Raw genomic sequence first — 72,089 nt, 5'->3', positions numbered from 1 at the left:
TTTGGATTTCACCAAATTCACGCATCAAAGATTTGCCCAATACTTCCCATCATATATTTCATTTACCCTATCCCCACCATTACATTCATTGGTTAAGGCGCTGTGTAAACTACAAAAAACCAGGCTTCAGCCTGGACGTAAAAGCAACGTCAATAACAAAGCAGGCAGTTATAAAAGAAGTGCTGCATGGCGCCACGCTATCAAAAATAAGTAAATATGCAAACTATACTACGAACCACATTCGCTTACAAATCAACAGAACCAACCCAACTAAGATATGTATTATTGGGAGGACGTGATCAACCAGGTAAAGTGTTAACTGTTGTGTTAGCCGACTCTCTGAGTTGCATCGCATTCCTAAGTTTGCTAAATTTGATGTCTCAGCTGCTTTTTCTCCCTCTCACCTAAGACGATTGCTTGCGTGGCAATAGGATCACCTCTCTCTCTTCCGCATTTTCCCATTGCGGTAACCCCCCTCCTTTCCCCTCTCGGACCTATATAATATCTCGTCACAGCAGCTTGTTTCTCTCTCTCTCACCTGAAGACGATTGCTTGTTGTTGCGATCGAAACACCATTTTTTTTTATTTTATACCTATGTGACTTTACCGAAATAACCAAAAAGTATGGATTCCTGCAGTCACGAAAGCTTCAAATCAACATGTTGTAAATGTTGGAGATTTACTCTGCAACACACCGATGGCCTGACATAGAAACTAATTGGCACGTTTTGTTTACGTGACAAATCTTATTGGTTGGTGGTGGCGGGTTACGACACATTTATATGTACATGATCTGACCCAAAAATCTTAATCATATCTCATAATACGCTTGGGGGCATTGTTCCTGTAACACTCTGCCCTCTGGTTGACTGGGTTGTTCGCGGTGACGCCACGCACTGCAACAAATCAGCGTGTGCAATGGGACTCCAGAAGATAATTTAAATTAGCACCATCGCACAGGTGAGACACCCTGTCCATGCAATAATTAATCATCCTGTGCTGCAAAATGCAACATTATTTGCAGCTCACCGTCATAACACTTTACGGTCATTCCCCGCTTTACGCACGGGTTCTGTTCCTGAGGATCGTTCATTGGTTCAACTGATCGTAAGTTGACACACTCATTGCACAAAATGAACCCTACTTGCATTGGCGAAATGAACTGCCGAACTATTTGGTTTGGTGGAGCAATCCTTCGCCAGCTGTAATGAGTCTTAAAATCACCACGGAGAGTGTGTGTGCGTGTTGAAAGTGTGTGTTGAGAGTGTGTGTGTTGAGAGTGCGTGTGTTGAGAGTGTGTGTGTTGAGAGTGCGTGTGTTGAGAGTGCGTGTTAGGAGAGTGTGTTGAGAGTGTGTGTTGAGAGTGTGTTTTGGGAGTGTGTGTGTTGAGAGTGTGTGCTGAGAGTGTGTGAGTTGAGTGTGTGTGTTGAGAGTGTGTGTTGAGAGTGCGTGTTTTGGGAGTGCGTGTGTTGAGAGTGCGTGTTTTGAGAGTGTGTGTGTTGAGTGTGTGTGTTGTGAGTGAGTGTGTGTGTGTTGGGAGTGTGTGTGTTGGGAGTGTGTTTGTTAAGAGTGTGTGTGTACGCACGTGCGTGTATGTTGTGGATACGGTAGTGTAGCGGTTAGCCCTACGTTGCGCTACGAACCTGGCGACCCGAGTTCGATTCCCACTCATGCGCAACCGAAGTGACGATTATGTAAACCAGTCCTGGGCCTCCCCGAGGTCGACTCAGCCTAAAATGAGTACCGAGTGTGGTGTGGAAACATCACCACAAGGTAGACAAAGGCGGTCAGGCGTGGTGCAGGCCACCCACCATGTCGTGTGCCGTGCCGGCCTTCATCCGGTGTTCGCTAACTGCACTTGCCCCAATAGTCTATTACAGGCTATACGGGGGATCTTTGTTTTATTTTGCGTCAGGAGTGGCGCTGTAGCGATTAGCGATATAGTGCGTTAAAAACCTGCCGAGCTGAGTTCCCTTCCCGCACACGGCCACCACCAGTGACGATGATCTAAACCGATCTTGGGCCTCCCCAAGGTCGACTCAACCTTAAATAAGTACCTGATGCGGTGTGTAAACATCGCCACTGGCGAAACAAAGGCGGTCAGGCGTGGTGCTGACCACCCACCCTCGTTTGTAGTGCCGGCCTTCATAGGTGCTACTCGCTAACAGTTAAGGCGAGGCAGGGGATCTTTGTCTAAATGTGTATGCGTGTTAAATTGTAAGCGTTTACTGATAAGTAGCGATCTGATCCTCATCATGACATTCTCAAGGAACTTCCGCGGGTTACTGCTAGTTATGAATATCGGTCGCGAAAGCCGACTACAATGTGTCAAACTAACATCGACAAGATCGGCGATTCTATCGCAGTCGTTTCTATTGCACCATAGCACCCCCTGCCGCCGCGGGACGCATTTGATCGATCGGTATGCAGGATCAGGATCCTTGAGAATCTCCTCCGCTCGCGACGCGAACATTTGCAAATTTTGTGAACAAATTGGGTTACACTCAAATTGCTCGTTGTAGGGAAATATCGTCAAGAGAACGCTCGTTAAGCGAAACACACCTGTATACAGTGTACACACAGCACACTGTATATGAGCGTTTACACAATGTATGCACAGTTCACACCAGCGTATACACACACAGTACACCACACATTCTTTAGAATGTAAAGACAGCCAGTACATTCACTCTCACAATCCGATTCTATAAGAATAGGTGTTCCCCCAATGCACTCAGGACAATGAGAGCTCGGGGTGAGCAGCTACATCATGGGACCTCCTTTGCCAGTACCAAAATATGATAATAGCTTGTTAAACACCAAACATAAACCTTTTGCTTCGGTGTTTAACAACTTAACCCCTGTTTTGTTGCTAGAAAAAAATGGAAAAACCTATTTTCATATTTTGGTACTGGCAAAGGAAGTCCCATGGTGAGTGGGTGGAGTATGTATGTTCTCCTCCTGTTATAAAGAGTGAGTGGCGTTTGGGTGATCTCTCCATGTTCTGCAGAATTTGAGCGAGTGGAGTTGGTATGTTCTCCCCCTGTTATAAAGTGGTATAGTGAGTGGAGTTTGCATGATCTCCCCTTGTTCTACAGAGTGAGTGCAGTTTTTATGTTCTTCCCCTGTTCTCCAGTGTCAGTGAGTAAGCGGAGTTTGTATGCTCTCCCCTTGTTATGTAGTGTGAGTGAGTGGAGTTTATATGTTCTCCCCCTGTTCTGTAAAGTGTGAGTGGAGTTTGTATGATTTCCGCCTGTTCTGTAGTAAGAGTGTGTAAGTTAGTTTGTATGATCTCCCCCTGTTCCACATAGTAATAGTGGAGTTCATATATTGTCCCCGTGTTATACAGTGAGTGTAGTTTGTATGATCTCCCCTTGTTCTACAGTGAGAGTAAGTGAGTGGAGTTTGTATGATGTCTCCCTGTTCTGTAGTGTTAGTGGAGTTTGCAAGTTTTACCCTAGTAGTGCAGAATATGATTTAGTGAGTGGAGTTTGTATGTTCCCCGCTGTTCTGCAGAATGTGAGTGGAAACTGTATGATCTCCGCCTGTTCCGTAGTGTGCGAGTGAGTGAAATTTGTATGATCATCACTTGTTTTACAGAGTGAGTGAGTGGAGTGTATATAATCTCCCCGTTCTAAAGAGTAAGAGTGAGTGAGTGGAGTATGTGCATTCTCCCGATATTATAAAGGGTTAGTTAGTGGAGTTTGCATGATCCCCCCTTGTTCTACAGGGTGAGTGGAGTTTGTATGTTCTCCGCATGTTATGCAGAATGTGAGCGAGTGGGTTGGTATGTTTTCCCCATGTTATATAAAGTGAGGGGCGTTTGTATTATTTCACCCTGTTCTGCAGTGTGAGTGAGTGGAGTCTGTATGTTCTTCCCCTGTTCTTCAGTGAGATTGAGTGAAGTTTGTATGATTTCCCCCTATTACGGAGTGAGAGTGAATGAACGGAGTTTGTTGTATGTTCTCTCCATGTTCTCCAGTGTCAGTGAGTAAGTGAAGTTTGTATGATCTTCCTTTGTTCTACAGTGAGTGGAGTTTACATGATCTCCCCTTGTTCTGCAAACTGTGAGTGGATTTTAGACAATTCACCCCCGTTCCGAATAGCGTGAGTGTAGTTTGTATGATGCCTCCCTGTTCTGTAGTGTGAGTTCGTAGATTTACATGTTATCTCCCCATTCTGCAGAATATGATTGAGTGAGTGGAGTTTGCATGATCTCCCCTTGTTCTACAGAGTGAGTGAGTGGAGTTTGTATTATTTCCCCCTGTTACGTAGTGTGAGTGAGTGGAGTTTGCATGTTCTCCCCTTGTTCCGTAGTGAGAGTTTGTATGTTCTCTCCATGTTTTTAAGAGTTAGAGTGAGTGCATTTTGTATGATTTTCGGTTGTTCCACAGTGAAAGTGAGTGGAGTTTGTATGATCTCCCCCCGTTATAAAGTGTTATAGTGAGTGGAGTATGTATGTTCTCCCCCTGTTATAAAGAGTAAGTGAGTGGAGTTTGCATGATCTCCACTTGTTCAACTTAGTGAGTGTAGTTCGTATGTTCTTCCCTTGTTCTCCAGTGAGATTGAGTGGAGTTTGAATTATTTCCCCCTGTTCTGTAGTGAGAGTGAATGAGCAGAGTTTGCATGTTCTCTCCATGTTATAAAGAGTTAGAGTGAGTGTGGTTTGTATGATTTTCCCTTGTTCTACAGTGAAAATGAGTGGAGTTTGTATGATCTTCCCCTGTTATTAAGTTTTATAGTGAGTGGAGTTTGCATGATCTCCCCATGTTCTGTGAGTGGAGTGTGTATGTTCTCCCCTGTTATGTAGCGTGAGTGAGTGGAGTTTCTATGATGTCTCCTTGTTCTGTCGTGTGAGTGATTGGAGCTTGCATGTTCTCTCCCCTTCTGCAGCATATGATAAGAGTGAGTGGAATTTGTATGATCTCCCCTTGCTTGTAGTGTGAGTGAGCGAGTGAGTGGAGTTTACATGATCTCTCCCTGTTCTTAAGAGTAAGAGTGAGTGGAGTATGCATGTTCTACCCCTGTTCTGCAGTGTGAGTTAGTGGAGTTTGTATGTTCTCCCATTGGTATAAAGAGTTAGTAAGTGAAGTTTGTATGATCTCCCCTTGTTCTGTAGTGAGAGTGAATGAGCGGAGTTTGTATGTTCTAATCGTGTTATAAAGATTTCGAGTGAGTGCAGTTTGTATAATTTTCCGTTGTTCTACAGTGAGTGAGCGGGGTTTATATGATCTCCCCCCGTTATAAAGTGTTATAGTGAGTGGCGTTTGCATGATCACCCCTTGTTCTACAGTGAGTGAGTTCAGTTTGTATGTTCTTAGCCTGTTCTCCAGTGTCAGTGAATAAGTGGAGTTTTTATGCTCTCCCCTTGTTACGTAGTGTGAGTGAGTGGCGTTTATATGTTCTCCCCCTGTTCTGCAAAGTGTGAGTGAGTGGATTTTGTACATCCCCCCCCCCATTCCGAATAGCGTGAGTGGAGTTTGTATGATGCCTCCCTTTTCTGTAGTGTGAGTTCGTGGATTTACATGTTCTCTCCCCATTCTGCAGAATATGATTGAGTGGAGTTTGTATGATTTCCCCCTGTTCTGTAGTAAGAGTGTGTGAGTTAAGTTTGTACGTTCTCCCTCTGGTATAAAGAGTTAGTGAGTGAAGTTTGTATGATCTCCCCTTGTTCTGTAGTGAGAGTGAATGAGCAGACTCTTTGGTTATTTCGGTACTGCACGTAGGTATAAAACAAACATTGTTGTTTTATACCTACGTGACTTTACCGAAAGAACCAAAGAGTATGGATCCCTGCAGAGTTTGTATGTTCTAACCGTGTTATAAAGAATTAGAGTGAGTGCAGTTTGTATAATTTTCTGTTGTTCTACAGTGAGAATGGATTTAAAGCTTTCGTGACTGCAGGGATTCATATTCTTGGTTCTTTCGGAGAAATTTGAGACTGACGCCATCCAGACTGCCACTCTGCGCACAACCTTATGGAAGAGGTACGTGGATGACACTTGGCCGGCCTGCTCTAGACCAATTCTTCGACCACATCAATTCCATACACCCAGCCATCAGATTTACCATGGAAGTCGAAAAAGATGGCAAGCTACCTTTTTTGTATGTCCTAATAAAAAAGAGACCTGATGGTTCAATGAGCCACTCTGTCTACAGCAAGGGTCTCAAACTCGCGGCCCGCGGGTCAATTGCGGCCCGCAGAACGATATTTTGTGGCTCCCTAATTGACATAAAAATTTTATTTTATTTTTAATTTTTACCATAGTTCAGGCTCGTGACAGCTTGCGGTGTTTGTTGACAAGTTAGCCAACGCGAATTAGCAACGTTAGTCACTTGGTTGAAACGTGATTCCGGAGTGACACCAAGTGGAAGGAAAATATATCCTGTCACCCAGTGCAAGGTACAGAGGACTTAGGAAATGGGATATGGGATATTTACACAGAAAGATGTTTTTTTTGACTTTTAATTAAATAGTACCGGTAACATACACAAATACATACTGTAAATGTTTTTTTCTGAACAGTAGCCAACCAGGAACTGATCTGAAGAATTTAGTGTGAGTGCATTTGATTGGTCCACTGTGGCCTGTTCGGTAATTTAATTGGTCTGAAGTGACGGTAAATGTTTTGGCTGCATGAAGCTTGTGTAAAAAAAACATAAATTAGCCGCATCATTGTTTAAGCCGCAGTGTTCAAAGCGTGTAAAAAAGTAGCGGCTTATAGTCCGGAAATTATGGTCGTTTTTTATTAACTTTTTTTCTATTATTATTAAATGTGTTTTGGGTTTTTTTTGTCACCCAGCCCCAGTCATGTCTTTCTCAAAGTCTGCCGTGAAGAGAAAGGTTGGCGAAGAGCACAGACAATTTCAGGAAAAGTGGGAGACGGAATATGTTTTTGTTGAGAACAAGGGCACCCCGACGTGTCTTATATGCACAGAGAAAGTTGTGGTGCACAAGGAATACAACATCAGATGTCATTACTTAACTAGACATACTGAGGAGTATGCAAAATACCAGGGAGATGAAAGGACCAGGTCGCCAATCTTAAAACATGTCTACTGAGGAAACATGATTTTTTCAAGAAAGCAAGCAAAGACAGTGATGCAGCAGTCGAAGCTAGCTACGTGGTGAGTGAGATGATTGCTAAGGCAGGAAAGCCATTCAAAGACAGCGAGTTCATCAAAACGTGCATGTTATAGGCTGAAAGTATAGTCTGCCCGGAAAAGAAGGGTCAGTTTAGCAACATCAGCCTTTCAGCCAACACAGTGGCAGAGCGCATTTCTGACCTGTCAGGTAACATATACGATCAACTGCGTGAGAAAGCCAAACATTTCCGTGCATACTCAGTCGCTCTTGATGAGAGCACAGACATCACTGACACTGCGCAGCTCGCAATGTATGTCCGTGTTGTTGACGACAATTTTGAAGTGACAGAGGAGTTGCTCACAGTGAATCCAATGCATGGCCAGACCACCGCTCAGGTGATATTCCGCCAGCTGTGTGATGCCATTGTGGATGCCTGTTTACCATGGAAGAGGTCTCCTGGAATAACAACCGACGGAGCGCCATCGATGACAGGGAGGAGAAATGGACTGGTGGCAATTGTTCAAAGAAAACTGGAAGAGGAGGGTGTGGAGGAGGCCATTGCTTTGCACTGCATTATCCATCAGCAGGCCCTTTGCAGCAAATGCATGAAGTTTGACAATGTGATGTCTGTCGTTGTGAAATGCATCAACCATATCAGATCCAGGGGCTTAAAGCATCAGCAGTTTCGCGCCTTTTTAGAGGAAATAGAGTCAGCATATGAGGATGTGCTCTACTTCACCGAGGTACGTTGGCTCAGCAGGGGAAACGTCTTGAAGAGGTTTTTTGAGTTGAGAGCAGAAGTGAAAGCCTTCATGGAGAAGGATGGGATGGCTGTTCCTGTGCTAAGTGATCCCAAATGGCTCATGGACTTAGCTTTTCTTGTTGACATCACACAGGAGCTGAATGTACTGAACAAGAAGTTACAAGGCCAGGGGCAGCTTGTCAGTGCTGCCTATGACAACAAAGTCAGAGCATTCTCCACAAAACTTGTGTTATGGAAAGCCCAGCTCTCTCAGACAAACCTCTGCCATTTCCCAGCAGGCAAGGCACTCATGGATGCGGGCACACCATTCAGTGGTGAGAAGTATGCTGATGCCATTGTAAAGCTACAGGAGGAATTTGATCACAGGTTTGCAGACTTCAAGACACACAGAGCCACTTTTCAAATTTTTGCAGACCCCTTCTCCTTCGATGTGCAAGATGCCCCTCCTGTGCTTCAAATGGAGTTAATTGACCTGCATTGCAATTCTGAACTCAAGGCCAAGTTCAGGGAGGTGAGTGCAAAAGCAGACAAGCTTGGACAATTTTTGAGAGAATTGCCCCCCACCTTCCCTGAGCTTTCCAGGATGTTCAAGCGGACCATGTGCCTTTTTGGGAGCACATATCTGTGTGAAAACCTCTTCTTCACCATGAACTTTAATAAGTCAAAGTACAGGTCCAAAGTTATTGATGAGCATCTTCAAGCAATACTGAGGGTCTCAATTGCTTCCTCCCTCAAGCCAAATGTGGCTCAGCTGTGTAAGAAGAGGAAGCGCTGCCAGGTCTCTGGCAGCAAGGAGTAGGTAAGAGAAGCCTATGTTCTGAAGAACCGTTCACGTTCTGAACTGTTATTAATAAAGATTGAGAAGATTGGATCAGTTGTACTTTTTTTAATACTTGATGCGGCCCAGCCCCGCCCAGACTCTACCTCCAGCAGCCCCCAGGTAAGTTGAGTTTGAGACCCCTGGTCTACAGGAAAGCTACCCATACGGATGCTTACCTGAAACCGGATTCCCACCACTATCCATCCCAGAAGAATTCCCTCATCAAGACTCTGTATCATAGAGCCCAATGCATATCCGACCAGGAACATATAGCCAGTGAACTCAAGCACGTACACCAAACTCTTAAGGCTAATGGTTATTCCAACTACACAATACGCAAAGCTATCACTCCAACCATGAAGAAGGACCCTCTTGAGGAGCCTTTTAAAACTATCACTTTACCCTACATTGCGGGGATCACAAAAAAGATCTCCAAAATCTTGAACAAACACAAGATCCAGGTCCGATTCAACACATTACTTAAAATCTGTGATCTGGTTCCATCTGTAAAATATGTGATTCCGGACATACAGTACCCTGGCGTCTACAAACTAAGTTGCCTCTGTGGTAGTAGTTACATTGGAAAAACCAAACGACATGTCTCGGACCGCATTCGTGAACACAAAGCAGACCTGAAACACGGTAGGACCAACACCTCGGCCGTGGCAGATCACTGTTATAATTCAGTAGGTTCACATGACATTGACGTCTCCAAGACAGAGGTTCTTTGCAAACCATCTCGCTACCATGAGAGATTCGTTCATGAGGCTATCCACATATTCATAATAAAGGTTTTTGGGTTAGATCGCGTTATATATGTGTCGTAACCCTCCACCACCCGACATGGCCAATCAGCAAAAAAAGTGTCACGTTGACAAAAGACAAATAGTTCACTACTTTAGCCCACCGGTGTGTTGAAGAGTGAATCCACAACATTTACAGTTTGAGTACGACGTTTCGATGGTAATTACATCCAGCATCATCGGGCAATTCGCCAGAATGGTAAAGCCCTCGCTTGCTCCCGGAATTATGAATAATATTGGTCGCAAAAGCCTATGTGTTTAAACCGCTATCCACATATACAAACACAGAGACAATTTGAACCGAGAAGATGGATTCTGGCTTAGCAATCATTGGAAGGATCTGATAAACCATTTCGGGTCTTAATTGATTGATCACGTTTAAGGTGGCTTTCAGACCGCATCCATTATTTTTCGTCTCCCCCGTCCTCTTTTCTGAACATAGATGGACTTGTCCATCTAAACAAACTGTCAAATCTCTCTCCGTGGTGCTAAAGTTAAAAATAACCGCCACTTTTTTCAAATTTTCTTGTTGTGGTTTTCACACCTGATGATGATTGCTTGTGTTGCAGTCGAAACGTCGTGAGAATTTTATTGTTTTATTTTTTGATTATTTTATTGTTTCCCTTCTACGTGACTTTACCGAAAGAACCAAGAATATAGTGAGAATGGAATTTGTATGAGTGAGTGGAGTTTGTATGTTTTCCCCTTGTTCTGCAGAATGTGAGTGAGTGGAGTTTGTATGTTCTCCCCCAGGTAAAGAGTTAGTGAGTGGAGTTTTCATGAACTCCCCTTGTTCTAGAGAGTGAGTGGAGTTTGTACATTTCATCCCTGTTCAGAAAAGCCTGAGTGAGTGGAGTTTGTATGATGCCTCTGGAGTGTGAGTGAGTGGAGTTTGCATGTTCTCCCCCTGTTCTGCAGTGAGTGCAGTGTGTATGATCTCCCCTTGTTCAACAGTGAGAGTGAGTGGAGTTAGTATGTCTCCCTGTTCTGTAGTGTGAGTGGCGTTTGGAAGTTTTCCCCCAGTAATGCAGAATGTGATTGAGTGAGTGAAGTTTGTATGACTTCCCCATATTCTATAAAGTGAGAGTTTGAGTATAGCTTGTATGATCTCCCCTGGTCTGTAGTGTGAGTGAGTGGAGTTTGAATGATCTCCCACTGTTTTGCAGAGTGAGTGGAGTGTGTATGTTCTCCCCATGGTATGAAGTGTTATAGTGAGTCAATTTGTCTGATCTCCCCCTGTTCTATAGAGTGAGTGAGTGGAGCTCGTATGATCTCCCTCTGTTTTGCACAGTAAGTAGGAGTTTTATTCCTGCTCATGATCGATAAAAGTGTTGAATATTTAAACCGGTCCTGGGCATCCCCTAGGCCAACAATAATCTCGAATGAGGACCTGGTGCAAAATGTAAACATCGTCCTGAGGAAGACAAAGGCGGCCGGGCTTGGTGTTACCCACACACCTCCTTCTGCACCGTGCCGGCCCTCATTGGTGCTGCTCATGAACAGCACTTGCCCCAAAACATGTTAGGGCTATATGGGAGTCTTTTTCTTCGTGTGTTTGTGTCAGTGAGTACTTGTTTTATATTCTTGGGTCTATCGGTAAATTCACGTAGATAGGTTCAAAGAAAAACTAATATTTTCTTTACCGAAAGACCCAAGAATATAAATTCCTGTAGTCACGAAAGCTTTAAATCAAGATTTAGTGCTTGTTTTTGTTTGTGTGAGTCTGGTTCATGTGTGTTTGTCTTCGTCTTTTTGCGTGTGTTGGTATTTGCGTGTATGTGTTCGTGTGTTTGTGAGTCTGAGTGTGTGTTGAGTTTGAAACATCCAGGCAAAACTGCCAGTTATGCAGTGTGAGTGTGCAAGTGAGTGCGAGTGCGCTAGTGAGTGCGTTAGCGATGTGCTAATGAGTATGTTAGTGAGTATGCTCAGTGAGTGTGTTATTGAGTGTGCAAGTAAGTGAGAGTGTTTACGTGAGTAAGAGTGAGTGTGTGAGTGTAAATAGTATGGGTCAAACATCATTTCAATACTGAAAAATCAGCTGCAGAACACTCACCCGGGATCACACAACAGCAACATCGCCCCTTACTTGGCAGGACCCTCCTGACACGAGTCTTGATACTTTGACAGGATCTCCTGGATGAATAAACATGATAATAACAATAATAAATACATAATACTCTAATGCATTTATGTTAAAGTATAAAGTGGTTGAAAATAACAGGTACTGTATATGAAATATCACAATCGAATACTACAGTGCTGCTTAATAATAAGATTATATAAAATATTCTTAATCCAGGGAGATGTTTCTCCAATTAACAGATGAATGCACATTTCAGTTACAAACTCCTGAAAACCTTGAACTTTACACACAGAGCATTACAGTGTACATAACTAGTGAGTAGGCTGGGATTAGTAATAATAATAAGAGGTAACTCACTGACAGCGGCAGTTGAAACAATGGGGCACGTTTATTACATCTCCCCCCTCCACCGCCTCTGACCACCCAGCAATGTGCCAGGTGCAGTGGAGTAAAGTGTGGGGTACTCCCGCCTCTTACCCCACACTGGTGTGCCGAGATGTTAACTACCTTGCCTGGTGTACAGGAGGTCGTGGGATTGATCCCAAACTTCATGAAGCCTGCTGTATATTTGAAGTTTGCATGTCTCCCTCTCACCGTGGTCATGTGAATTTTTCTCCGGATCCTCCAGTTCCCCCTCCACATGTAGAAACATGCGTTTAGAGTATTTGGCTGCTATACCTTTCCACGCAGTCAGCCACTTTGCTGAGCTATCATTTGTGGCCAAGTCGCTTCGAAGAAAGAGCTATATAGCCCAGTGGGCCTTGTCTGGTAAAATATAAATAAATGTTTAAACAGTTTAAGACGATCTGGCCACGGTGTAAGATTTTGACAAGATAGCCTCTAGAGGAGCGCTCTCTACTCTAAGTAGGTCGTCCCACCAGCAGTGGAGTGAGCAAGCAATTGCAGGGCTGCGCCTACAGTTGCTGCATTATCAACTATTTTGTATTGTACCAGGTAATTCATATTCTTTGGGTCTATCGGTAAAGCCACGTAGATAGAAAAAAATAATCAAAATAATAACAATATCACGACGTTTCGATCGCAACACAAGCAATCGTCTTCATATGAAAAAAAGAGGGGGGAATCTGCCGAGGCAGGCTGTTTGTAAAAGTTTAGAGATGGGCGGGGTAGCTAATGGAGAGGTCTCCGACACCTCCAGTACGTCTACACCAACCACAGAGCTGTTTACAAATGGTTTGGAGATGGGCGGGGTAGCTAATGTTAATGTGGGGGAGGTCTCCCATCAACTGCAGCTCTACACCAATCACAGAGCTGTTTACAAATAGTTTATAGATGGGCGGGGTAGCTAATGTTAATGTTGGGGAGGTCTCTCGTCAACTGCAGCTCTACACCAATCACAGAGCTGTTTGTAAAGGTTTAGAGATGTGCGGGGTAGCTAATGTTAATGTAGGGGAGGTCTCTCGTCAACTGCAGCTCTACACCAATCACAGAGCTGTTTGTAAAGGTTTAGAGATGGGCGGGGTAGCTAATGTTAATGTGGGGGAGGTCTCTCGTCAAATGCAGCTCTACACCAATCACAGAGCTGTTTGTAAAGGTTTAGAGATGGGCGGGGTAGCTAATGTTAATGTAGGGGAGGTCTCCCGTCAACTGCAGCTCTACACCAATCACAGAGCTGTTTGTAAAGGTTTAGAGATGGGCGGGGTAGCTAATGTTAATGTAGGGGAGGTCTCTCGTCAACTGCAGCTCTACACCAATCACAGAGCTGTTTGTAAAGGTTTAGAGATGGGCGGGGTAGCTAATGTTAATGTTGGGCAGGTCTCTCGTCAACTGCAGCTCTACACCAATCACAGAGCTGTTTGTAAAGGTTTAGAGATGGGCGGGGTAGCTAATGTTAATGTGGGGGAGGTCTCCCGTCAACTGCAGCTCTACACCAATCACAGAGCTGTTTGTAAAGGTTTAGAGATGGGCGGGGTAACTAATGTTAATGATGGGGAGGTCTCCCGTCAACTGCAGCTCTACACCAATCACAGAGCTGTTTGTAAAGGTTTAGAGATGGGCGGGGTAGCTAATGTTAATGTAGGGGAGGTCTCCGTCAACTTCAGATCTACACCAATCACAGAGCTGTTTGTAAAGGTTTAGTGATGGGCGGGGTAGCTGTTAATGTAGGGGAGGTCTCCGTCACCTGCAGTAGGGCTACACCAATCACAGAACTGTTTACAAATGGTTTAGAGATGGGCGGGATAAATTTTGATTTAAAGCTTTCGTGACTGCAGTGAATTGGTTCTTTCGGTAAAGTCACGTTGAAGGGAAACAATAAAATAATAAAATATATATAAAACATATATAAAACAATAAAATTCTCACGACGTTTCCACTGCAACACAGTCATCATCAAATGTTCTTGCCGTTGGTTTTCACACCTGATGATGACTGCTTGTGTTGCAGTCGAAACGTCCTGATAATTTTATTGTTTTGTATTTATTTTATTGTTTCCCTTCAACGTGACTTTACCGAAAGAACCAATAATATGGGCGGGGTAGTTAATGCCAATGTGGGAGAGGTACTACGGAGCTGTGTGGGGTGGCCATTGTATTGTGAGGGTTTAGAATTTTACCTGTTGCGATCGAAACGTCGTGATATTGTTATTAGTTTTATTTTTATTTTTTCTATCTACGTGGCTTTTCTGAAAGACCCAAAGAATATGAATTCCTGCAGTCATGAAAGCTTTAAGTCAAGATTCGTACCAGGTAAGGCACACCGAGCTAAAGAGTTATTTTTCAAAGCGACCTGGCCACAAATGATAGCTCAACGAAGTGGCTTTTCATTTGGAAATTTATAGCATTCAAATACTTTGTAATTTGATTCAATGTGTCATATATGCAACACAGTACTATGGTGATAATGCAAAACCTGTTTAACAAGATGGTCAGATGTTTGTAAGAATATTGTTGCAATTGCTGATGTGACACGGACACTTACATTAAGCACCCCATGCATGAACATCCACATGGCTTGTTCAATCTACTGCTAGATGAATGTCTCACCACAATGTTTTGGTGGCTGTTTGACCATCCCTCGCCGGGGGGTCACGCGTAATGAATCCACTGCCTGGATGAGGGCTTCCCCGAAGCCGTCGCCCCCTTCCACAAGCCCGCAATGTAACAATCCACGCATCCCAGACGCGCTCCGTTCGCTTGGTCGCCACTCCCCTCGCCGTTCTTGGCCATCAGTCATCGCCCCTTCTGGCCGGGACGCGTCCACTCTAAAGCCCCCTGATGATGATGTGGATGCAGATGATGATGATCATTATCATGTGCATGATGTAGATCATGATGTGGACGATGCTGATGATGCGGACGATGGTGATGTGGCCGAAGACGATGGTGATGTGGCAAAAAGACGATGGTGGTTGGTCATGGTGATGTGGATGATGGTTACGTGGATGATGCTGATGTGGCTGAAGATGATGTGGGTGGTCATGATGATGTGGATGATACTGATGATGATGTAGATGATTATGATGTGGATAATAATGATGTTGGTGGTGATGTCGATGATGATGTAGATGATGATTATGATGTGGGTGATGATTTTGATGATGTAGATGATGTGGATGAAATTAGATTCTAAACTTTCATGACTTGTTTCTTTCAGTAAAGTCACGTAGGAATAATTTATTTATTTCCATGTGACTTTATCGAAAGAATCAAAGAGTATGATGATAATGTGGATGATATTGATGTCTTTACCGTGCGTGTATTCTCCACTCCACGTCTTCGTCGACCAAATTCACATCTCTCTCCTCGCTTCTTCTTCTTGGTAGGCGTGTTCTGCCACTGCCGACAGTTGTATTTGGGAGTATTTAATATTTTTTTGGTGATCTTGTACTCTCGTGCTGATCATTTGTCCTTTTTGTCCAACATAGTATTTGCCAGACGTGCAAATTAATCCGGTACACACCTTCTGTTGACAGCATCGGTAATACATCTGTTGTACAAGATATTAATTTACATATTATATGTATTATGCTAAATATGATTCAGATGCTTTTTTTTCTACAACCATCTGGCTAGTTTATCAATTACTCCTGCAATGTACGGTATTTTAATAGTTTTAATTACTTGGTCAGTTTCAACGGGCATGTTTTTAATTTGATTTGCCATTCAGTGCCCTGTTGATTTGTGTATCATTGTAACCGTTCAATTGCAGAGCTTCGTTAACATGGTTAATTTCAATTCCTCGACTGTCACCATTTGACACTTTCTTAGCCCGATGTCTGAGCATTTTGATGAGAGGATTTCTGTGCAGGATGATGGTGGGACTGCATTAATTAAATTAACACTCCAGAGTTTTGCAGTTCAACTTTCAATGATTGTCCCACACTCAGGGGTCATTTTATTATATACTGTTTTATCAGTCATTAGATTTAGCAAACCTAAAATGTGGAAGATCATTACTCCATCGCTACAGCTATTGAGAGAGCCATGCCTTAATCTCGATGCAATGACTATTGCAGAAGACTGCACAAGAGCAACACCTTAGTACCTTAAATCCAAGAAAAGTTATTTAATGGCAAATCCTGCATTTTTATGGAAACGGATTGAAAACCCATTGCATAGTTAATGATACATCTACTGGCACAGTGCAACTGCAGATCAAGTGTAATGCCTTCACTATTACAGGGGTCACCTTGCAGGGTTGAGAACAGATCACTATTCCATCACCTACGGGACGTCTGGTAAATGCATTACCAAGTTGCAGCATGTACAACATTCTTTACAAGATTGTGCCATGTCCGTCCAGTGCTCGCAGAGCAGAATTGGCGTCCGGTTTCCCAACGAATACACTAGAATGTCGCACTCATTACACACAAGGTGCTTGCCACAAATGTACCACAATACCTAGCTGAGCATAAACGATAAAAAAATGCGGTCCTTTCAGCAGTTTTGGCTAACTATCGAACAAAGACGGTCACTTAGATACACCCCTTCGTCCCATCGTCTCTACTATCAACTCCCCCACCTACAAACTGGCTCGTTTTTTGTCTGAAATCCTGCGTCCTTTCACTGGAAAAACCACCTCTCCGGTACAAAATTCTACTCACCTGGTATCGACAATCAAGGGTATTTCCCTGTCCCCAGACGACCTGCTTGTCAGTTTTGATGTAGTTTCCTTATTCACCAAGGTTCCTGTGCCTAACACCATCGCAATCATTGAAGACTTGGTTCATCAAGGACTAGACACTGGGGTACCCCTCCTGGTGAGACACTGTTTAACCAATACATACTTCACTTGGAATGGAAATTTCTACAAACAAACTGAGGGCACCCCAATGGGCTCCCCCCTATCTCCGGTTATAGCTAACATTTTCATGGAGAAATTTGAGACTGACGCCATCCAGACTGCCACTCTGTGCCCAACCTTATGGAAGAGGTACGTGGATGACACTTTTGTCATCTGGCCACATGGCCGGCCTGCTCTAGACCAATTCTTCGACCAAATCAATTCCATACACCCAGCCATCATATTTACCATGGAAGTCGAAAAAGATGGCAAGCTACCTTTTTTGGATGTCCTAATAAAAAAGAGACCTGATGGTTCAATGAGTCTCTGTGTCTACAGGAAAGCTACCCATACGGATGCTTATCTGAAACCGGATTCCCACCACCATCCATCACAGAAGAATTCTCTCATCATAGAGCCCAAGGCATATCCGACCAGGAACACATAGGCAGTGAACTCAAGCACGTACACCAAACTCTTAAGGCTAATGGTTATTCCAACTACACAATACGCAAAGCTATCACTCAAACCATGAAGAAGGACCCTCTTGAAGAGCCTTTCAAAACCATCACTTTACCCTACATTGCGGGGATCACAAAAAAGATCTCCAAAATCTTGAATAAACACAAGATCCAGGTCCGTTTCAACACATTACATAAAATCCGTGATCTGGTTCCGTCTGTAAAAGATGTGATTCCGGACATACATTACCCTGGTGTCTACAAACTAAGTTGCCTCTGTGGTAGTAGTTACATTGGAGAAACCAAACGCCATGTCTCGGACCGCATTTGTGGACACAAAGCAGACCTTAAACACGGTAGGACCAACACCTCGGCCGTGGCAGATCATTGTTATAATTCAGTAGGCTCACATGACATTGACTTTTCCAAGACAGAGGTTCTTTGTAAGCCATCTGGCTACCATGAGAGATTCGTTCATGAGGCTATCCACATATACAAGCACAGAGACAATTTCAACCAAGAAGATGGATTCTGGCTTAGCAATCATTGGAAAGATTTGATAAACCATTTCAGGTCTTAATTGATTGTTCACACTTACAGTGGCTTTCAGACAGCATACATTAATTTTTCGTCTCCCCCCTCCTTTTTTCAGAACATAGATGGACTAGTCCTTCTAAATAAACTGCCAAATCGCTGCACGTGGCGCTGACGTTTTTTATTAAAAAAAAATACACCGTTTAAAAATAAATAAATTAATCCAAACCGACACGCCTGATGACGACCGTTTGTGTTATGGTCGAAACGTCGTGATAATTTTTTATTGTTTTATATATATATTTCTTATTTTATTATTTCCCTTCAACGTGACTTTACCGAAAGAGCTAAGAATATGAATTACTGCAGTCACGAAAGCTTTAAATCAAAATTTAAAGACGGTCACTGTATCATGCGGCACTTTTAGACGAGCTGCGGATGTCTGGGAACGCTCTTCATTCCTGTATTAGAAAGCCACTGCAGCTATACACTTTTAAAGATAAATTAAAAACTAATTTCTTTAGACCAGATGTTTCTGTTTAGTTTGTTGTCTTTACCCCGCAAACTCTGATTAGCAGTTGGCTACGTACGGTGTGAAAGAAACTGACCGTACATACAGACACGTGTTTACTACCGAGTGTACTGTACGACTAAATGCACACGGTAGCAAGAGCGCACTTTATGAATGGAATAAAGTCATTATTCACGAATGTGAGTAATTAAGTAAACAGCCAAAGAGTGCAGCAGCAGTGGCAAAGATGGCTAGGCACCACACTGCTCTACGAACCGGGCACACATGAGTTCAATTCCTGGCCATGGCCACAACAATAAACAATGGCGAGCGATGTCAGGGCTTGTTGCCCGCTACCTTTACCGACCCGCACCGAGCACCCGTGGTGGCATGTGGTTAAACAACCCCAATGCTGGGGAGGCCTTCATGCAGCAGTGGATTGGCCATGGGCTGTACAGTAGTATTACTTTTTCGCAAATAGCCATTTTAACCGTTCATTTGCAGCGCTTCTTTAACATGTTTAATTTCACTTCTCAGAATACTGATAAACTTGCCAGATGTTTGTAAAAACAAAACAAAGGGCAGCGTACTTCAATCGGGAGTATCGTTGGTAGGGCTATTTTAATAAACACAATAGACAGGAAGGACAAGTTCAAAGGCCTCGCATAATGCACATGCATAATGTACGTTGCCTCAGTAATCACCCTTCCCCACATTGTGCAAGAGCACAGAAGGGTGGTCAACACATCTACGCCTCTATATAGGGAACGAAACAGTAAGACTTCTCCACAAATCTGGCTGTCGCCTGATGAAGCTAGTTGTAATTACTGGCGAAACGTCGTACTCAGATTGTAAATGTTGTGTCTTGGCTCTCCAACACACCTGTGGCTGTTCTGGTGGCAAAGAGGCATGTCCTGTTTACGTGACAACCCTTACGAGTTGGCTGTGTCGGGTGGTGGCGGGTTTTAACGACACATATATTTACGCGATCTAACCCAAAAAAACTCAATTATGAAAAATAATTAAATGAAACATGTTAAGTATTTAATTATGCCAATGTATACAATTATCCCAATGTATGTAATTGTGAAAATTAGGCAAAATTAATAAAATAATCAAACGTGTGTGTCAAATTATTTGAGTGTAAGTGTAATGTGATCAATCGTATGTGTGGCTAAATGTGTGTAAAATATTACGTGGAAATGTATGCATATCATCTATGTGTGTGTGCTTGTATCGGAGTATTATTAATGTGTGTGTTAGTTTGTATAAGGATCAATATGTGTGCGTGTGGTTATGTGTATTATTATTGGCTTGGCTTCGTGATCTAGGGGTGTATTCTGTGTCTATGGTTATTAATGATTGATGTGTGTGTGTGATGTGATGCTCGGATTCGTCATCTAGTGGCGTATCGTGTATGTGTGACGGTGTGTGTGATGCTTAGCTTTGTTGTCGAGGGGTGTATTGCCAATCGTGATAATGCAATGATTCTCGCTTGCACTTTTCCTGATTATGATTCTCGCTTAAACATTTACTGGTTATGATTTTAGTGTAATTATGTCCGGTCTCAGGATTCAGATCTCGCCGCAGGATATAGTCCTTATAATTAAGATAATGATGCATGAACTTAGGAAGGAACCACTCAGACTCTTCTGTGTTAAGCAACTTGAATATATATTTTTTTAAAAACTCTCTAATATGCGAACACACTAATGATTGGAATTACCACTACTCATATATCCGTAAATGAAACCCCAATGGTTAGGTTGTTAAACTGAGCAACAAAACAACAGGCTAACTCCTCGTAGTAGCGCGACAATACACAACGATAGAAAAGTCCTTAAAAATGACAATATTCATACGGAACCATGCTCAAGAAACATGTGCCCAATTGGTAAGATTATGCAATTCAAATTAATATCCCGAAACAATAGTGTACATGCGCGTGTTTAGGTTTGGCTAATAGATGCTTATCAAATGGTTAGTGGACATCAATGAATTCATTGCAATGATTTTGAAATTAAAAGAAATATCTCAAAAAATAATATTCATGCGAGTGTGTAGATTCATGACGTAGATGCTTATAAATGTTTAGTGTGACATCAATAAATTAATTTGTAAAATTAAGTGATGAAAATAAAACGAATGACAAATACTTCTAAATGACCGTGTTCATGCAACTCAAGGGACAGGACAATGCTTTTCATGACCAGCTAATTAACTCACCGCCTTGGAATGGTAACCCTTTTCGAAGCAAAAAAAGCTCTTGGAACAATCTTTTTCGTACCGAAATGCGCATTGTATGTGTGTTGGAGGGCAGTCACCATGAGGTCTAATAATTATAGTGGGCACTATGCACTGGCGGAGCCAGTGGGGGGGGATGGGGGTGTGGTGGCCCGTGCCCCCCAATGATCCAATCGAAATCCCTATTTTCGATCGGATCATTGGGGTTTATTAGTAATAAATCGACATTTTGCCACCCCCAATAGCATTGTGTAGCATATTATTGCGTGCAGGGGCTCTGAGATGATAGGGCAATAGTTTGAGTCCATAATTGGCAATAACGGCAAAGAAGTTATAATTGACTCAGAATTGTGCGCAGTTGCGTATACAGTACACGACTTCCCTGAAGGCATTCACCTTCAGCGAGTGTGATGCTGATCACACAGGTTCTAATTCGACCCTCGATCGATGGCTGCGCCATCGCCGCACACACGTCGAATAAAAAGTAAGGGACAAGTCGTTACTAACAACGCCTATCATTTTTCAGTGCTGGATTGTTTCCCCCTACCTGAAAATCCTGGCTCCACTATTGGCAGTATGGTTTGAGTTGTCCACATACTATCTCTGCTGTGTTTCTGGGGTCCGAGTCAGCACACTCGTGGTTAGTGGTTAGCCGCTGCTCTGCTGGTCCTGTGAATAACAGCTGGCTTGCGCAACCACCCGTGTGCCCCCCCTCTTTATCCAGGAGGGCTTCTGCTTTGAGCTGCTTGTCACTGCTCCTCACTCACTCTCCAAAACTCATCAAATGTATTTGCACACCTCTTAGCTTCTCACAACTCTTATAGCTTAGGACAATACAACTTCTCGCAGTCCTTGACTCTGCAATCGACTCATAACATGAGAATGAATGTAGAATAAAACTGTCAGAGATACTCTGTCAGCGCCGAACTCAACACTTAGCAACACATCGCCCCTCTCCTCTGCAAGACTCGACACCCATGGTTGATTTCGAGGACCATACCCCGGAGCTTGTCATTGCAAGACTGATTTGTATGGCTTGGCTTTTTTGTTGTAGTCGAAATGTTTTGCCTCGGCTCGTCTTCTCACAAGGGACCGGAACTCCTTTGATTTTGCTCCTCGGCCTGTGATTGGTCGGTTTCCTCTAACGATGGAACAACTGTCCTTGTGAGTGACCATTTGGCCGGTGTACGTGTGTGTGTCTGTCTGTTCTAATTTATTGAAGTAATTTCCTATGTCACATCAAGGCCTGAACAATCTCATGGCCTGTGGACACAGATGCTCTCAAATGCCCCTAAGTGTAATCATTCTAGCGTGAGAGGGGGGTTTCATTTTGGCCTTTTGTTTCCTCAAGAGAGGAGTTCACAGGTATCTGTCACTGCATTATTTTTTTTTGTTTGGAACTCGCTGAATCTATATATAAGGAAATCTATTACATTAAAAATAGGCAATATCACTCTTAATATAAATTATTGGAAAAGGCATATATAAAACATCACTCTCATCATCGCCGTATCATTGTCATGGTATCACTGCTGTATCGTTATCATGGTATCATCATCGCCGAAATTGTTGTCACGGTATCACTGCTGTATCGTTATCATGATATCATTGCCGTATCACTGTCACGGTATCATCATCGCCGTATCGTTGTCACGGTATCATCGCCGTATTGTTGTCACGGTTTCACTGCTTATCGTTATCATGGTATCATCATTGCCGTATCTTTGTCATGGTATCATCATCGCCGTATCGTCATCATGATATCATCATTGCTGTATTGTTACGGTTTTCATCATCACGGTATCGTCGTCACGGTTTCATCATCATTACCATTCCATTGTCATGGTATCATTGCCATATAATTGTCACGGTGTCATCGCCATCTCGTCATCACGGTACATCATAGCTGGATCGTCATCACGGTAACATCATCACCATATTGTCATGGCGCTATGATCAGCTCTGTATTGTTTTCACAGTATCATCGCCATATCGTCGTCACGGTATCATCAACGTTATTACCTTATCGCCATATTGTCACAGTATCATCATCGCCGTATTGTCATCATGCTATCACCATCGCTGTATCATTGCCATGGTATAATCATTGCCGTATCTTTGTTACAGTACCATCATCGCCATACCGTAGTCACACTATCATCATCACCGTATCATTGTTGTCATGGTGAACCCTAGCCGTAGCTTCCCGACACGGTGATGCGGAAGAGGCTGCCGGGGATGCAATCATCGCCCCACTTGACGATGATGATGGAGTTGCCCATCTCCATCACCGTGTAGGTGACGTTGTAGATGACGTTGCCCGTGTGCTTCATGGCATGCGGGGTCCGTTCACCCCCATCATCAGCATGTCGGTGCCTGTTGGAAGCGGTGGGGGGAAGATGGTGGTGCAGTGGTTAGCGCGCTGCGCTACAAACCCGGCGACCTGATACTCCGATATCTGAGCCGGACCTGTGCCTTCCCTAGGTTGACTCATTCTTAAATTAGTACCTGGTGTGGTGTGTAAAGCATCAGCCCTGTCGAGAAAAAGGCGGCTGAGCGTGGTGCTGGCCACCCACCCTGTCCCCTATCGACCTTTTTAGGTGATCACGAACAGAATTTTCCCTGTCTCCAGGGGGGCCTTTGTGGTTGGAAGGGGGGACTGGCATGCTGTGAGCGGGAGGGACATGAATTACTCGGTGTGAAAGGTTGGATTTAGTGACTCACATGTTGGAAAGTGTTGCAGGATACATGCGTGTGTATGACTATTCTCCCTGGTTTTGCAGTTGACAGAGCTACATGTTATGGGTACAGCTAGCTCCTAGAGAGGAGCTGTGTCTGTGTTGAAGTTCGTCTTCAGTGCAACACCGAGATCTCCGAAAAAGAAACGTGACAATCGCCAAGCCCACTTAAGCACCTCTCCAGGATTGAATTTATGCTGTGAATGCGAGGGTTGGCAGTAGCTCTAATCGGCGGCACACCTCGTGGCAGAGCCACCCACTGCCACCTTCACAGTGGAGATTGGTCGACATTTTGGCGTGCCATAGCAGAACCACTGACTAGAGTGTCCACCACACAGTTGTGAACCTCTATGGGAACTATGCGAGTCTGTGAGTCTCTTTATGAGTCTATTAGTCTCCATGTGAGAGTTTGTATCATCACACCCTGTTCCCTTGTGAGTGGAACCTCAAACTCACACACAAAACCCCCAAACCCCACACACAAAACCCCCAAACCCCCAATACAGAACCCCCAAACCCCCCACACGGAACCCCCAAGACAGATGCCCCAAACCCTCTCTACAGCAGGGACGTGCGGTCAGGGAAGGCAGGGAGGCAGAGCCTCACCTGTCATAATCCAATGTAAATAGCGGTTTTGAAAAGTAAAAAAAAAAGAATAATCTAGTAAATAAAAAAATCTCCAAATTTGCGAAGCTCCACTGCAAATACAAGAAGAGAAGAGAGGTGAGGCAGCGACGAGCTCAGCCTCCCCTCTGATTGCGCAACCCCTCAGTAACTGGATTGAGCTCAGACAATAAGCGCGTGCCTGTTACAATCTCAGTATGTCACCAATGTAATGGTTGTAGACCCCTTCATTTCGTGTTCTCGCCTTCATGTAACTTATTTCACGTATATGTATGAAGATATCTAGGCTCGCTGGTCTCGTCATGAAACTGCAATGAAAAAGCACCAGGGGAGGCAGCTATCACATCTGCCTCAGTGACGGGGACGTATCTAACACGCCCCCCTCAGTTAGGACACGCCCGCTCAGTGAGGCCACGCCCCCTCCGTAAGGCCATGCCCCCCTCAGTGTCTGAATCAGGCCCTGACACTAGCCAGTGCCTCACCAGCCATTGACCTCACCTCACGTCACTGCACTACAGATTCCCAAACCCTCCACACAGAACTCGTGAACGGAACTCTCCTGGTTGTCCCTCATCTCAACCCCCCATTCTTTTCAACTTTATGCAATTTCCAACTCTGTCACACGCACTTTCACACTCTACATTTCATTCTCACGTTCACTGTCTCACTCTGTCCCTCACATTATCTCTCCCACTTTCACCCTCACCATCACATTCACTCGCATACTAAATCTCTCTCTAAATCACTCTTTCACTCACTCTCACACTCACATTATCTCTCCCACTCACTCGCATACTCACTGTCTCACTCTCATTCTCACACTCACTATCTACTCACACTTACTGTCTCACTCAATCTCTGATTCACTTTCACACTCAACATCACACTCACTCTCGATCTCTCACGCACACTGTTCAATATAACACTCACTAACTCTTATCAACACTCACTCTCACTGATACTCACTCTCCCACTCACTCTGACAATCACATTCACAAACTTTTTCACTCAAGTCTCACTCACCACTTACACCACGAATGGTTGGGGGGAAACGTGGCCACTCGTTGAGTGGGAGGGGTCTGAGGGTCTGACGCAACAGAGACAGAGGGGCGTGGCCATAGCCGTGGAGGTGAGTGACGTCACTGCACACGTGACTCCAGTGTAGTGAGACGTGCAGAGAAGGTAGCAGCACTAGCAGCACAAAGAGCCGAGCTCTTGTTGCTATTCTTTACGGGGAGTGCAGACGAGGAGGAGGGTGCACAGTGAGACTCACGCTCACTCACACACTTTCAGACTCGCTGTTTCACTCTCAAACTCTGTCTCACACTGTATCACTCTCACATACTGTCACATTCACTAATTTACTCATTCTCACATGCACTCTCACTATCGCACTAACTCACTATCACACTCACTCTCTTACGTTCCCGCTCAATAACTCACAAGCATTCAATCTCACGCTCACATTCACTATCTTACTCATACTCATTGTCTCACTCGCTCACTCACATGCACTCTCACACACACTTTTGCTCTCCTGCTCACTCTCTCTCACATTCACTTCGACACTAACTCTTAAACTCATTCACACTATCTCACTTACACTGTCTCTCACTGAATCTCACTCACAGCCACTTTCGCACTCTCCAACTCATTCTCTCGCTCTAACTCACTCTCACACTCTTACTCTCCCGCTCAATAACTCTTACATGCATTCACTTTCACACTCACTAACTCGCACTCACTCTCACACTCACTAACTCGCACTCACTCTCTCACTCGCTTTATTACTCTCCCACTCACTCTCATTAAATCCCCCACTCACTTATTCTCACATTCATTCACACTCACTCACACTCACTCTTTCATTCTCACTCAATCAATCTGTCTCATTCGCACTCACTTACTATCACACTCACTGTAACTCTCTCACTCACGTTCACACACATTCACTCTGACACCAACTCTCTCACTCTCCCATGCACTCTCACAACATCAATCTCACACTTTCACACTCACTCTCACACTCACATCCCCTCACACACTGAACTCACACTAACTCTCAAACTGACTCCCATTTAGTCTCAATCACTCATGCTCACTCACTAACTCTGATACTCACCTTCACACTATCTCAATCTCATGCATTCTCACACTTTCTCTCTCACATTATCTCTCCCACTCACTTGCATACTCACTCTCGTTCTCACACTCCCTATCTACTCACACTCACTGTCTCACTCAAACTCTCACTCACTTTCACACTCAGCATCACACTCACTCTCAATCTCTCACTCTCTCATGTACACTCTTTCACTATAACACTCACTAACTTTTACACTCACTCACTCATACTGTCCCACTCACTCTGACACATTCACAAACTTTTTCACTCAAGTCTAACTCACCAGTCACGCAACGAATCGTTGGGGGGTCACGTGGCCACTCGTTGAGTGGGAGGGGTCTGAGCGTCTGACGCACCGGAAACAGAGGGGCGTGGCCATAGCCGTAGAGGAGAGTGACGTCACTGCACACGTGACTTCCGTGTAGTGAGACGTGCAGAGAAGGTAGCAGCAGTAGCAGCACAAAGAGCTGAGCTCCTGTTACTATTCTTTACGGGGATTGGAAATAAGGAGGAGGCACGGTGAGACTCCATCTCACACTCACCCACTCACTAACTCACTCACACACTCTTAAAGGCACTCTAACATTCACTGTCTCTCTCACTAACACTCTTTCACTAAAACACTCACTAACTCTCACACTCTCTCACTCAAACTCACTCTCACACTAACTCTAACACTCACATTCACAAACTTTCTCACTCAAGTCTTACACTCACGGCACGAACCGTTGGGCGGTCATGTGGCCACTCGTTGAGTGGGGAGGAGAGATAGGGGCGTGGCCATAGCCGTGGAGGTGAGTGACGTCACTGCACACGTGACTTCCGTGTAGTGAGACGTGCAGAGAAGGTAGCAGCAGTAGCAGCGCAAGTTGCCGAGCTCTTGTTGCGATTCTTTACGGGGAGTGGAGACGAGGAGGAGGGGGCACGGTGAGACTCACGCTCACTCACACACTGTCCGACTCGCTGTTTCACTCTCAACCTCTGTCTCACACTCACTGTATCACTCTCACATACTCTCACATTCACTAACGTACTCATTCTCTCTCACATGCACTCTCTCACTCTCCCACTCACTCTCACAGTAACTCACTATCACACTCACTCTCTTACGCTCCCACTCAATAACTCACAAGCATTCACTCTCATGATCACATTCACTATCTTGCTCATACTCATTGTCTCACTCGCTCACTCACATGCACTCTCACACGCACTTTTACTCTCCTGCTCACACTCTCTCACATTCACTTTCACACTAACTCTCAAACTCATTCACACTATCTCACTTACACTGTCTCTCACTGAATCTCACTCAGAGACACTCTCGCACTCTCCAACTCATTCTCTCACTCTAACTCACTCTCACACTCTTACTCTCCCGCTCAATAACTCTTACAAGCATTAACTTTCACACTCACTAACTCACACTCACTCTATTGCTCACTTTATCATGCTCCCACTCACTCTCATTAACTCCCCCACTCATTTTCACATTCATTCACACTCACTCACACTCATTCTCTCATTCTCACTCACTCAATCTGTCTCACTCGCACACACTCACTTACTATCACACTCACTGTAACTCTCTCACTCACGTTCACACACATTCACTCTGACACTAACTCTCTCACTTTACCATGCACTCTCACAACATCAATCTCAAACTAACTTTCACACTCACTCTCACACCCCCTCACACACTGAATCTCACACTAACTCTCAAACTCACTCACATTTATTATCAATAACTCATGCTCACTCACTAACTCTGATACTCACCTTCACACTATCTCACTCTCAAACTCATGCACTTTCACACTTTATCTCACTATCTCACTAACTCTAAAACTCACGCACTCTCCCACTCACTCTTATACTTACAAACTCTCACTCTCTCATAATCACTTAATACTTTCACGCTCACTATCAGTCACACAGGGTCGGCATCGTACCCACAACTTCCTGCATCCAGACTAATAGTCTACTGGTCGACTCATGGTCCACTGGTAGACTAATATTCCACTGGTAGACTACTAGTCCACTGGTAGACTAATGCACAGGGACAACTGCCACTGGGAGTTCCCAATGGCTGGACCACATAGCAACTTCGCCCCATATTTCCAAAGCCTGGCCTTCCTCACTGTGGAACCCAGGCCCTCAGCGATTTTGGCTCATTGCTCACTTACTGCACTTTCCTCAACAGATTGCTAAAGGTTATACCGGGAGACCTGCATCTTTGTCTGTGTGTGTAGATGGCCAAGGCTGAAGAGAAGGTGGGCTCCAGGAGCGACGTGCAATGGAGTGCGCTGCCCACATCGGACGGCGTTGCCATCGCCAGTAGTAAAACCCCACGAGGTGATAGATATGATTAGAGAAGTCATGGTGGGGGACGTCATGGTGGCCATAGTTGAAAACAAAATCAAGCATGTGAATGGTTTTGGAATAAAAATGTTGCGAGGCAGGGTGGCACAGCAGGAACACTCCTCGTGCATTTCTCTTTGGAGTCGGGATAATCTCCCCCTGCTCTACATGGGATTCCTCCAGGCTCTTCAGTTTCCTCCCACAGCGAAGGAAAATTACTAAAACATCCCAATGCAAAAAAATATAGTGTTGGTGATTATATGCAGTTCAGGCACTCAGTGGAGCTTTCTTGGGTAAACAAGCATCATACATTTTATTATCATTTCAGCAGGAAGGGCCCAATAAGCAGCCAGGTTATGTTTCATGGGTGTCCTGCGATCGTTTGGATGTTAAACAAGTCTTCATGTCAAAAGCGCGGTTACATAGGTGGTGATACCAAATTTGTCATTAGTCTGTTCTTCACATGTTATAGGAATACGGAATTGGTTAACAATCCAATGGAAAAAAAACCCACTACATTGCTTAATGAACAAATTAAAGAAACGAAAACGTATTTAACAAAACAATATTATAACAATAGTACAGTGTTAATCATCATTGTTCTCATGTTTGCAGAAATCTTGAAGCTCTTTGGGGATTTCCTGACCCCCACCGAGAGAAGCGAGGTCCTCACCGTGAATAACGTCTGGTATTTCGGCGTCCATAACAAAGGCTTTGGCACCCAGAACCATGGCTACGATGATGTCTACAACCATTATGTCTCGGTACGACTCTCCTCAGGGCACGTAACACGTGGAGAACATACAAAGTCTGCACACTGGCAAACACCATGATCATCTGCAGAACATCCGGCCAACATACCTGACACATTCACACAATCACTCTTACACATGCCACACAAAATATTGCATCCATACTCAGTGACTGAATGAGCAGTGACTGGATCAGTATACTTAGTTGATGTGATTGCTCCGCAGGTCGAGCATGAGCACCTCAATTTCCGGTATGAGGTGCTGAAGAAGGTGGTCGGACCTTACAGCCAGATCTTCAAATGCCGTGACCACAAGACCAACACCCGAGTGGCTGTGAAGATGTGGAGACAGTCATTCAGGTAAGACTTCACAATGGCTTGCATGGAGAAGGCAGGACAGTAAATCAATTCCATCTTTATGTGGGTAGTGTTATGGTGCTCATATGTGCGGGTTTTCTCTGGATTTATGTTTAACTTCTTTCGCGCCGTACGTAGCCCACTGTATTAATCGCAGGTGTGATGAAGGACAACTGTCTTTTAGAGCGAGCGACATACTGCGTGTTGCCAGGGTCACTTCTTGTAATTAATATGAAGCTGTGGATTTCCGCTGTGCAGTGCCGAGGAAGACCACAGCCAGTGGATGGAGTACCACATCTTGCGCCAACTTCAGGGCTGGGCTAATGATGATGTCAACGTTGTCAGAATCCTCGACTTTTTCACCTTCAGGGGTCACAACTGCCTCGTCATGCAGCTCATACCGAAGTACGTACCCCGCTGTCTGAGCAGCTCAACAGAGACATGCAAAGCTGGCTGCTCCACTCCATTTTCTCCTCCAGACTTGCTAATTTTTCTACAGCCACGCCAACAACCGGCAGTGTGGCGGCAGTGGTAACACTCGTGCATCATACCAAGAGGTTGGGTTCGATTGCTGACTCGGATAAGTGTCTGTGTGGAGTTTGTTCTCCCCTTGTTCTGCATGGAATTCCTCTGCATTCTCCGGATTCCTCCAATAGCAAAACACTCGCACACAATTTAACTGGCATCCGACAAATTTTCCAATTCTGAGAAAATACCTTAAAATGACTCAGTTGGGATTACACATAGGAACAATGTCACCCCGACAGGAGAACTTGGCGGGACCCTCTGGAGAAAGTGTTTACATTTAGTGAGGCTTCCATATGATAAACGAGTATAATAATTGTTGATCATTGTTATTGTTGACTCAGCCCTTTACAGGATGGCACTGACTTTGTGTTGTTGTCTCTTTAACAGAAGACGTCTGTTAAGTGCCGTTGATTGCACGGCACCCCAGCACATGGAGATGACAATGGTGAAACTGTTCACCAAGTCCATTCTCAAATTCCTCATTCAACTCCATGCAAAGGGAATCGTGCATGGGGACATCAAGCCGGTGAGTGGAGACCACGTTCAGTGCAAGTGCAGCATTAATTTGAGTTCCCGTTTGGGGCTCATCTTCATAAAACCTAGACCCATTGATCAAAGCGTTAATGCAGCCACTCTGTCCAACTGTCAATAGCTGCGGGTCATAACTGTTGTACAGAGGGTTATGTATGGGTGAAACTTAAGTTTAAAGGTTTTTTGCTATTAGGGACTCGCACAAGAGAAAACCAGACACGTCGAAACAAAGCATTGCCCAAATCATGGAGACACAAACCAGTGCAAGTAAAAGGAGGCTTTGCAAATAAGCAGCTGTGCTTTAACCTGACAGCTGCCCACCTGTTTTCATGCTGCTCATGCGCATGAGAATACGTTACCAACTTCATGCATGTGCATGCTTCTGCCTAACTCAAACTCACAGCTACAAGCTCCGTTTGGCCCTCTTGTAACAATCGTTATTCAGGTATGATAAGAGCGCCCTCTTTTACGCCGGGTATCCAAGAGTGCTCTACATGAGATTATCGATTGGCATCATTTCATCTAAATACATTTGAATTGGCACCCCATTGGCAGCCGTCAGAAAACATTCTCTTGAGTCACTTTGAATAACCTTGGCAAAAGCATGTCATCTCCAATTCCCCTTTTAATATTATGGTAATTTTGCTACATGATCAATGTTTTGCAGGCTGAATTGTTGTGCATGCCTGTAATTCAGCACTGTAGAGCCGCAGGTTGGTGGATCACACCAATGGTGTGAAACATCATCTGTGGCCTCTCCTCGTGCCTCAGAGTGGTTCTCGCTCTTCCAGATAGAGTGAATACTGCATGGCATTGGCGCATTACAAGTTGACATTATTATCATAACCTCTGAATGTGAATATCTTCTGCTGCCCATCGTCTAGAGGAACATGTCGATTAAAGAGCCTGGGGCAGGGACCATCCGGATGATGAGTTTTGAAAACAGCTTTTTGGTGGGACGCCAACGTGAGTCGTGAGTGTGTGGCTGAGTGTGAGAATGTGTGTTTATGCAGTTTGAGGAGCAGTAGTGTAGTGGTTAGCACACTGCACTACGAAACTGGCGACCCAGGTTCGAGTGGCGGTTTTCTGAACCGGTCATGGGCCTCCCCTAGGCAGACTCAGTCTCAAATGAGTACCTGGTGTGGTGTGTATACAATGCCACTCAGGAGACAAAGGCGGCCATGCACGGTGCAGGCCACCCACCCCCTTCAAGTGTCGTTCCAGTTTTGAAAACAGCATTTTGGTGGGACGCCAACGTGAGTCGTGAGTGTGTGGCTGAGTGTGAGAATGTGTGTTTATGCAGTTTGAGGAGCAGTAGTGTAGTGGTTAGCACACTGCACTACGAAACTGGCGACCCAGGTTCGAGTGGCGGTTTTCTGAACCGGTCATGGGCCTCCCCTAGGCAGACTCAGTCTCAAATGAGTACCTGGTGTGGTGTGTATACAATGCCACTCAGGAGACAAAGGCGGCCAGGCACGGTGCAGGCCACCCACCCCCTTCAAGTGTCGTTCCAGACTTCATAGGTTGTCACTAATTGCACTTACCCCAACAATGTCTAAGGCTACATGGGGGAACTTTTCTTTGTTTATGCAGTGAGGAGCCGTAGTGTTGGGGTTAGTCGACAGCACTACAATCCTGGTGACTGGAGTAAAATACGCGTTCATGAATATCTGAACCAGTCCTGGGCCTCCCCTAGGTCGACTCAGCCATAAATGAGTACCATGTGCGGTGCCTAGGCACCACCACTTTAGGAGACAAAGGTGGATGAGCGTGGTGCTGGCCACCCATCCTCGTGTGTGTTGTTCAGGCCTTCATTAGGTGCTCGCTAAAAGAAAATTCCATAGAAATTTGTTAAAGGCTATATGGGGACGTTTTGTGTGTGTGTGTATATACACGTGTTTGCATCTCTGCGCCTGTGTGTGTGCATGTGTCTAGACCTATAGGTGAGTACATGTGTTTTTATACTTGTTTTTTGTGCCTGTGTGTTGCTGTTAAAGGCTATATTGGTGATGTTTGTCTTTTGTAATTCACAGGTTCACAGAATTTTTGTTCCCACGCGTACCTTGCCCCAGAGGCGTACCTGGGCCACATGTCATCTTTCCCGGTTGACATGTGGGGACTGGGTTGTACAGTGGCCGAGTTGGCTACCGGACGCATCCTCTTTCCGGCCATCAACAAACTCGACCAGCTCCCGTGTTATATGGAGGTATTGCCCACACAGCAGTAACACTGACAATTCCGTTATTGGCATCAATTTCACGACCAATTTGCTCTTGAAATCGCCCAACTCAGTCATTGCTTCTAACCACGTTCACTTCTCAGCGAGTATTTCCACATCAAGGGTATTAACATAATATTCAAAATTGGTATGACCAATAGAACATGCGACAGGAAATAGTTCCTTACAATTCCCTGAGCAGACCACTTAAGTCGTCTCTTCTGTGAGAAAGAGGCATACAAGTGCTCGCGACTGGTTGCAGGGTTGTCCACACACAAGCTACTGAGTTGCATACAACCGCGTGACAGAAGCAATTACTCAGGCGTAGACCCGTCAAGGTAACCATGAGCAGAACGCATAGATTTTTAGAGCTGGTGTTATGACTCGTGATAGATTATTGCGTGAGGCCACGGATTGGCCAAATGTAACCCTAAAACCACCTGTAAACAATTTGAATTGTCAGATGAACAAGCATTTATCGCGCGAATTATTGTTGTTTCATCTCAACTGCTTGTAATGAAGACAATTGTCACAACCATATAAGCAATTTCAAATGAAGCCACGGGACCCATAACCTCCGCTGTGAATGAGGCAGATGGTGCATAGTATTTTGTGGTTTAATACAGCAGGAAAGACCAGGGCAGTCACTGGGATTGATCGGTGAACTTCTGCAACGTGCTGCGTACGCGGTTTTGCTGGGCCATGCCAATAACACTGCCGTGTGCCTGCATGCGAGAACCATCGGGAGTGGTAGCTGAGTGGTTAGCGCCCTGACCATGTGGTGTTGAATGTTGGACCAGTCCTTGGCCTCTCAAATATCGACTAAGCATTAAATCAATACCTAGAGTGATTTGTAAAATAGCTACTGCGGTGTGGCCTTGGGTGCTGTGCCATCATCAGTAGGTGCTCATAGACAAAACATGCCACCCAAGTGTGTCAATACTGTATGGGTGATCATTGTCTCTTTGTAAATTGTGTGTAGACCCTCGGGATGCCTCCTCAGAATTTGATTGATGGCGCGCCTGGGAGAAACAAGTACTTTGGTGAGTGAAGGGGCGAGCGGGGGAACCGCATTAAGTTTGAGGCGGAGCTGGGTCTGTTAAGAGTTTAGTGGGGCATTACTTTGTATAGTTAACTACTTCCACACGTTTTTTTGCAGTCAATATAATTCATAATGCTTTTTTGGGGAAGGGTTAGACCTCATGGTGATCTGCCCAAATTTGTGTCATTAAGGCTCTCCACCACCTGACACAGGCAAGCAAATTAAAGTACCATGAAGTGCAAGCGATTAAAGAGATGCCAGTTGTGACTAGTAATCATTATTTTAGTAGAATCATCTGTAATGTGAAGGGCAATGCTCAAAACCACGTTTAGCAATCAGATCGGACGTTTTTGGGAAGCTGCAGAGGCGAGGAGACGTTTCCTCCCTCACCTGCAATGTAGAAGGTCGTCGCGTGGATCCCCACCCTGGCTGCTGTACATTGCGGGAACATATCTTCTCCCCTTTGCCTGGTCGCCTCTGAAGAAGAGGCAATAGTTCAGTGGGCTTTACCTGGTAAAAAATAATGTTTTGCTTGAAAGAGATTCAATCACAGTTAAAATAGCTCTTCTTTGTTTACCTCAAGGATTTATCATAGCTAATAAATATTGATTGCACTTGGTATTTGCGCTATCATTCTTAGAATGCAAAGCTATCACAAAGGAAGGTGCCTGCTGTGTTTCACAGACACCAACTGCAGTCATTTCACAGTAGCGGGCATAACCCCAGCACGGTAATTTTATTACTTCACAAGGTCTGTAATGTCCCATTTTAAATCAAACAGCGCAAAGCATCATATGGTTAATACTGAAGTAATAACCAGGGCGGCTTGCAGAATTTGAACCATGAACTTCTGCAACATGCGGTCAAAGCACTTCCACTGATCTATGTCAGAGCACTAAAATATTTTGTTTCTACGCTGTGGGTGTACAAGGGTGCTGTGGTTTGTTGTGATGTTTTAACTGGTCTGCATCGTTCCTGCAGATGGTTCGGGGATGCCTTTGATGTCCGGACAAAGCAGGGTCCCAGGCAGTCACCCCCTCTACTTGGCACTCGGGAGCCAGGACTCAGAGTTCCATGACTTCATTAGCCGCTGCCTGGAGTAAGAACACCCCCCCGCTCCCACCATACCACCGAGAGGTTTTCCCATTCAGTCACCTGGTAAAAAGAAAAGAGTTTAATAGTTTAACATCACTGGCGAAAGCTCCTCTTTGATCACTAGCTCCACCCTCTATTCTGATCATTCTTCATCTTCCAAGCCATATCTCCCATTAAACACCATTGTCCATAGTCTTGCATGTAAAAACATGCACTTGCATAGAGACCCACAGACTCACGTACTTACATGGCCGATGCACGTGTAGTGACTCAGTCGGAGACAGGGTTCTTAAGGGACCTTCCTTATTCCACACGTCAGGAAACCACATGTGCCCCGCGTGCCTACGCACTAGTCACACATCCATGTTCTTGAAGGTACTACCTAGCTGGAACAGTCTGCAGGCTGTCTAGCTTGCGGCGTCTAAGGTGGTCGGAGACGGAACCGACGAAGGTGACGAACGGTGACACGGCGAGGGGATCCACTTCCAGCAACAGCCGCGAGTTCCCGTCCCGGGCCCCCTTTTATTCCCCTGGCGTGGCCTCGCCCCGCCCTTGCCACGCCCTCTTTCTCGAACCTACTAGCGGGTTCTCAGGCTTCCAGATCGATTTCTTCCTGGGCTTCCCTTTAGATCTCCCTCTGCTGATGTGTGTACTGCCCCCTGCTGCCTCTGCCGCTTCCCCGTCAGCAGCCCGCGTTATAACACTACACACGTAAAGAGAGACCCATATACTGTCATACACTCACATGGTCCATACCAATATCCACAGACTACGTGGTCGAAAAAGATGTTAAATAATGTGGGAGGCAGAGGACATCCCGTTCGCACCCCAAGGTAAACAGGGAATGGCTCTGACTTCAGGCCACATAGCTTTACCTGAGATTGCCCACCATCATGAAGGCCCTTAATGTCCACACACTTACATAGAGACCCACAAACTTGCATACACTTACATCAGCCATACATTTACAAATACATAGACAAATAGACTCACATGCACTGACGTGGTCCATACACATATAAAGACCCAGACTCATACACTCACATGGTCTATACACTTATAGAAACCAATAGACTCACATACTCTTACATGAAAGCCCTTAAAAGGAACATATATCGATATATGTATATCATGTATGTGGAGGGGGCTCGGTGAAGGATGCCACTGGGCAACGCCAGGCTACACGTACCTTGAGGCTACTGGACAGTTGTAAGCATTGACCCTCCAACAACAATTGAGGGTAGTGGAGCGATGTTCACAATGAGCGGACCACCAGGGGGAAAAATACATCAAGGTGGCACAGTGGGGAGAACAGAAGGTTCATCTGCCAGTCATCACCAATAGTGGAGGATTTATGCTTCTCCCTTTTTTATATAGTCAGGTCCTGCAATTTTTTTTTAATCAGGGCTCTATGACACAATCAGCCACTATTGAGTCATGACATAGCCAACATCGTGGCGTATACGTTAGATTATTGCAACTCACTAGTCTACGGGACGTCTGCAAAAAGCATTAGGAAGCTGCAGCATGTACAATATTCTTTGCAAGATCCAACCATGTCCGTCCAGTGTTCACGGAGCTGCATTGGATTACACTTGCTAAACGAATACATCACACTCAATACACACAAAGTGCTTACCACAAATGAACCACAAATTAACCACAACACCACTGGGGCAATTAACTTTTAAATATAGATTGAAAACTACGTTTTTTTAAACTCATGATTGAATGTAGTTTGTTGTCCTTCACCCGTACCTGCAATTGGCACGGTTGGCTATGTATGGTGCGAAATAAGTTGAACATACACACGTAAGTTAATGGACACAGTAAGAGAAAAATGTTCACGTAAATACTTACATCATTATCACCCTTGCCACGTGTGCCACATATTTCTGTGTGCCTCAACAGATGGGATCCAGCTCTGCGGATGACACCAGCAGAGGCACTGGCGCACAGCTGGCTGAGGGATGAGGAAATTCCGAGGGATGAGGAAGTGCCGAGGGATGAGGAAGTGCCGAGTCAGTGTGTCCCTGTTGTGGACACATCAATCCACTCGGAGGCATCCGCCAAGGAGGAGACTAGAGAGTGGGGTGAACCCCTGCAGAAAGAGAAGAAGAAGTCACGTCTGGTTCGAGCATACAGGGCCATATGCTCATTCTTCCGTGGCTTTAAGAAATGCACCGCATGCGACCGTAATGCTCATCCTGGGCGCGTACACATTCCACACACCGTATACACACACGCTCGCCTAAGCGAATACATGAGCAACTTCCGGTGCTAGCATCAATATCAGATCCCATCTCCTGAGTTTTTTTACCCCTACACATATAGAATAAAACCCCTCTTAACGACGGTAATTGGTTCCATGAATACGGTCATTAAGTAAGCTGGTAATTTAACAAGTAGAGTCGACCCTTCCACATCGCGGGGGTTAGAGGTGCAGGCCCCGCGATCTGAAAAAAACAAGTTAAATGTTTTGGTCCCCTTGGTGAGCGAAGCAAGCACCTCCAGTTACTAAACTTTTTAAATTATCTCTACATGTTCAGCCTTTGCGTGTCGTCTGCTGGCTTTTGCGTTCTTTTAGCAAACTTAACTTTTTACAAAATGTAACTTTAAAAAATAAAGTGTATATTTATGGTGTTGAAAGATACAATAGATTAATATTATACAGTACTGTACATATATTTAATGGATTTATGAGTCCCTAAACTTTTTGTGTTGTCTGCTGACCTTTGCGTGTCATCGGTGGCTTTCGCAAAACTCCCAAAAACTCCCCAAAAATTCCCATTTTATTTCTTATAACGACCCCGCAATATATTGAAACCGCAATGGGGAAAGTCGCGATGCAGAAGGGTCGACTATAATTTGGTCATTAGGCAAGTATAGGAAAAACATGTTAAAGGCTTAATTTGTTTCCATAGCATCAAAAGTTACCCCTTTTCCACCCATAAAACGTACTTTATAATGTTTAAAAAATGTATATTAACAAATAAAGTTACTAACAACATGATAAACATAATATTAGAAGAAACATGGTTAATTCATTAATATTGCACTACAAAGTTGCATGATAAAGCGAGACGAATACAGCAATACTGTATAGAGTAAAACACAGTCCACGATGACACGCGAGATGCGTATGCAGGCTGAACAATGACCAAGGTGCATGGGTAGCATCTAGATTCGCCTTGCGTGATCTTATGCCGAGGCAGCCATACAACCGCTTATTCCAACTCGCACGGCATAGTTCTATTCACTCAATCGCGTTCATCCAATTCTCATCCGCGTTATAAAAATAATGTGTTCCTTAATACAATATTTGCGTGATGAAAACATGCTTTATAGCAGAACTGACTGTACACACATACACACTACACACACCACACACATGGGACTAGCCCATTAGTGTAGTTAGCCCTACGCTGGGCCCTGCCATCCTGGTTTTCATCCGGGCAGTCCTCAGAGGATGACCTCGCCACGGTTTCCAGGACATGGAAGGGCATAGCTGAACCAGCATTTGAGAGCTGAGGTGGCCTGGTGATATCACAGATGAAGCCAAAAAGGGCAAGTACCAAGGCCACCTGTTAACAGTTAAGATTAATTTTATTCATAGTTATATAAGTATCATTGTTGGTTTAATAGACGTAATAAAAATACAATATTCGTAACATCGTCTCAAACTCGTCTGTATGTCATGCAACTCGAAGTTCATAGCGGGGGAGGGGACGGGGAGGGGTCTGGGTCTTGGCTTCACCGACTCCCCCTTGAAACCCACGGTGGGACTTGTGCCTCCTTGTCATGCATAGAACGGTTCCACTCGGTTTGGACACTGATGCGCAGTGGCCCCGATGAGTCACTTTCGGTATGGTCTGATTAAGGGCCCTTGCAATCAATCAACTCAGCCTCTCGACTTGTCTACCGCTATGTTGTGTTTACACACACTACTTGGTGCATTTTTTCCTCTGGTCAAACAGTGTCCATTCCCTCTACCGCACCTTTAGGCCCCAGGTGTCTCCCAATAACCTCTATCATCTACACAATGCGAAAATGAAGCCTCGAGACCTCATGCACCACCCTGAACGTGTGGTTAAGATGGTGATGGCTTTAATGTACACACGTGGACCTCCGAGTAGTAAGGTTGGCTACGTATGCTGCGAAAGAAGTTCAACATACATACGTGGGCAGAGTCAACCGGCCCTTTATGTTCATGCAGGGCGTTGGATGCTCACTTTAGTTTGGTAAACTTAGCATCCCACCAACTCCGAAAAAGCAAATACGCACACTCCCACCTCCTCTGATACTCTGTAACACTCGGCTTGCTATCAAGGCCGATGAAGACAAAGCATCAGAGGGCCTCTCTGGCTCACTTTAACCATTTGTTCTTACAAGTAAAACTCTGGACCGGTTTTAACATTCAGTGTCTCATCAAGAGTCAGGCTTGCTTGAACCATTTGTTCAGTTCCAGCAATACTCTGGACCGGTTTTGACTTTCATTGTCTCATCAGCAGCAGATTCACCTTCATCAGGCTCAATCGAGCCTGACTCTGCCGCTGATGAGAACCTGAACGTTGAAACTCGTGTGAAATGTGATTCTCATCGGGCCCCAGGCCCATGGTGTAAACCAATGCATGCCTGCAGCTCTTAGCATCCAATCTGCCTCTCTCCTGGCTTCTCTGTGAATGTGGTATGAAGAAGAAAGGAAGACCATTTCCCAAAACGTCGCCTATTGTGCCTATTGCATATTTTAATTCAGTCAAAGCCTCACATGCTACGCTATTATTGATGACATGGAGAAGGGTCATTGCAAAAAAAGGGACCAGTTCATTGGTTAATGACGTCATTAGATAAGGAGGGGACGGCTTCCCTGACATTAAAAGAGTGCAGAACACTCAGTGCAAGAGAGAGACACAGACACAGAAATAAACACAGCGACACAGAATCATGAAGACACAAAAACACACAGAGACACAGAAACACAGTCACAGTGGCAAAGAGACATACAGAAAAACAGAGATACGTAAACACAAAAACATAGAAACACTGAGACACAGAAACAGTGACAGGGACACGGTCACGAGGAATACAAAAACACAGACACAAAGATAGAGAAACACATCGTGATGTGGCCGAAGACGATGGTGGTTGGTCATGGTGATGTGGATGATGGTTATGTGGATGAGGGTTATGTGGAGGATGCTGATGTGGCTGAAGATGATGTGGGTGGTCATGATGATGTGGATGATACTGATGTCGATGATGATGTAAATTATGATTATGATGTGGATAATAATGATGTTGGTGATGATGTCGATGATGATGTAGATGAAGATTATGATGTGGGTGATGATGTTGGTGATGATGTGGGTGAAATTAGATTCGAAGCTTTCGTGACTGCAGGAATTATGTGGTGCCACCACGGCGGAGTAGCTCCGTTGGGGACCGTGCCCACCACCGCGACACCACCCCTGGGGTGTGACAACGCCGACGTAGCGCACTTTGCCGCACCCACCCCTCCCCCCCCCCCCCCCGCACGAACGCCGGAAGGGGAGATCACCTGGCCGATAGGTTTTTTTCCAGAAGTCCCTAATGGGATTAAGTTTCATGGTTTCCTACGGCCGGAAATTTGGCCGATCTCCCCCCGTAGCTGACACGAACCGCAGCGCCGTGACCTGATATTAAAATCACGTAGTCGCGGCGTAGGCCGTAAAGCCACCACGGACGAAATTACACACGCGGCACGGGACGTGTGAACCACGAGATGCCTGTTGTTATAGATGGAATTAGGAACTGAATGCCCCTGATTATAGGTGAGCTCACGGATCCAAATGACAACAGGATAGGAGCATTCAGGCCTTTGAATGAGAAGGGCGACGAGGGGCGGAAGCATCTGAATGCCTTTTGTGCTAGATAAGGTCACAGGACAGAATGCCTTTGTTAGGATCAGGGATCTAGATAATAAAGGGGTAAGAATATCCAACATCTGAATGGACTGGGCCACCTGGGGTGTGAGAACCACAGTGCGCCTTTATTATGAATGGGATTAGGGACTCAATGACAATGAGATAAAAATAACGTGACCTCCGATTGGCCCGGGCAGCATAGGTTTCGAAAGCATCAGAGTGCCTTTTGTTATCAGTAAGGTAATAGACTCGAATATGAAAAGGCACGGGCGATGATGTGTAGGGTCCGTGCAATATGTTTGGTGACAGGTAGGATAAAAAGGAGGTGAGGGGGACAGTAAAAAAAGCCTTCTGCAAAATCATCACGGTCCACGGGGCAGGAGGGTCAGCCGTTCGAGACGTCCGTGCGACGAGCCAAGCGCAGCTAGACTCAACCCTCTCCGGAGACGACTTACAGTATCGCCTTTCTACAGCGTTCAGCGCAACAGAGTGGAAGCAATCGTAAATAGAGGAGAGGTAAGTTTGGGCTATTGAATAGAGGGTAGAAAGCGGAGCTATAGGCAAGATAAGCTGAATCTGGGCTCCTCGAGTTATAGGTTAGGAGGGCCTGCTGACTCGCACAGACACTCGTAGTTAGCGGGATACTCGCGAGGAATAAAACCGCTAATAGAGGATAAAGATGTGTCGTGGTCGCTGTGAGTGCGAGGAGGGAGACGGAGTGTTTGGTGTTCGCATACCGGTACGAGTGTGTACAGTACTGTTTTGCGCTCGTGCGCATACGCGGCTGTTTGCGGCGGAAACGAGAGTGAAGAGTGCTTGGTGGTCGCGCGCACCCACAGGTTGTTTACATTGGGGTGGAGCGCTTAGCGTGCGCGTGCCTATGCGGCTGTTTACGGTGGTGTTTAGCGCTCGTGTGCCTGTGCGACGGTGTTGTGGTCGCGTGCCTGCGCGATTGCTAATCGAGAAGCAGCGAGCTAAAGCGCCGAGCGCGCACGTATTCGCGCGACTGTTCGAACAGGCTCTTTAACTCAGAGCCAGCCGACCCTCCTCAATCGGCGGCGCGCGCACGGCAAACGTCCCGCCCGCCCATCCGTCGACCCCAACCCCCTCGCGTGCGATTGGTGTACTGGGATGGGCAGGGGGTAGAGGCGCGTTTGTTATTACCGGTGCACGTGCAGCGGGGGTGGGAGGGAGACACGCACCGCGCAAGTCTGTTCACGGGCCGGAGTGAGTTTTTATGGGCGAACGCGCTCCTCGCGGTACACCACCTCGCAGCGCACCGCTAGTGTAAAGCGACGCGCCCTACCCATCGGTTAAAACATGCAGACGTGGTCAGCAGCACAGGAGGGCGGGGTAGTGGAGGTCGCTAGCCCAAACCCCACAGAGCAGCCGAGGGGTAGTGGGATCAATGTGGCGGGGGAGTCGGGAGCCAACGGCCCCGACAATTCGGTGATGGCTTGGGACATTTGCCCCCAAAGTTTGGCGTCAGAAGCAGTACTAACCCCCGCGTTACCCCACGCGAAAATAAGGCATATATTCACAGGCCGGGGTACCCCTTCGTGGAAAGCGTTTGCCCGCAACATCCTCGGTGGACGGACGCGCAGGTGTTACGTCAACTTAATATGAATCTGGATGGGCGGGCAGCCGATTTTTTGGAAGCCCTACCCACAAGCGCACAGACACAGCTAGAGGAGCTGATTCGCCGACTTGATCTGCGTTTCGGTACGCGCAATGAGGAGGCAAAAGCGGCCTTAGAGGCACGCCATCGCCAACCCGGCGAGGACCTGCGCGATTATGCCGAGGATGTGCGCGAGCTAACAAAGATCGCACGCCCAGGGTACACGACTGAGGTGATTGAGGAGCTGGCCGCAGAGAAAATCCAGCGATCCTTAACTTGCACGGCGTGGTGGCAGCCAGACATGAACTGTAAGCATCTCAACAAGGTAACCTAAGTAGGTGAAAGAATAATCCAAGTGGACAACAAGGTAACCCAAGTGGGTGAGAGAATAACCCAAGTGGACAACAAGGTAACCCAAGTACGGGCACACATGACTGTGCTGCAGACTACAGTGGAGACGGTTCAGACCGAGGTGGGAGGGCTGGCCGGGAGGGTAGCCCGACTAGAGGCGGAGTCTGGGCAGCGGTAAACGGGAGGGGAAATAGGGAGCGGGCGGGGAGGCTCCTACGGGGCCGCCGCCCTTCCCCGAGCATGTTACCTGTGCGACTGTCAAGGGCACCTCGTAAGGGACTGTCCTCAGATCGCCCGCGCTAGAAACGCGCCACGGTTAAACGCCAACGCCCCCTAGAGAGTGGACCACCTAGGGGTGCAGTCAACACGGTCCCTTTGCAGAACGACAATAATAATAATAATAATGGTGAGCGAGTGACACCATGCAGATTCCGACCACAACACCCAGGGACATGGTGAGCACGGGCGACTGGCTGCGGGAGCTGGTGGCGGGAATCACGGGGGCCACGTCGTTGGTGGAAGGACAGGTGAATGGGCAGCGCACCCGGATCCTACTGGACACGGGGGCCGTAGCCTCACTCGTGAGCGCCGCGCACTGCAGCGTGCACGGGGTTGACGTGAGCCGCCTGCAGGCCCCAGATCGCGTGCTGCACACAGCGAGCGGAGCCGGGATGGGGTTGCTGGGAAGGATCTCCGTCGAGGTCCGTCTCGGAAACCAGGTGTGCACACAGGAATTCTACGTCTCGAGTGTGTTGTGCCACGAGTGTATTACAGGTACGGACCTCCTGGAGAAACTGGGGCTCAACGTGCAGCCCCGCCAGCGATGCACCACCATGGAGGGCAGTGGGGAGCGGATCCCGTTCCTGGGACCCAAGCCAAATCGCCCTCGCTTCACACCCGTGGCCGCTATGCTGGTGTCGGCCGTCACAATCGGGCCATTTGCCGAGATGCTGGTGCCAGTGGCAACACCCTCCACCGACCCCACAAACCGACCATCGGGCAAAGTAATGCTAACTCCTCACCCGGAGTTGGCAGAGCGGTACGGAGTCGTCGGGTCAGCCACGCTGGGTGTTTAACCCACACAGTACCCCGGCGATGCGACGACGGTGCACCACAGTAGGCACCATACACCCCCTGCACATGCGCCACTCTAACGACTCGGTGTTCGCACTCTGGGCGGAAGACCCTGGCCGCCCCGAGGACAACCAGGTTCTGGCCTGGCGGGTCGGTCCGATTCCCCGAGCCGAGATCACCCCCTTGCATGACGCGTTACATGTGCCTTGGGCGGACTTACCCAAGGGGGAGGCCGATCAGCTGCGCGGGTTGTTGCAGGAGTACGCCGACGTGTTCAGTGAGCACGATTCGGATGTAGGTCGGACAGACCTTGTTAAGCACACAATTGACACGGGTGCAGCCCGACCTATCAAAATCCCCGCATACTGGGTGGGCGCGCCTGAACGGACCCAGATCAAGGAGGCAGTCGCGGATATGCTAGATGATAACATAATCCAGCCCTCGATGAGCCCGTGGTCTGCCCCGGTGGTGCTAGTGACGAAAAAGGACGGGTCGACCCGGTTCTGCGTTGATTAACGAAAGTTTAACGCAGTCACCCTCGGCGACGCCTTCCCCATACCGCGCATCGACGACACCTTTGACAGCCTCGCAGGAGCACGGTATTTTTCCACCCTCGATCTGGCGTCCGGGTACTGGCAGGTGGAGATGGCAGAGGAGGATCGGCCGAAAACCGCATTTACCACCCCGATGGGGCTGTTCGAGTTTCGACTGCTTCCGATCGGACTCACTAACGCGCCCGCGTCGTTCCAGCAGTTGATGGAGTTGGTAATGCGGGGTTTACAGTGGGAACAGTGCCTGATTTACCTGGACGACGTGATAGTGTTCAGCAGATCTCTGTCCGAGCACTGGTCCAGGTTGCGAGAGGTGTAACAGCGACTGCTAACAGCCCATCTCAAGCTCAAGCCGCGTAAGTGTTACATTGCGCAGCGGGAGGTAGGGTACCTCGGACACCGAGTCAGCGAGGCGGGGGTGTGCACCGATCTGGAAAAGGTGCGCGCCATAGTGGAATGGCCAAGGCCCAGGAATCTGACAGAGATCAGGTCATTCTTGGGACTCGCCACCTATTATCGTCGAGTTGTAAAGGGATTCAGCGAGACTGCACGCCCCCTCACCCAACTCACCTCCCCTAAGAACCCCTATCGATGGACGGAGGCCTGCCAAACGGCCTTCACCACCCTCAAAGACCACCTCACCCACACCCCCACCCTAGCTTTCCCCGATTTCACCACGGATTTTATCTTGGACACCGACGCCTGCAGCAGTGGGCTGGGCGCGGTGCTGTCACAGGTACAGGGTGGGACGGAGCGGGTCATTGCATACGCCAGTCGGACCCTGAGTGGAGCCGAGCTGAATTATTGCGTGACCTGTCAAGAACTGTATGCCGTGATCTTCGCGTGTAAACAGTTCCGACCGTATTTGTACGGCAGGAAATGTCGGGTGTGCACCGACCATTATGCCCTGCAGTTTCTCCTTACATTCAAGGAACCGTGGGGGCAGATGGCCCGATGGCTGGCGCAGCTGCTGGAGTACAACCTGCAAATAGAGTACCGAGCTGGGCGTACGCACGCAAACGCGGACGCCTTGTCAAGGCGGCCCGCGGTGTGCGCCGAGAAAAGGGTGGAGGAAGTCTGCCCGTGCTTCACGGGGGGCCATTGCCGGCAGGTGGTGGGCCCCCCGGAGCTCACCGAGACTAACCCCGCCCCCCCCCCCCCCCTGTGAGACCACAGTGCTGTATGCGCAACAGAGACCCCGGCAGGGGGAACCAGGGACCCGGGGGACCACTCGACAGGCATGGAGCCGACACCTCGGGGCCCGACGGGTCGCCCAACCCCACCCGATCGGATCCAGGAGGACGTCGGCTGCGCCTTCCCGGGCCTGGACGACGAGCAGCTGAGACGGACCCAGCTGCGGGATCCAGATCTGGCAGCGGTGGAGACGGCCTTTCGGGGGAAGAAGAACGCCCTACCGGGACCCTGGAGTGGTTTGTATGCCTGGTTGTGTGTGCAGAACGGGGTAGTATGGGAACTAACCGAAGCCGGCCAGCCGGGATGCATCTGCGTTCCCACCCAGGTACGACCCCAGCTGCTAAGGCTGGTACACGACCACCCGCTCGGGGGCCATGACGGGGAACGGTGCACTAGGGAAACCCTGCGTCACCAGTATCTCTGGCCCAAGTTGGCTCAAGACGTGGCCGCCTGGGTGCAGGGCGTGTCAGGTACTCCTGAGACCGTTCCGCATCAGCTGGATGAACCAGCCAGTTGGGATCGACCTGCAGGGACCATTCCCGCGATCCCACCGGGGCAACCGGTATATTCTCGTAGCGGTGGAGTACTTCACACGCTATCCTGTAGCGGTGGCCATCCCCGATAAGACAGCCCTCGTAGTGGCCCGAGCGTTCGTAGAACACTACGTACTTAAGCACGGGATCCCCGAATGAGTCATTACTGACCAAGGTAGTGAGTTCGAGGCAGAGCTATTCCAGGCGCTGTGCCGGGAGTTCGGGATCCAGAAGGACCAAACTACGGCGTATCACCCCCAGGCAAATGGGATGGTAGAGAGGATGAACCAGACCCTAGCCGGGAACCTTATACGCATGGCGGCCGCGAATCAACAGGACTGGGACGAACACCTCAACTATGCTCTGTTCGCCTATGCCACCACGGTACACACATCCACGGGACAGACCCTGTTCCTAATGATGTTTGGTCGCGAGTCTGGCCTGTCTACAGATCTGCTGTTCGGTGTCCCTCCGCCGCAACGGGAGGAAGGGAGCCACCCCATGGAGCACCTGATGGAGATCCTATGAGAAGCTAGGGTCCGGGCCTACCCGCAAGGCGAGACCGCACACCAGCGGCAGGAGCGGAGCGCTCGGGGACCCCGGATATTGGGGCAACAGATCTCCCCCTGGACGGTACTGATTCAAGGGGGAGAGAGGGGCCGGGAGATGGTAGTCAATGTCCGGCGACTGAAACCATGGAGGGCGACCCCAGCGAGGGAGAACCCCACCGTTCAAGGACCCCGAAACCCCAGGGTCCACACACCCCCCATACGCGGGGGCCTCGTGCTGTATATGGGCCCCACGGGGCCCCGGGCCCCAGAGGGTCCCGACCCAAGCCAGGGGAGACGGGGACGACGACCCCTGAACCCCACCTCCCCCGAGTTTGTCTCCCAGCCCGCAGGTACCCAGGACCGGAGAGAGCCACTGGAGTGGAGGAGGAGACCGCCGCCGGAACCCCGAGAGACGGGGCCGCCAACGCCAAGACCAGCCACGAGGGCCGTCCCGCGGACCCCGCGGCGCTACCTCGTAGGGGCTACCCAGGCGAGGTGCTCTAGTCAACCCGGTACGGGGACTGGCACCTCGGGGGGCTGTGCGGTGCCACCACGGCGGAGTAGCTCTGTCGGGGACCGTGCCCACCGCCGCGACACCAGCCCCGGGGGGTGACAACGCCGACGCGGCGCACTGCGCCTCGCACCCCCAAACCCCCGCACGAATGCACACACACCCCACGTAGAGCCGGAAGGGGAGATCACCTGGCCGATAGGTTTTTTCCAGAAGCCCCTAATTGGATTAAGTTTCATGGTTTCCAATGGTCGGGAATTTGGGCGATATCTCCCCCCGTAGCTGACACGAACCGCGGCACCGTGACCTGATATTAAAATCACGTAGTCGCGGCGGAGGCCGTAAAGACACCACGGGGCGTGTGAACCACGAGATGCCTGTTGCTATAGATGGAAATGGGAACTGAATGCCCCTGATTATAGGTGGGCTCACGGATCCAAATGACAACAGGATAGGAGCATTCAGGCCTTTGAATGAGCAGGACGACGCGGGGCGGAAGCATCTGAATGCCTTTTGTGCTAGATAAGGTCACAGGACGGAATTCCTTTGTTAGGATCAGGGATCTAGATAACAAAGGGATAAGAATATCCAACATCTGAATGGACAGGGCCAGCTGGGGTGTGAGAACCACAGTGCGCCTTTATTATGAATGGCATTATGGACTCGATGACAATGAGATACAAATAACGCGACCTCTGATTTGGCCGGGCAGCATAGGTGCGAAAGCATCGGAGTGCCTTTTGTTATAGGTAAGCTAATAGACTCGAATATGAAAAGGCACGAGCGATGATGTGTAGGGTCCGTGCAATATGTTTGGTGATAGGTAGGATAAAAAGGAGGTGAGGGGGACTGTAAAAAAAGTCTTCTTCTGCAAAATCATCGCGGTCCACGGGGCAGGAGGGTCAGCCGTTCGAGACGTCCGTGCGACGAGCCCAGCGCAGCTAGACTCAACCCTCTCCGGAGACGACTCACAGTATCGCCTTTCTACAGCGTTCAGTGCAGCAGAGTGGAAGCAATCGTAAGTAGAGGAGAGGTAAGTTTGGGCTATTAAATAGAGGGTAGAAAGCGAAGCTATAGGCAGGATAAGCTGAATCTGGGCTCCTCGAGGAATAGGTTAGGAGGGCCTGCTGACTCGCACAGACACTCGTAGTTAGCGGGATACTCGCGGGGAATAAAACCGCTAATAGAGGATAAAGCTGTGTCGTCGTCGCTGTGAGTGCGAGGAGGGAGACGGAGTGTTTGGTGTTCGCATACCGGTACGAGTGTATACAGTACTGTTTTGCGCTCGTGCGCATACGCGGCTGTTTGCGGCGGATACGAGAGTAAAGAGTGCTTGGTGGTCGCGCGCACGCATGGTTGTTTACATCGGGGCGGAGCGCTTAGCGTGCGCGTGCCTACGTGGCTGTTTACGGGTGTGCTGTTCGGCGGGCGCGTGCATAAGCGACTGTTTTCGGTAGTGGTTACAACTGACAACCCCATGGAAGTGGCTACGAAGACGGACCGCCCCCAGAACCAAACACAACACCAGGGCAGCCCAACAACAATAAAGTCAAATTTACGAAGCCCACATCACTCGGTAACGACAATTTGGCAGCCCAAACGTAACACAACCGACACTTGGGCAGCCCCGACAACACATAAACCGACAATTTGGCGATGAGGGCTGGAGGCCCCAGGTGCGCGCCGGCCCGAGCGGCGGCTCCTGCTGCCCACCCCGCGGCGAGATGCGCAGCCGTGGCGTCGGCACGGCAATGCGCTGCACTGCGAGGTGCAGAGCCGCGGCAGTGTCGGCGGCCCACACCCCAGGCGCGGCTGCGGAGAGGGGCCGCGGAGCAGCCGGCGCGCGCGGCAAAACCCGCAGGCACAGCGAGGGGCGGAGCCGCGGCCGTACCTGGGCCCCCTCCGGCGGGCGCAGCGTGGTGCAGAGCTGCGGCGTCACCGCCGGCAGACCTCGCGTGCTTGGCGGCACCCACGGTGGAGAGCGGCGCCGCAGCGCCCATGGCGCCGACATGCGGCGTCGCATCAACAATGGCGGACGCTTGTGGCGTCGCAGCCAAAATGGCGGCCGCCTGCCGTGCCCCAACCAACATGGCCGCCGCCAGCGGCGTCGCAGCCAAAATGGCGGCCGCCTCCCGCGGCGCCCCCGTCGGGAACATGGCGCCAATCTTGAAATTAGCGGGAAGCAGGTTGGCGGGAATCCGCCGCTCCCATCCAAAATGCGTGTCGAGCGCGCGCACCTTTGCCTCCACCTCCTCGATCTGGGCGCAGATCTGGGCGCAGAGCTGTGCCATCGGCCACGCGAGCAGCTCCAGCTGCCTCGCAAATGTGCTCCCCGCGCCTGGCGGCGGCGTGCTGGCACTCCCAGACGCCTTCACCACGTTGCCTTGTGCGCAGAGCTGCTCCATCGCCCGTGTGAGCGGCTCCAGCAGCTCCGCGAACGCGCTCCCCGCCCCTGGCGGTGGCCCGCTGGCACCCCCGGACGCCTTCTCCATGTTGATTCGGGCGCCGAGCTGCGCCATCGCCTGCGTGAGCAGCTCCAGCTGCCCCGCGAACGCGCTCCCCACGCCCGGCGGCGGAGCGCTGGCACCCCCGGACGCCTTCTCCTCCTGCTCCGTCCCATTCTTCTTCTCGGGGGCCGTAACCGGGGCCCCGGACTCCGGGGTCACTGCCGAAACCTCCTCCACGCCGTCTTCATCCTCCGATCGTCCCGTCAGTGGGTTCTTGCGCGCCGCTCCCGATGTTGACATGGTGGCGGCAGCGCAGACACTCTGACACCAGTTGTTGAGGATCCCACTTCTGAAACCAGTTGTTGAGGAGCAACTGACGACGACTCGGAGACGGCTTGAAGGTAAGGGCTTTCGCCAAAGGTTTATTAAGTATATTACAATAACACAAAGGGTGTGACAACTTCCCAGGGGTTAGGGGTCCTACACTAAGTCCTGGTCCAGCCCGGCTAGCTCCAGTCTCTCTCCCTCGAGTCGGATGGGGGCACTTGCCAACCCCACCGACCGGGAAGAGCAGCACCTCCTACGGCTACCACCGGCTTCACTCCTGACTCTTCGTCGATCCCTCTCTACCCCTGGTTCCCTCTCCACCCTTCTCACTCTACCCGTTCCCACAGTGACCCCGCTTTCGTCACGGGGCCCCTTTAAATACTAGAGGAGACATGACGTCATCGAGCCGCCCAGCGCGCATGACGCCACGTTCCGTGATGTCATCGCACTAGACGGCACACATGACGTCACGTCCCCATTTTACTCCTCTACAGTTGTAATACAACACAGGACAGAGCAGCGCATCGTGGCTGTTTCTCTTTCTCCCCCCTCCTCCGTTCCGAGCATAGATGGACTCGTCCGTCTGAACAAAGCTCGTCGCTTTCCGTGGTGCTAACGTTGAAAAGAAAAAAGAAACCGCCACTTTTTCAGACATAGTTACATGCTAATCCCTCACACTAATATTATGCTAATCTTCCAGTTACATGCTAATTTCTGACTTTAACATCCTGCTAATCTAACACATTAACACAGCTACTTCAATGCTAAATTCTTCTGTTGATATGTAAACTCCTTCGTCAAGGCGCTCTGCTCCTCCCACCCAGCTTAAAAGATGCTGCCAAGCTTGGCAGTGTTCACTGAAGCGCTGTCTTCCCGACAGTTCTGTTTCTTCACCTGAGGAAGGCTACTTGTGTTGTGGCCAAAACGTCGTGAGAATGTTATTACGTTTTATTTTTATTATTATTTTATTTCCATTCTAGGTGTATTTACCGAAAGAACCAAGAAGATGAATCTTGCAGTCATGAAAGTTTTAAAACGAAATTTAATATTGACATTGTGGGTATGGATCTCGCCAAGAGGAATCAATACACCGGAATCGATTTCCTGATATATGTCGTGAAGTCAGTTTTCAGTTTATTTATTTTGGTATAGCCCTGTGAGCCATTCGGCTCTTAAATCGGGTGCAACTACAACAAACAAAAACACGAACAAGAAAACATCTTAAAGTGACTATGTGACTGTGCAAACAGAAAATCCATGAAAAAATAGCAAAATATTCCTGAAAAAAGCACCGTACACCAATGTTGTGTGCAAAAAATCCCAGTGGGATATAAGTCAAACAACAACAATAACAACCAAAAGAAAACTTAGATTAAGGCCATCAGTCTAACTCCGTACTACAACAAACAAACATGTCCGAACCAAAAAACTATTCGAAATCTATAAAAAAAATAAAGCCATAATTGCAACGTAACAGTGATCACAGGGACTGTGACCGAATTTTTACAATAAACTACATAAATAACATGTAACACCAAATCCTAGAGCCATAGCTGGCTGCATGAACAACAGAAACATCAGTCGGAGTATCAAAATTTTCAATGCACCTTTAAGATCAGCACGCTAAATCAAAATACAGATAATACTTTGCAGCGTCATCCGGAGCGAAACATTTTATTTTACACCAATGAATAGCAGTGGCAGCTAGGGGTGTACAACTCCTCTAGAGCAGTTTTGAGAGAAGATCTCATTGGTAGCGATTCAAGTTGCAGTTAATTGGCAATAGCATTCCAGCCCCTGGGGGCATGAATAGCAAAGGCCCTTCCTCCAGTTTTTTACGGCAATTGGGAATGTGAAGCTGGTAAATGAGCGAAGACCTGAGGTCAAATTTGTTCTTTGAAACAGAGAGGAGATCCAGCAGGTAGTCGGCAGATTTTTTTGTAAGTACATCATGAATAAATAAGATCTGGTGCACAAGCCGTCAAACATTAAGATATGTTAAGTTTGATCCAATGTAGAGATCACAGTGGTGAGTCCTATATGGGCAGTTCAATGTAAATCTTAAAACCGAGTGATAGATGGAATCAAGCTTCTTCAGTACAGTACTTTGGGATGATTTATACACGATGTCACAGTAGTCAAGTACAGGCAGTATGGTAGCTTTATCAAACCCAAACGGAACATTGGGGGGAAGCAGTGCTTGTGTTGATACAGAAAACCAAATTTTATTTTGGTCTTTTTACCAATATAATCAATGTGATCTTCAATATTCAGTTTTGAATCCAGGATGACCCCAAAATACAGTACTTATAGATCTTGACTTGCTCCATTTGATAATTATTTAAGGAATGTAATTGGGAAAAAATAACTTCCTGCTTTAGTCCTGGTGAGAAGCATAGCACCTTGGTTTTGGAGGTATTCAGGACTAGTTTAAGAGCAACTAGCTGATGTTGTATTTTGATGAAATCACCCTGTAGCTTAGCAATCACGTCATCTGGAGAGCGGCCAGCAGTAATCAGTATCGTGTCATCTGCAAAAATATTTACCCTGGAATAATCCAGGTCAGTGCCCAAGTTATTGACATAAAGAGAGAACAAAAGGGGGCCGAGGATGGAACCCTGTGGAACCCCTTTTTTATCTTAACACTCTTTGACCTCCAACCATCTGTGAATACAGTTTGGGTGCGAGAAAAGGGGTAATTTTGTAACCATTTTACTGCGTTTTCGGAAAAACCGAGGCAACTTAGTTTACAAAGCAGGGTGTTGTGGTCTGCTGTATCAAAAGCTTTGGACAGGTCTAGAAAAAGACAGGCACAGTACTGAGTATTATCAAGGCTACTGTAAATGTGATTCAGAGAGTCTAATGCAGCAGATGTGGTACTGTATTTTTTTTGGAACCCAGATTGTTTTATATGTAGTAGATTGTTGGTGGACAGGAAATTGCTAATTTGGTAGGTCAATCATTTTTCAAAAATTTTCATCAACGGGGACAAAATTGAGATAGGTCGGTAGTTATTTGGATCATCTTTAGGGCCCCCTTTGTGAAGTGGACGGACATAGGAATGTTTCCATTCTAGAGGAACTAATGCTTCTTTGATGGACAGGTTGAAAATATGGGCTATAGGTTTGTATATTAGGTGACCAACAGTTAGAGCAAAGACGGGAATACTATCTGCTCCGGTAGAGAAGGACCCTTTGAGGTAGGACAGTTGTTTCAGAACATTACTTTCGTGGATTGGCTGGAAACTAAATTCGTTTAATGTTTGGACAGAGGTGTAGGAATTTGCATGAGCAGGGATAACTCCCAATACATTATCAAAAAGATTACCAGCTTCAGAAAAATGAAGGTTAAAATTGTCAACTATTTTTTTGGGATCTGAAAAAATATCCCCATTTCGGTTAAGCTCAGCGGACAGATTGTCTGTTTTGGATGCCTTTTCGATACATTTGATTGTTTTACAGAAATTCCTGGCATTTCCATGTGATTCCAGGAGAGTAGAGGAAAAGTAGGCATTTTTGTATGCCGTATTTTTTTTAACGCATCTATTCCTTAAAATCCTGTGTTCTAGCCAGTCATTGACCAAATTACTTTTCTGAGCACATGCCGAAGCCTTGTCCCTAGTTTTCATGAGCTTTGTAATGAAAGGATCAAACCATGGTGGGCGGTTGCCTTTAGTTTTAAATCTAACCAACGGAGCATGTTTGTTAAGAATTTGGAGAAACATGTACCTGAAGGTCTCCCAAGCCGTAGTCAAGTTGGGGATATCACAGACCTTGTCAATATCCGAGTGAAGCACATTATTAGTACATGCCTGAGTGCTGAAGTGTCTCATAGAGTGCTTCTCAACCAATTAAGGGGGGGCTTTGGGTCTTGCTGATGATCTCACCCCAAAAATTAAGGAGTGATCACTAAGGTTATTACCCAGAACACCAGTCAGTGTGAAATTGTGAGGGGCATTTGTCAATAGGACGTCAAGCAGAGATGACTGTCCTGGATTTTTTAGGTTGGGTCTTGTGGGGACATTTATTAATCGAAAAATATTAAATTCATCTGCAAAATTTGTGGCCACGACTGGCGGGTTTAGCCAATTCCAAAAAGCTCTCTCAGTAGAGATGCAGCTTCAATATCCTTCCCACTAGGCGGTCGATAGCAGCACACTATCAAAATCTGTTGATCATTTGGGAGAGTTATTTTGAGAGCCAGACCTTCAAAGCAACATTTTTTTAAACAAGGAGTGAGCTAGTGAACATGCAATAGTATTACGAACATAGATGGCAATTCTACCTCCTTTAGATCCTCAGTCAAGCCGAAAAAGGTTGTAGTTGTCAATCGCAATCTGCAAGTCATTGACGGCAGTAGTGAACATTTTTTCTGTTAGGCAAAAAATGTCCGGGTCAAGATTTGCCACTTTTAGTTTTAGTTGACTTAATTTAATCACAAGCTCTCTGATGTTGACATGTAGAACACCAACAACTTTCCTGCCAGAAAAATCTACAGAATTATACGAGTTATTTTCAATTGGGCCATGATGAAGCTCAATACCACCCAGAAATAAGAAAAGTAGAATTAATAGTCTCCACAAGTATTTTCTGTGAAAGGATGAAGAGCGGCGAACCTTAGTCGAATAGCAGTAGCTCGCAGATGGTGTTATTTATAAGAGCAGAATAAAGTTTGGAAGGAGTGCTGGTGAAGTAATGGGTCAAAGATAGGGTTTAAAAGGATACAATGATGGAGTGTAGAAGTGTCTATGAGCTGTTTCATTAGCAGGTGTAGTGGCAAATCGAGCAACAAGCATGGATGCAAAGTAACGAGGGTAGCTGTTTGTAGAGTTGAGTGTGGCACTAGATATGGCCGGGAGGGACAGCAGTAGGATACACAACAGGAGAATTGCCATCTCTAAAATATCCGGGGTAAACACAGATTAACACACAAGCGGAAAATAAAAAATATATACTTGTAGGCCAAGCGCGAGAAAAACGTCTTGCCGCACTCGTCACACATGCATGGCTTCTCGCCCATGTGCTAAGGTTGAACAGCGCCCCCCCCCCCCCCCCCAGACAGGGAAAGCAGATTTTTGGCTGTTGTGGGTCCGGCTGAACCGCTTGCACCACCTCCTTTCCCCGCCGCAGGATGGTGCTCGAGCTAGCCCTCCTTGAGCTCAGCCCACGACTGGAATGTCGTTTCTTGGCCTCTCATGTCTCTGCTGCCCGACCAGACGGCCCCACTGAAGCCCACACAGGGGACTCTTCATTCATGACCCTTGGCCGTATTGATGATCTCCGTGAAGTTTTCCAGGAACACAGCTTGGGGTCCGTCGCAATGTTGCCTTGGCAGGAACACAGCTTGGGGTCCGTCGCACTTTTAACTAGGCCTCACTCAGGCTGCGCCAGGTGCACGATTTACTAGGCCTCACTCAGGCTGCACCAGGTGCACTGTCAACCAGGCCTCACTCAGGCTGCGCCTTGTGCATGATTAACCAGGCCTCTCTCAGGCTGCGCCAGGTGCACGACCCGCCAGGCCTCACCCAGGCAGTGTCATGTGCACAACCAGGCCTCACTCAGGCCGCGCCACGTGTATGACCCACTAAGCCTCACGCTGGCTGCGCCTTGTGTATGATTTACTAGGCCTCACTCAGGCTGCGACAAGGTGCACGATTAGCTAGGCCTCACTCAGGCAGTTTCACGTGCACAATTTACTAGGCCTCACTCAGGCTGCGCCATGTGCACGATTAATTAGGCCTCAGGCTGCACCACGTGTATGATTAACTCGGCCTCAATCAGGCTGCACCAGGTGCACGATCAGCGAGGCCTCACTCAGGCTGCGCCACGTGCACGATTAACTAGGCCTCACTCAGGCTACGCCAGGTGCATGATCAGTCAGGCCTCACTCAGGCTGCGCCAGGTGCATGATTTACTCGGCCTCACTCAGGCTGCGCCACATCTTCACAGGTGTGTGGAATTTATTCTCTGCTATCCTGATCACGCTCAATCGAATCAAATTTTAAGATTTCCGGTATGGATGTCGCCAAGAGGAATCCACCACGCTATCCTAGATTTGAAGCTTTCGTGACTGCAAGGATCCATACTCTTTGGTTCTATTCGGTAAAGTCACGTAGGAATTAAGAAAGTCAAGCCAGGTCGCGTCCTTTAAGCTGTGTGGGAGGAAACCAAATGCTTTGACAAAGGAATTAGCATAAAGTACTGATAGAGCACCTAACACTTGGGGGAGGGGAGTTTACAAACGTTGTTTTGACGGGAAATAAGCTGCTGTGAAAGTTTGGTATGTCACTACTTGGATAAAGATACTGTATCATTGAAAATTTGTTTAATGTTTGGTATGATTTAGAACATCTTTCCAATGATTGCTAAATTTGAAACCATCTTTTCTCGGTTGAAATTGTGTCTGTAAATCTGAATTGCATTGTGGACAAATCTCTGATGATAACCTATTCGCGAGCACAAATCAGATTTGAAACACGGCAGAACGAATTCTTCTGCCGTGGCTGACCACTGTTCCAACGCTGTGGGTGATCATGATATCGTGTTCTCCGATACCAAGGTCCTTTGCAAACCTATAGATTTTTAGCGCGAGCAGTAGCGAGCCACACGAGCAGACACGCGCGTGCACGCAGCCACCGCAACGTGAGTGGTGGGTTATTCATACGGCTATTATTTTGGCGCGAGTCGGGGCAAGCAGTGTACACCTGTACGGGTATGCACGTGCAAGTAGCCACCTCGGGATTAATGGTGGTTTACGTGGGAAGTGTGTGGGATAACCCGAGGCGGTGGACAGCCAGCCACTAGCCATGTCCCACAGAGAGGACGCTGGTGCAGGGGGGGCGATCACTCGATTGGCGGCAGCCCGGCGGGGAGGAGAGGAGGAAGGGGGAGAAGAGGAGGGGAACATCAGCCCCCGCAATTACTCATTGTAAATGTTGTGGATTTACTCTCCAACACACCGGTGGACTGACATAGAAACTAATTGACACATTTTGTTTACGTGACAAACCTTACTGGTTAGCAGAGTCGGGTGGTGGCGGGTTACGACACATTTATATTTACACGATCTGACCCAAAAACCTTTATCTTATCTCATAATACGCCACGGGGCGTTTTTTTCCTGTAACGCTCTGCCAGCTGGTTGATTGGTTTGTCTCGGTGACGCCACGCACTGCAACAAAGCAGCCTGTGCAACGGGACTCCTGAACATAATTTCACATAGCATCATCGCAAAGGCTGGCTGGCTAACTGCTTGCTGAGCGTTACCTCGCGTATGAAGGATGATGTGTAAACGTGATACAAACTTCCAATAATAAAAAAGTGAGACACCCTGTGCTGTAAAATGCAACATTATTTGCAGCTCACCGTCATAACACTTTACGATCAGTTCCCGCCTTACTCAGTACACACAGTACATCGCACAGTATACACACAGTACACCATAAAGTGTAAAGACAGCCAGTACATTCACTCTTACAATCAGACTGTGTTTATCATTGGAGGAGGAATACGGTGAGCTATGAAGCTCATGTTCACAGATATTCAGGAGGGGTTCGGGCAGTCAGTGAGTTGCAACAATACAATAAATTATACCAGAGTAAGGGAGATTCAAGTTAACTAATTCAAAATAAATATAGTTAGCATGGCAGTACAAATTGCGCTAGCACATACATTTTTACAGATTTGTCAACATCTAATGTAATATTCTTGGTTCTTTCGGTAAAGTCACGTGTAAAGTCTACGTGACTTTACCGACAGAACCAAGAATATGAATCCCTGCAGTCACAAAAGCTTTAATATCAAAATCTAATGTAATAATGAGCAAAAGCAGCAAAACAACAATAACAGCAATAACAACAATAACATTGGCAAGAATAATTACAAACCATGCCAAGACAACGCACAGTGCCACCATCACATTGCACTTGACAAGTTAACTCTCGTGGATACCACTTCCGTAGCCCCGACTGAACGCGAAGAGTCTCTGGTGCGCACGCACCTCCACGTGGAATCGGGACTCTGCCCCAGGACAAGTGACAGCGCCAGCCTGGCCCGTGCCGCCTGCCTGATGAGGGCGGAGAGCGGGAAGGAGAGACGGGGAGGGAGTTCTTCCTTCCACTCTGAGAATCGGTCGCTCAGTCGGTAGGTAGAGACTGAGCCATCCTTAGGGTACAGCGAATCGGGAAGACCGCCCCGGGCCCGGCGCTTTGGGAGGCCCGCACTTCGAAGTCAACGGTCAACTGACGTTGGCTGTAATTGACCACGGTCCCTTACGTTATGGCAAGCTTCGGGCTCACTTCCTGGAGTCGTGGAGTTCTTCCATTACTAGTACATTTCATAAAAGTGTGTTTAAAAGAAGTGTTTTTAAATATTACTTATCTCGTGTGAGTATGTGCACTCTTTATCTTTCAATTTAACCTCAACGCAAAATAATTCTGTTGTATATACAGGGTGGCCATGAGTCTGGAATCATAGGGAAAACTGACTTATTCATATGTTTTTGTTTCTGCAGGCCCAAGGTGTCTCTGAGTAAGGAAGAACGAGTCAAGATAATTATACTCATAGGAAATCGGGAGTCTGAGGGAGGTCGCTGTTGAATTTAACAGATGGCATCCAGACCGCGAGCCAAAAACACAGAGCTCTGTTTTTCCTACGATTCCAGACTTATGGGACACCCTGTCCATTGCATCATTCACACCAACTGCTTGTCACACCGCTGTACAATAATTACACGTAGTTCGTCACATGAAGGACGAAAAATATCAACCAAAAATAGAAATGAACAAATCAATAAATGGCATGAACGAGAGGTTTTCACAACAGAGGTTACAAAACCCCCCTCTCCATACCTCTTCTTCCCGCACAGCCGAACTCACGCCCCACGCTCCCCCCCCAATCTCCCCAACGAGAGGACGGCGAGATGCGAGCAGCAATAAGGGTGTCAGAATGTGCACTGTGCATGAGCGTGTGGAGTATGTGTCACACATCTACCAGTATATACAACTAAACTATTTTTTTCTACCAGGTAAGGCCTCTTGACCTATATAGCTCTTTTCAGAAGCGACCTGGCCACTAATGATAGCACAATGAAGTGGCTTATCATGTAGAAATGTATCGCAACCAAATACCTATATCGCATGTTTCTAAATGTGGAGGCAATGATAGGATCCGGAAAAAATCCACACTAACACACTCCAAATAAACATACTTCGTCAGAGTCAGGATGGAACCCACAACCTCCTGTATAGCAGGCGAGGTAGTCAGCATATGTGGCGCCCCATCTCAGACGGAGTCATCCCAGCCAACTCAAGTTACCTGGGTCTGTTCTGAGCTCCTCCTGCACCTAGCCTGGCACAACAGTACAACCCATGGCACCTGATTCTGTCCCGTGAGCTCCTACCAGCAAGCCTTCGACACTTCATGTGGCCTCAAAGTGGACCTAACCAGGCACAAGCGCCGTTGTGACATGACCGCCACTCCTATCGTGTTTGTATTGTTTGTTGTTGTGACTTTCTGACCTGCCCCGACTGGACATCTGTGAAAAATATCTTCATAGGTCATCATATTCCTCCAGTCTAAATAAATATTCTGATTCTGAACTGGAACCCGAACTCAGGTGTCTGAGTTTGTAGCAGATTGTGCTAACCACTACACTACTCCTCCCCAAAAAGCAGAAACACACACACATACATAAATACATAAATACAATCACAAAGACTAAGAGTCCCCATATAGCCTTTAGCAGACTGTTAGAGCAAGAGCTGTTAGCGAGCACCTCTGAAGGCCGGTGAGTGGCCAACATTACGCCCAGTCGCCTTTGTCTCCCCAGTGGCGATGTTTACTACACACCACACCAGGTACACATGTGAGGCTGAGTCGACCTATGGGAGGCCCAGGATCGAACTCCCGTCGCCGGGTTCGTAGCACCTTGCGCTATCCACTACACTACCGCTCCGAACACACACAGACACACACGACTGAGAAAGATTCCTCGTATAGCCTTAACAGACTGTTGGGGCAAATGCTGTTGGCTCACGTCACCATTGCTAATGTTGTGGTTTAGCGGTGTGGTGAGTGGGGAGGTGCACAACCGCGGTGTAGTCGTGATGGAGTGGTCCAACGTATTCCTGTAGTGGTGTGGTATTGTGGTGTAGTGTGGTGTAGCGTGGTGTGTAGTGTGGTGGTGTGTGGCGGAGCGCAGTTTGGTGTTGTAGTTGCAACTGAGGATGTAGTCTCAAACGAGAGACAGACAGAAATAGAGAAACGGATAGGAGATAGAGACAAAGCGAGATAGACAATGAGACAGTGAGAGAGACACAGGGAGACACACTTCCATGACTACCGGAAGACATAAACACCCTCACATGCACACAGTGACACTTAAATATTGACTTAAAACTTTCGAGACTGCAAGAATTCATATTCTTGGTTCTTTTGGTAAAGTCACGTAGATAGAAAATAAAATAAAAATGACAGATAAAAAAATAAAATTTAAAATAATACAAGCAAAAAACACAAGCGGTCTTCATCAGGCGGATGATGAAGACCGCTTGTGTTGCAATCGAAACGTCGTGGGTTTTTTGCTTTTATTATTTTCAATTTATTATTTTTACTTTATTATCTGTTATATTTATCTAAGTGACTTTACCGAAAGAACCAAGAAAATGAATAGTGATACACTTGTTATGATAACAATCTCAGGCACGTCATGTAGGGTACAGCCCCTGTCTAAAATGTCAATATTTGTAGTTCCGAACATGAAATATGTAAATGATTAGAACAAAAAACAATCATAACCAAAGAGTAGTGCGGGCTGAAAAAAAACACGCGTTCCTAACAAGACACACAGATTATTTAATTTAAAAGCACACGGCCATTTGCGGATATGCAAAAAAACCCATAAGCATTTTCTGAATACGTGCATTGTGGTCCTTTAGCCTGAGGTTATTTTCAATCCAACATTGAGTCAATGTGACCGACCCGCAGCAGCAGCAGTGATAGACAAACTGTGGACTGCTTCTGACCTAATTCACAACAGAGGTATCAACGCACAAGCAAAGTAACTTCTACTTCCCTTTCAGATCCTCACTGTCTCCTGAGCAGTGACGATGGGTCTGTCCAAAGTCCTTCATTGCTGCCTGTGATCTACCAACCTGTCTACCAATTTGTCTGCCAATCGTTCATTGCCAATGCCCTGTATTTTAAGTGTCCTCATCATTTGCGTATATCTGAATGTTTTTGGATTTTCAGTTTTGATGAACTTTTTCAATGCATTTGTTATCCAACTCCTTTTTGTACTCCAACTCCGTCAGCATAATGTTCAGTGTGTAACTACTGTGATCGCCAACATATTTTTTTCATATTTTTATTTATTATGCCCGTTTACCAGGAAATCACTGAGTTTAAAGACGATTTTAAGGAAGGTTCTGCTAAGTATTCACGATAGTCAGGTGAAATGTTGCTGCAATGTAACCCCAATTGAGTGATGTGTAGGTAAGTTTTCAGCATTGCCATGTTTTGTCCAACACCATTTACATTTTGTGGGGATTTTCTCAAATGGGCAAAAACTGTAGAATCTGGAGGAAACCCATGCCGAGCAGGCAGAGAGAATAGAAGCTCCACACAGTCACGCTCACTCACACTCATGCAGAACAAGGGGAGACCATTCCAACGCCATTCACTCACACGCTCACTCACCCTCATACAGAACAAGGTGAAAACATGCCAACTTCACCCAAAAAGTCACCCGGAGTCTGGAATTGATCCAGGACCAGCAGGGTGTGCATTCGCCAGTCTGGTGTTAATCCGGATTAACGAAGATGAGGAAAGCATTCTTGAGTGCGGAAGGGCAGACTGTAGATTTATTTCTGGTCGGTACGTCACAGGAGGGGGTTGCTGGCCAACACCATGCCCGGCCGCCTTTGTCTCCCCAGTGGTAATGTTCACACACCACACCAGAGACTGGTGTTGGCCGTGAGCACTGTGACACTTTCCTAGTGCCGTGCGCTAACCGCTACAATACCGCTCCCCACACACCTGCCAGGGCAGGTGCACTTTGAGGTCACGTGAAGTATCAAAGGCTCGCTGACAGGAGAACTTGGAACAGACCCAGGTGCCATTGGTTGGCATACTTAGCTGACTGGTAGATGTATAGTGGAGTAACGCGCGTAGGGTTTTGCAAACAGTGTGCATGCACGTGTGAGCCGCGGACAGTGAGGTCACATCAGGGCGAACAGGTGCTGGGAGAGAAAGCGAAGCGAGAGGGACGACCATTTAAGATGCATAGCCGTGATTGGCTGGCTGCAAATGCAGGCGCGGAGTAGGCGCCTCGGAGTCTGCAGATTGAGGCAATAGCAGCGGACGCCACGTGCGGAAGGCAGGGGGAGGGCGCCACCTTAATTAGGGCGTTTAATGAGGTTAAATACGGCAATGGAGGAGGTTGTAGGGGGGGCGAAGAGAAGCGCAAACACAAGAGAAGTCCAAGGCCCCGCTCTCCACACCTCGTCCTCTAGAGCGGTGATGGCTGAACCCCCACTGGAGGCAACGGCGAGGTTGGAGAGGCAAGGGTAAAAAGGCTGGCAGAAGAGAAGCTAGCGAAATCCTAAGTGTGAGTGCGTGAAGACTAGCAGTAGAGAAGCTAGCAGAGTATATAGCAGAAGGCTAGCAGTGGAGAAGCTAGCAGAGTATATAGTAAGAGCCTAGCAGCAGAGTAGCTAACAGAATATATAGTGAGAGGCTAGCAGTGGATAAGCTAGCAGAGTATATAGTGAGGCTAGTAGGGGAGAAGCTACCAGAGTGTATAATAATAGGCTAGCAGAGGGTACGGTGGGAAGCTACCAGAGTGCGTAGTGATAGGCTAGCAGTGGAGATTCTAGCGGAGTGAGAGAGAGAGCAGGCTAGCAGTGGAGAGGCTAGGATGGTGAAAGAGAGCAAGCTAGCAATGGAGAGGCTGAGAGAGGGAGAGAGCGGAGTGAGTGAAGCAGGCGAGCAGCGCAGAGTGGAGTGAAGCAGGCGATCAGTGCAAGCGGGAGAGTTGCGACGGAGTTTCTTGGTGTTGAACGCGAAGAGTTCTGTTTGAATAAAACTGACACAGGAGAAAAAAAGTTGTCTGCGTGAAAGAACACCACTACAGATGCACAAACTGTACTCCCTACTTTGCCAACTTGTTGAATTTTAGCCGCCTGGCATTCCTATCGTTATTGTGAGCATCACTCCTCTGCCCTTCATTGTTGCTGGAGGGTGACTACCTCCAACTGCCCAGAAGCATCCTTCACGAGCCTCCTCCATAGAAACCGATCTTGACACCGCTGGTACCAGTCATCGACAAGTCCACTCAGTTCCACATCCTCTTGTACCACAGCACTCCATCTCTCATCTTGCCCGTGCCACGCCTGCTGAGCCCCCTATATCCGGCCGAACAAAAGCTGGTTAGGCATGCGGTGGCTGGGCATGCGGGTTACAAGACCCAACCAACGCAGCCTTGCCTGCCGGAGGGGCTCACCGATGGGAATTTGTCCGGATCTTTCAAGGATTTGTGAGCTCCTCACATAATCCAGCCTGGTTAAACCCAGGATGGATCGTAGACAGGCCAGCCTAAATGTTCAAAACCAGTGAAGATGTTCCATTAGCGGGGTTCACGTTTCGCAAGCGTAGAAAAGGGAGGGCATGACTGTGGCTGAGAAGACGTGAAGCTTCGTGAGGAGTGACAGACTACGTAGCTTCCATACAGCATTACACAACTGATGAAAATATGCCACTGGACTGATTCAGAGTGAGGCCTCTGCTGTCAAACGAGCCGGTCATGAGCACACTGCCCAGGTATGGGAAACTCTCCACTCTCTCCACAACTGCCCCATCACCAATTGGGAGTTGTGGGGGTGGAGTGTCTGATGGAACAAAATACTTAGTCAGGCGCATATGTGTGCAAGTGTGCGCACACACACCTCGCGGATGGTCGATCTGCGAAACAAAATAGCTATGTGGTTTAGTTTGCAATTTCGAGTTTGCGTTTGAAGTCAATGTAAGTTGTTTTATACGGCATGAAAGCTGGATCCTAAGTACGGGCATTCCTTAGTCGAAGACTACCTGTATGTGTCTATTACAACCATCGATAACTTTATGTTTTCTATTGAGAATGCTATTTTACCTCATTGTACTAATAACTAATAATACACAGTGCATTCATTAACACATGTGTGTTCTGTTTATACATATGTAAAAGGGAAATTTGTGAATGTGTGTCTTCCCGACATGCAACAAACTTGAAATTTGGCATGTGGGTACTTTCCAGACTGTACACCATGCAAAAATTATAAAAATAAACTTTGTAATTTTTAGTGGGGGGGGGGGGGGGCACAATAATGGATATATTTTGCACAGCAAGTGAGCTGTGACGTCACATCTGTGATGTCATCCACATGCGGGAGCGTCACGCAGTGTGCCTGCTGATGTCACGCATCCCCCCCCCCCAACCCTCCGCGGTTAAAGTGCCATACAAATGTGTTGCAGGTCTAAGGCGTTCTTCACGCAGCATTGGTTTATTATTTGAGTCGTTTACTGCCGTACACACCCTGAAAGTTGTATGTGTCTGCAGCAAGCGTGTGCATGTGTACCTATGGACGCGTGCGTGTGTGTGTGTGTGGGGGGAGCGGTAGTGTAGTGATTAGCACGCTGCGCAATGAACCCGGCGACCCGAGTTCGATTCCCGCTCACGGCTGCCACCGGTGACGATTATTTGAACCGTCGCATGGGCCAACACCGTACCAGCCTGTATGACTGCGGTATCCAGCCCAGCATTTAATACTTGCAGGAAGGGCTCCTGATCCCCCCTCACTATCGTCTGAGCCCCTATATCAAGGTGAGCCCACGAACTGCCCTAATCGAAGGGGTTAAAAGAACCCCACCCCCAGTGATTTTCTGGTCGAGCCACTTCCGCAGCCTCAAGGGTACAAGCATCTCTGCACCCGGGGGAACCCTAATAGTTTCACGCACCAGGGCCCGAACCACTGCATTAGACATACACCACCCCATAGGGGACTCCAAAAACCTCAACCGATGCCCCATCGGTAACCTCACACAACCCTGGTCAACTCAAATCCAGAGGGGCATCATCTTAAAAAAGTCCGTCCCCAAAAAACAAGGCACCGCCAATGAATGTGAAACCAACACCGGGCCCATCCTTTCAATATCGCCAATCCGCATCGATGCCTTAATTTGGACCACAATGCCTAAACTCCCGCCATTAGCGGCAACACACGGATTATCTACCGGACTAAGGCAACCCACCGTCGAAAGTCCTAAAAATTAACTCGGAAACCATGGTGGCGGATGCCCCCGTATTTATGAGCATCCGCACCTTAATATCCTGCACAAATCCACCCACCAGGGATGATCCCGCTCCCGCTGCCATGGCACGGTGCGCTAGTGCGGTCAATTGCCCGGACCCCCACGGCCAACCATCATGCACCGAAGCACCACCTTCGTGTGCACCCAACACTTACTGCAATGGGATGTATGAGGTGGCTGTGCTGGCCGGGTGTGTGATGTATCGCGACCTGCCTTTAGACCCAGAGGAGCGCAGGCTGGCAAGGCCAAGGATGGTAAAGCCGGGAAAAACTTCCCCAAATCAGCACGGCAGCCCCTGGAGATGTGGCCCGGTAGGCCACACCTGAATCAGTTAACGGGGCCCCACCATAGCTGAAGCAAGGTCCCCCCCCCGCTGGTCCCGTCATCGTCCCACTCCAACTTTCCCCCACGGGCTCCAACCACCCGACGCGCAGACCCAAGGAGACTCTCGGTGCTTCTGGTCGCCCTCATCTCCCGGAAATCCAGCCCCGGCCGCCACCCCGGCACGCCGTCACAGGTTACAGTGGTCCTGGATGCATCGGGCTATCTGAGGACAGGTCGTCCTCTCCTGTGGCCGGCAAAAAAAGTTCATTTCCTGAGCCAGCGTCAACAGTTTCTCTAGCAACAGAGAATCTAGTCCTGCCCGCTCCATCCTTGGGTAAGCATCCTGGGCCAGCGACAGTCGTTCGCTGCGGAAGTCGAGGGGCGTCTCGGTCTCCCCCCGACTCCGCATCACTAATTTCCGCCACGTGTTGGACGGAGGGTCAAAATTTGCCGCCAAATGGGGAGACACTTGAGGCAGCGTCGTTTTGTGCTCGCCTCGGGAACGGAAAAAAACACCGCCAAGGCTGCGTCATCAAGCACGGTGGGAAGATTACATAGCGCCTCTGCATCAGACCACCCCGCGAACCGCCAACGGAAGGCCACCCAATCACCCCCAGCAGCCGAAAATTAATTGAGAAACAGCAGCCGCTGGGCGAGGGAAGGTGCCCCCGGATGAGCCGGCCGCGGCAGGTTACTTTCGGCGAGACTCGAAACCCGCCCTTGGCGTGCAGGGATTTTTGCTGCTACTTTGGCATTCTGCTGCATGAGCATTGTTGTTGCATTGGCACTCGTGCACCGCCCGTACTCCTGGTGCTGTTGATACACTTGGGCTACGCCCATCCCCAAACCTTCAGCTTGCCTTTAGAGGCTGACTCCTTTGCCTAATGATGACCGCTTGTGTTGCGATCGAAACGTCGTGATATTTTCATTAACCTTATTTTTTATTATTATTTATTCTATCTACGTGACTTTACCGAAATAACTATAGAATATGAATCCCTGCAATCAAGAAAGTTTTCAAGTCAAGATTGAAAGTTTTAAGTCAAAATTTAATGTGTTATATTTGATTCTGGTTGGAATCCATCCTCAACAAAGGGACAATTTGAACCACAACTAGAGACTACGTATTTATACACTATACGCTATTGTTATGTTACCAGGTCACCGTGATGTGAAACTTAATTCCAGCATTCTTGTAATGCATTTGCCATAAATGCCCTGTCATAAATCATCTTTACAAAATGCCTGGCCTCGCCCCTGAAAAAAATGCACGTGATTGTGTGTGTGTGCGGTCTCACATAATCTGGTGTCATCCATTCGCCCGTACATCATTGTGACTTTTATAGATTCTGAAATGGACAAGTGCCTTGAAGGCATTCGCTAGGAATGCAGTCCATCGTGTTTAGGGACCACACCTTTGCTCTTGCCGGCTTGAAAAAGTCTGCCACTGCATTTTCAAGCTGTCATCATTCAATATCCCACTCAAAAACTCACCTTTTTAAAGTTATAAATGACACTACATATATTTCTCAATTCAATTGCCGAACGACTCGTGATTAATTTGTTTGTTGTTTGTTCAGATAGCCCATGTAAAGGCACTCTATAAGTTGTCATTATGTTTTATTATTGGGAGTTCTGAGGTGATGGATTTATGCAAACTCTAGAGGATAGAGTTGTAGTAGATCAGTCCAAATGTAATGACATCGGGGAGGGTCTTAAGTGACAGATCTGGCAAGGAATATTGGATGTGGGAGATTTTACTCAGGTGGGGATATAGGGCCCTGCAGAATTTAAGATATGGGAAAAGTTTGTTCCGGTTTAATTATATAAATATTTTGCACACTGTCTAGCAGTGCAGTAAGACATGAGCATTTCCACACTTAATCTACAGTCTTGGCTGAGTGTGGTCTTTTTGGAGAAGTGAATTCGTTAATTTTAACATGTAACTTGAAAAAGATCAGTACCAATCCGGTTGGTGCACCATTGGGGTCTGTCCTCAGGTCCTTCCTATTTTCAAAAGAAGTCTCTCCGATCGCCGATGTCATCAAGTTCCATCAATATGCTTATTTCCCGCTGCTGCTTAATCCAGAACCTTCGCCGGTTTTGCTGGTTTGCATTCAGGCTCAGATTAACATTTTTTTGGGAGGATCAGGTGTGGTGGTTGCAGACTTCAAGATTCAGTTGTCTACTAATCTAAAGAACCTCGGCACTATTCTCGATACAGAATATGTTGTATGATCTCCACGTACGAAATATAGTCAAGTCCTGCAAGTTTAATTCCATGGCTCTACAACTCATTCGACTACCATTGAGTCATGACATAGCCAACACGGTGGCGTGTAGTATCGTAGCGATAAGGTTTGATAATTGCAACTATACTGTTCGAGACGATGGCAAAAACATGAAAAGCTGCAGCCTGTACAAAATTCGTTGGAACATGTCATGACGGGTACTGCAAGATCACACCACGTCCATCCAGTGCTCACCCAGCTCCATTGGCTTTCGGTTGCCAAACGAATACATTATAAGTTTGATGCCATTACACACGAAATTATTTCCACAAATGTACCACAATACCTTTCTGATCTTGTCAAGGATCATAAACCATCACGTGAACTCTGCTCATCCTTGCAGTGGATTTTGACTGGCCATCGAACAAAGACGGTCACCGCAATCGTATGCGTTCAGGAGCACCTCTTTGTCCATCTGGAACGCTCTTCCTTCCGACATTACGTAGCTCCTGAAAACTGAAGAGGAGCCCCGCCTCTGCTGCCCGCCATCTTCATAAACCACGTGGCAGCTCGTCCTCCAGCTGGCCAGCTGCTCCTTAGTGCACCGTCAGCCAGCGGTGCACTGGAGAGCGCGGAGTGAGCAGCACATGGCGCGAGGCAGCGTAGCTACACGAAGAGTGGATGCCGCAAGGAGATGGAGACGTGTGGCTGTACTGAGCTCTTATTAAATAAACAACTTAGATTTCTTACCGTGTCGGAGACCACTCATTTCACAACTATAGCTACAACAGCCCTTTGATTATTTAAAACTTCTGAATAATGCTTTAAAGTTAATTTTCAAAGATTAAATGTCGGTGCCCTGGCGACACACTTGCTGGTGAGGTGAACTGCGGTGGTGGACTTGCGCCCTCTGTGGCGTGTGTTCCTCCCTCACCTGCATCGTGAAGGCCACTGTTGACTTTCTCTTGGCGGAGCGACGCGTGCGCCAGGGACGGTTGAAGGCAGTTAGCAATGGTTTTAAACGGTTGGCCCTCCACTCTGTCCTTCATTCCTACAATATAACTCATCATAGCAAACTCTATATCACTTAGAATTTGACCACCCTTGACATCCGAAAACACTGCCGCAGGGCTGTCTTCATTCTTAAAGCGCTTTCAAGCAAATCTGCCAAATATCTACAGGACCTCTTAACTCAGTTACAGCATCAGATGTGCATCCATATTATTACTATAATCCCAGCCATTCAAACTAGGGTTTGTGAACTCTTTTCACCCTGGGATGCCTTTGCTTCTCAGCTTAGGATCGACTCCCTTCCCTACCTTCACCACTTAAAATAATTCCTAGCTCAGAATTCACAATTCCGTTAACAAAATGCATAATTTGCATATATATTTTACACATACTTTGACAAAATTAAAGGGTACAAAAGGTTGCTCAAGTTTTCAGAAAAGTTTAAACGATGATGAGTTAAAGGAAGCCGGTGTGAGTAAAGTTTTCAGTCATTCACGATATGCTGTCATACCGCCGAATACGCACATCAGGGAAACTGCAGTGTTTGTCTCGAGTCAAACATGAATCCCAATGTATATACGTGTAAAGATTAACGCTTTTTATCTTTGGTAGCGGGTAGTTTGTGATAAACTACCTCAGGGCGTGACGACCCTGCCTTACGCGAGTCCCAGGCACAGCTGGCCTGGCTGTCAGTACCTGGTCAGGGCCGCTCCCAGGGTTACGTGATTTTCTAGCTGCCTTGTGAGTGTCTCGGGAGAGTCAATGGCTAAGGGAGTAAACCCCTACAGAAAATCAGGAGTGGGGCCCCTCAGGCGGTTTTGTGACGCACTGCGGTACATTCCCGGCACCCCCTGCAGCCAAACTGGTAACAAAAGTCGTGCTACGCACTCCTTTGGACATCACCAGCAAGGCCGAGGGGGGGATCCTGACGCATGGGCAACACAGGATTTCCAGAATAACCTGCCCGGGCTTTGCGCCAACAAGAAGTGCAAAAATGGGGAGAGGACACTCCTCGGCCACCTAATCATGGCCAAAAAACACGTATGGCAGCAGTCACGGGTTATAAGCTAATTTTAGATTGGTGTAAAAAATGGGCGCCACGGGTTGCCATAATCGGTGGGAGGGGTCATTGCACCCCAATGGATAGCTACCGCCCGCCTCAAGCTGGGCAGCCCCCGGCCAATAAGGTGCGTTCCCGCCACGGCTCACCTGTTCCAATGGGTGCTTGGAGCTTATGGTTCATCACCAGACAAGTGGGCTGCAACACCTGCACCAGACAAAAGCAAAACAAAACGAAAGAAGGTTCCAGCCCTTCATTTTGCAAGTGGGAATGTATGTACAATGTGTTCTGGACTCTCTGAAGATCTATTGGAGATTGAGGACATCCGCAAGACTTCAGTTATCGACAGGGAGCTGGCGAGACTCTATGTGGATATTGCAGCACTGCAGGAGACCCGGCTTGCTGGTAGTGGCTCACTACGAGAGAGTGACTATACTTTCTACTGACAAGGAAAACAGCAGAACGAACCAAGGCAACACGGTGTTGGGTTCGCCATCAAAAACACACTTCTTGGCATGATAGAACCACTGACTGCAGGCTCCGAGCGGATTCTGCTCATGAAACTGCTCACTGCTTCTGGCCATGTAAACATCCTGAGTGTCTACGCCCCAACACTTTACTGACCTCCGGAGATTCATGACCAGTTCTATAAAGAGCTTCACAATATTATTCGCAAAATCCCCAGCTCTGAGCACATGTTTCTGTTGGGAGACTTCAATGCAAGGGTAGGGGCTGACCACGATGCTTGGCCCGCATGCCTTGGCTATCATGGCATTGGAAAGATGAATGCCAGTGGCCAAAGACTACTGGAGCTTTGTTCAAACCCCAATCTCTGTATCACAAACGCATTCTTTCTCACAAAACCATGCCATAAAGTATCATGGAGACATCCAAGGTATCTTAATTGGCACCAACTAGACCTTGTAATCACCCAACGAGCCTTCCTTAACTCAGTACTCATCACACGCAGCTACCACAGTGCAGTCTGTAACACTGATCACTCACTGGTATCCAGCAAGGTAAGACTATGCCCCAAAAAGATACACCGCCTCAAACAAAAACGCTACCTATGCATCAACTCTGCCAAGACCTCTCTCCCAGAGCTCACTCAATTATTCCAACACAGCCTTGAGCAGTCCCTACACGTCACACCAGATGAAAGTGTGGAGACAAAGTGGGCATACATCAGAGACGCCATCTTCAATGCAGCCATCAATACCTTCGGTAAGCAGACAAGGCGGAACACAGCCTGGTTTGAGGAACACCTGGCTATGTTGGAACCCATCCTCCAAGCCAAGCGCATGGCGCTTCTGAAGTACAAGCAAGTCCCAAGTACAGGATCATTTAGGGCTCTGAAAGCTCCCTGCAGCACAGCTCAAACAACCGCCAGACGCTGCGCCAACAACTACTGGGTGAACCTCAGCAGTAGGATCCAACTCGCCTCTGACACTGGCAATATCCGTGCCATGTATGAAGGCATCAAGACAGCCTTTGGTCCAAACATCAGGAGGACTGCCCCCCCTTAAATCCAGCACAGTGGTCATCATCACTGATAAACAAGAGCAAATGGCCAGGTGGGTAGAACACTACTCAGAGCTATACTCACGAGACAAAGGTGTGTCAGAAGCAGCCCTTGCTGCTGTAAAACCCCTACCAACGATACATGAACTGGACAATGTTCCAACCTTGAAGGAACTTGACAACGCCATCATCTCACCAGCCAGTGGCAAGTTCCCGGGACAGGACGACATCACATCTGAGGTAGTGAAATGTGCGAAACCCACCGTCCTCACAAAACCCCATGAACTTATCTGCCAGTGCTGGGAAGAAGGAGCAATGCCTCAAGACATGAGAGACTCCAACATCATCACCCTATATAAAAACAAGGGTGACCGTGGACACTGCAATAAATACCGTGGCATCTACCTGCTGAGCATCGTGGGGAAAACCTTTGCCTGTGAGGTCCTCAGCAGGTTACAGATACTAGCTGAGAGGACATATCCTGAGGCTCAGTGTGGCTTCAGAGCAGGAAGGTCCACAATTGGCATGCTCTTCTCCTTGCGTCAGCTACGGAAGAAATATCGAGAACAGAGAATACCCCTGTACTTGGCATTCATTGATCTTACAAAAGCCTTT

The 72,089-nt window shown here is 47.4% G+C and overlaps 1 protein-coding gene across 2 annotated transcripts; it reads right to left on the bottom strand.

Moving 5' to 3' along the window:
• Nucleotides 1–17,961: 17,961 nt before the first annotated feature.
• Nucleotides 17,962–50,512, bottom strand: LOC116944517 (uncharacterized). 2 transcript variants are annotated; one of them, XM_076053603.1, is made up of 3 exons: nt 49,101–50,512; nt 36,784–37,024; nt 17,962–22,926 (listed from the first exon to the last, which is right to left on the bottom strand). In XM_076053603.1, the coding sequence occupies exons 1-2, from the start codon at nt 49,954–49,956 to the stop codon at nt 37,005–37,007; spliced, it is 876 nt and encodes a 291-aa protein (XP_075909718.1). In that variant the 5' UTR covers nt 49,957–50,512; the 3' UTR covers nt 17,962–22,926; nt 36,784–37,004. The 2 variants fall into 2 exon arrangements, with proteins under 2 accessions (XP_075909718.1, XP_075909717.1); XM_076053602.1 differs by lacking the exon at nt 17,962–22,926 and adding an exon at nt 34,529–34,983.
• Between the last annotated feature and the right edge of the window lie 21,577 nt (nt 50,513–72,089).

This window comes from Petromyzon marinus, chromosome 3, assembly GCF_048934315.1.
Source record: "Petromyzon marinus isolate PM22_M1 ecotype Great Lakes invasive population chromosome 3, UKy_Petmar_22M1.pri1.0, whole genome shotgun sequence".
Classification (NCBI taxonomy): Eukaryota; Metazoa; Chordata; class Hyperoartia; order Petromyzontiformes; family Petromyzontidae; genus Petromyzon; species Petromyzon marinus.
The sequence above is the reverse complement of the archived record's forward strand: the minus strand, read 5'-3'. Positions and strand labels throughout refer to the sequence as shown.

Excerpts from the sequence above, each read along its gene's own strand:
- LOC116944517 (XM_076053603.1), bottom strand. The coding sequence starts at position 49,956 with ATGTCAACATCGGGAGCGGCGCGCAAGAACCCACTGACGGGACGATCG. Across the intron at positions 37,025-49,100 it reads GCCCGCCGGAGGGGGCCCAG|GGGTTCACCCCACTCTCTAG; the intron begins GTACGGCCGCGG and ends CTCTTTCTGCAG.